General features: G+C 38.5%; 3 protein-coding genes across 5 annotated transcripts; 1 reads left to right on the forward strand and 2 right to left on the reverse strand.

Annotated features, from left to right (window-relative positions):
* Positions 1–4,035: 4,035 nt before the first annotated feature.
* On the reverse strand, positions 4,036–8,222 carry LOC136753959 (E3 ubiquitin-protein ligase RBBP6-like). The gene is made up of 10 exons (XM_066710337.1): positions 8,057–8,222; positions 7,380–7,479; positions 7,071–7,107; positions 6,676–6,720; positions 6,269–6,357; positions 6,060–6,156; positions 5,798–5,937; positions 5,316–5,488; positions 4,968–5,086; positions 4,036–4,560 (listed from the first exon to the last, which is right to left on the reverse strand). Exons 1-10 carry the CDS (start codon positions 8,220–8,222, stop codon positions 4,036–4,038), a joined length of 1,491 nt encoding a protein of 496 aa, XP_066566434.1.
* A 12,269-nt stretch (positions 8,223–20,491) lies between these two features.
* On the forward strand, positions 20,492–45,547 carry masp1 (MBL associated serine protease 1). 3 transcript variants are annotated; one of them, XM_066709712.1, is made up of 16 exons: positions 20,499–20,622; positions 21,580–21,802; positions 28,082–28,259; positions 28,747–28,878; positions 30,758–30,951; positions 32,380–32,527; positions 32,758–32,876; positions 33,071–33,149; positions 37,006–37,143; positions 37,861–37,935; positions 42,585–42,719; positions 43,284–43,397; positions 43,699–43,896; positions 44,296–44,363; positions 44,770–44,869; positions 45,308–45,547. In XM_066709712.1, the coding sequence occupies exons 1-16, from the start codon at positions 20,615–20,617 to the stop codon at positions 45,499–45,501; spliced, it is 2,103 nt and encodes a 700-aa protein (XP_066565809.1). In that variant the 5' UTR covers positions 20,499–20,614; the 3' UTR covers positions 45,502–45,547. The 3 variants fall into 3 exon arrangements, 2 of the variants coding, with proteins under 2 accessions (XP_066565808.1, XP_066565809.1); XM_066709711.1 differs by lacking the exons at positions 42,585–42,719; positions 43,284–43,397; positions 43,699–43,896; ... (1 more) ...; positions 44,770–44,869; positions 45,308–45,547 and adding an exon at positions 38,991–40,718 and having other exon boundaries at positions 20,492–20,622; XR_010817439.1 differs by lacking the exons at positions 37,861–37,935; positions 42,585–42,719; positions 43,284–43,397; ... (2 more) ...; positions 44,770–44,869; positions 45,308–45,547 and adding an exon at positions 35,766–36,630 and having other exon boundaries at positions 20,509–20,622; positions 37,006–37,092.
* Positions 45,548–49,063: 3,516 nt separating this feature from the next.
* On the reverse strand, positions 49,064–57,656 carry ostn (osteocrin). The gene is made up of 5 exons (XM_066709748.1): positions 57,377–57,656; positions 55,744–55,842; positions 53,810–54,027; positions 51,234–51,326; positions 49,064–50,526 (listed from the first exon to the last, which is right to left on the reverse strand). The coding sequence occupies exons 2-4, from the start codon at positions 55,840–55,842 to the stop codon at positions 51,242–51,244; spliced, it is 402 nt and encodes a 133-aa protein (XP_066565845.1). The 5' UTR covers positions 57,377–57,656; the 3' UTR covers positions 49,064–50,526; positions 51,234–51,241.
* Between the last annotated feature and the right edge of the window lie 14,433 nt (positions 57,657–72,089).

Here is a 72,089-nt window from a genome sequence, read left to right on the forward strand (position 1 = left end):
TGTGTGTGTGTGTCTATGTGTGTAATAGCACTGGTTTTAAAAAGCTAGTGATTGTGCATGTATTATAACATTGCCACTCATCTCCGGTGTATTGTAAAGTTGTGATAAAACAGAATAAGCTCTGAGTCTAGACTTTCTTTTTCTTAATGTGATATTAGTATTAGGATTTTGAAAACCAAACAACCTGTAAGTAGAAGTAGCAGGTAAGTAGTTTTGTGAAGTAGTATACAATTAGCCATAACCCTCTTTTGTTACAACCAACACCGATAATGGTTTCAGAGTGTAATGTTTAAATAGCACCATGGTGTAATGTAATATATACTGTAGCGTCTTGCAGATACTTCACTGCTATATAAATGTATGTGGGTTTGTAGAAAACTCACAGAGCCCAAGATGATAGTCAGGAACAATTTATGGATTTAATCATTTATTGTCGACATCTGACTGCTCTGTTTTCTTCATTGAACAACAAACAGCCATTTGATAGCTTTTAGAACTCTTTTTATTAGTAGTAGTAGCACAATAGGTTTGCTTTTGCCATCTGTGTCCCCTGCTCACATAACACATTCTCAGCTGGCAGATGCAAACAACAAATCTTATCACACATGTTCCAATTCTCAGTTACAAAAGCTATTGTATTGCATTCATTGCAGCTCACGTAAACCCACTCTATCTTTGTACTTATGCCAGATAAAAATTCTCTTATGTCAAGACTAAGATAACTCACAACCACCCTCATACATCTCATAGCAAGAGAAGTAGCTCAATTACCGTGAGGTTAACCCACCGAGATTGATAGTCTGCTGTATCTTCCTAAAACACGCTTATGTCAATGGATTTCATATCCTAGTCTCTCTTGCTTACTCCGAGTTATGTTGTGGCTACAGTTGTGATTTTAGTCGACCTCTTTCTAATACCTTTAACCTACTCGTGTTGTGGTTCCAGGGTCTATGAAATGGAAATGGAACCAAGCAAAGACAATTGAACAAAATAATACATTGCCCTTGACAGAATGGTTGATTTTATTTTATTTTATTCATAATCAGTCATTTCCATTCTTCAGCATATATTGCCTCAGTCTCTTAATGCAGAAGGACAACTGTAAAATCACCCTTTTAATAACCCTTGAAGTGGAAAGGAACGAGGGAGACTGAGGTGAACAGGCATGCAGGGCAGGTGTACAATCGGCCGCTCCAGTCTTACACTTACAATTAGAAAGGGAGAGATATTTGCACAGTTAAACACTCCTCACCTCAGACACCCAACATGTGAGTCCCTACAAGACCGGACAATAACATATTGATTTTGATAAAGTATTTTAATACAACCACATACATTTTCCTCCTAGTTGTTTCATTGTTATTCTACCTTTTTAGTTATGTACTTGTTCTGCTATTAAGATGAGATGTGTGCAGTTGGTAGAAATGCACAAGTGGGCAAAAAGCAATACATTTTCCTCATTGTAGGTAAAGCTAAATATGGCATATGAGCTACTTTTGTCATCCTCGAATACCTGTGATTGAATAAAGAAATGGATGTGATTCGCTAATTTAATTACGGCTTTAAAGGCACCCAGAGAATACAAAAATAAACATGGAAAGCTGGTTGCAAAGCAAAATACACGAATGATGTCATACATTTGGATAAGTGGAAAAATAATTGTTGATCGTGTACTTATTTTACACGTTCAGGGACAACTTTCCAGGTTTATTCCCGTACACCCCTGGGGCACAATCTATCTTTCAAAGTTGTATGCATAAACAATGCAAATAAAAAAATAATAATATGAATAAATAAAAAGTTTCAGAATTAATCCATTACAGCTCCCATGCTTTGCACATATTTATTTTTAGATTGATTTCATCTTAATGAATTCCTCCCCACCTGGCAGATTAGACCTTTAAACTGTAGACTGATTGTGTTCCTGGTAAGTAAAAAAAAATACTGTATGTATAACAATGTTGCAACACATATTTTTGCCCAGTATCACACTGTGGTCTTTGTGCATGTTTGTTTCATATTATGCAGGAATGCCCCCACACACACACACACACCCCTAATTCATTATCATTATATTATGTTGAAGAATGTGTTATAGTTTATAGCATTGCACATGTTTCATGTGGTTGTTAGCATGCTATTCAATTACATTTTTCAGTATCAGATTATAAAGAACTTTTACCATAATCAAACACAATGATATACACGTATAATTCACATCATATGGTTCCTTGTTTGAAGAGTTTAATCACACTTAGCCATGGCCCAGGGGCGATATGACACCTGACAAAGTGTACTGTATAAAATACAAGTCTATCTTATTAAACACTGAAGAGCAGGCCGGTGCAGATATCTTCGGAGAGCTGCGTTGAAAAGTGGACCAGACCGCTCCCTCAGCACTGCTCCTCGCTGGTTTCTCTGCATGCTTCTTCAATCTCAGTCCCAGATCGATCCACAGGCTGCCCTGGGCCACATAGCAGAGTTGGGCTCTTTCTGTGCAACTGGTGATCTCCAGTACTGTCCTACTAAACCTTTGCCCAGGTGTTGCTCTGTGCATTACAGGTAAGGTTGTCACGATATCAACATTTCTGTATTCGATTCTTTAATATTTTTTTCCCCACGATTACGATTCCTACGATATCTGAGATACGATATTTAAATTAGTTCACAATGGCACAAACATTTAATCCCATTGGGAAAGGAAGTATATTCTTTGTATACATGTACAGGTCTATAATAGGGCATAACGTGCAATAACTTACCATAAACTAATATTAAAATAACTTTAATAAACACTGTGATTATGTATTCAATTAGAAATGTCTTAGCTACTGTTTATCATTTTCATATTTCAATAACGGACACAAACTCAGTGCAGGTCTGTGTTAGTGGTGGGATTGTGCGATACTCCAAAACACTTTATAAATACATTCACCATATAATGCTATTTGTTAGTGTTTGATGCCACTGATGTAAAAATAAAATTGTTCAATGTATGAAAATGTAACTGCTGGATCTCATTAAACTGAAATGTTTAGTCCTGGGACTCCTGGCCCCCAGAAAAGTTAAAAGCGAAGGACTTTTCCAACAGTTTAGTTCATTTAAATATATAAAAAGCACATTTAAGTGCATGAACTTTATCATAACTAAAAATATATACAGCTTTACATTGACTTGTGGTCTTTTACTACAAACTGTATGAACTATATTTGAATCAGTGGGGGAAAGGACAGTCATAATTGTTTACATTGTACACCTTTTTAAATAAAAGACACAATGATCAGTTCCACTACTTCAGGTTTTCAATATTCTCATACTTTACCATTGTAAATCGGTTCGTCAGCAGGTTCTCTTTTCTGTTTTAAACCAAAATAATCCCAAACTTTTTCACCCTTTACACCCCATTATTGTTGGATAATTTGCGATCCGAGAAATGAATTGTATTTTTATCAAAACTACAAAACATACAGATGCTCACAGCTTCACAGCTTCACAGCTTTCAAACGTAGTCTCGCTCATGTATGTAGGGTCTTCCTAGCCTGAGCTACAGGCAATCGTCCATTTCTCCATTTCTGATTTGCATATGCGTGAGTTTGTGTTTTTTAACCCTTTAGAATACGAAAGGCCTGAATTTACGATATTGGTGGCGACTATGATTACGAGTCAAATGTATTGAACTTGGCAGTAAACCCTGAGGACTGTCACTGTATGCCTCGCTCATGTGACTGGCATTCTGGGAGACCAATCCAGTCACATCATTAAACTTCAAACACTGTCAGTTTGCAGGTATTTGATAGTCCTTGGAGAATGAACAGGATGAGCAAAACACGCTGATCTGGTGTGCGTCTGTGACTCATCACTAACTAGGCACACCGTCACACAGCTTTACCAGCTGTGCAATTTGCGTCTTGTTCGAATCCACAGCAATGCAGTAGATGTTTCCATCTCTGAAGGAATTGCACTCACATTTATTAAGTTAAAAGATTATTTTTAATTGGGGGGAATAAAAAAAGTCACACCGAATGCAGTGTCTTATTAAAATGGGCGGAACCCCTCTCTCCACCCACGGCTGTACGGTGTGTCGTCCCAGGGCTGGGCTGGGGCGAACCGTTTTGGGGCGACAGGCTCTCGGTTGCCTGGAGGGTTGTAGTGGCGATTAAAGACTCTCTCGCCCCACTCGCGGCTCTCCCTCTCCCTCTCCCTCTCCCACTGCCTGCGCTGCTCCCTCTCGAAAGGCTCTCTCTGCCCCACAGGACGGCCATTACGCGCCTGGGCATCCCAGGGGGCCTCTCTGTATCGACCCATGCATTTTCGGCCTCCTTCAGACTGTGGGGCTGGAGCTGTCTTTCTGCTGTTGGCGTGGCCCCTGCGAACCCCAGGGGACCTGGAGCGGGACCGGCGCTCGCCACGGGAGCGCGATCTGGAGCGGGCGCTGTGGCTGCGTCCTCGGGCGACATCGGCCACCTGGGGGTCCTGCTGCCTGGAGGCAGGCGGGCTGGCCGGGCGCTGCACCTCCGGCCCTGGCTGTGTCGGCATCACCGCAGGCCCGTTAGTGATGATCTGAAAGGACAGCAAGTGTTCCTAATTCCCAATTTCTAATTCAGTGATTAAAACATGGGTGAGAGGCACCCAGTAACCAAACCATGGTGATATTGCATTCCTAAACCTGAGCCTCACATGAGACTTTGATATACTTGATTGACATACACTTTTACAGAAAACAACAGTAACAATGACAATGGACAGTGTATACACCTGGAGTGTGCTAACTGTTTGAAAAGCTATAATTCTGCTGCTCTGTGGGAATGCTTGGCAATATTCAGCCCTGAAACGCGTTGCCTGTCCAGTGTTTCTCCAGTAGGGTGGAGGGGCTGGTTTTAAGGAGGGCTAACACACAGAGTCTTGTCTAAGACAGAGAAAGATGTGAATAACAACCCAACTATAACTGCCCACGCAGTACAGGAAACCAAGAAAAGTCCTACCTTACGAAGGACCTGGTTCGCTTCCAGGGAATCGGGTGAAACGCCGAGCTTGTGGCAGGTCGGACACTCATGCTCGTCCGAGTCTATTAAACATGTCCTGATACCTGTACAGGAGACAAGTTTCCAGTATTACAAACAGAAACGCTACACAGTACGATCACTGTCAATCAGCTAAAGCACTCCTGCTGCTGAGTATTATCAGCTTCAAATACATCTGCAAACATTTCGTTTTCTTTGGTTCTTGGAAATCACAGGAAACAGAAATCCTCAAAGACACCGAGCACTTTGTGGATGACTCTGCTGCCCTGGTGTTGCTCCTCCAGCTGCACTTACACTCGTCGCAGTAATTGGTCCCACAGCAGGGGATGACCACAGCGTCCACCAGCAGCTCTTCACAGAGCAGGCACAGCAGCTCTGCTGGCACCGGGTCCCCCTCCGTGGGCGGCGACGACTGCTCCTGCACAAGGAAGGGGTGCTTCTCCTTCTTCCCAGTGGCATACGCCTCCCTGAGAAGACCAGCAGACCAGGAAAACCAAGACGCATGAGAGTCTGATTGTGGATTCAATTAACACAGCTTGAACTGATTGCGTTTAACTAATTAATTAACAAATTATAATGCTGGAAATCCGTGAGAAGGGGAATCGTAACCGTTTCATCTTCCAGGACAAAAGACATGTTTGTGCATTGCATAACTCAGGAGTAAGCTCTTATAAAAGCTGGTTTCCTCCAGAACAACGCATCTCCTCAATATGTGACACTATGTGCTCCGGCGGCTGACAGAGACTCGGCTCAGGGGAGCTCTCACAGTGACTCACATGGCAATGGTGGGAATGGCATACGAGCCCGTGCTGGTAAGCATGGCTCCCTTCACGCTGGAGTCGGACACCTCCACCAGGAAGCTGCGGGGAATGCCAGCGCTCTTCCGTATCCTGGGAAGAGGCTTGAAGTCTGGGTCCTGCAGACACACCGACAGTAAACAGCCTTACACAGTGTCCATGGGAAAGCACCAGAGAGACACAGCAGTGTGTCTATTGAGAACAAGTTTTAGCAAATGCACAGTGAACAGTTTCCACCTACCCCAATGGTTGGGCAGTTCCTGATGTAGTGCCCCTTCACCCCGCAGCGGAAGCACGTGTAGTTGGGAGGGGGTGTTCCCTCGGGATCCTTCACGTAACTAGTCAAACACACAACGTTCACAATAAGTTGACCACTTCGGCACAATTCAAATGCTTTGATTATTGAAAAAACTAAAACAAAACAGCTTCAAGACACGTAGAAACACTTACTGGATAGGATGGTACTGGTGCGTAGACTGAAACATCATGGCACTGATCTTATCTTCCTCTGACGCGTTTGCTTCAGTCAGATCGGAGATCTGTAGAATAGGCAATATCCAGTTAACCACTTATTCATAAACCAGGCAGACTGTTCACTTTATCAGAAGGACCTACAGATCACCTTGCTTTGAGTAAGTCCCATTGTGATCCAATCTAGTTTTAAGTAAAACCAGCTCTTGAGAACCTCAGCTGGACAAGTCTGACACAATGAATGACTGACAAGTCAAATGACCAGGAACTCTTTCTGTGGATTGAAAATGGATCTATAGAAACTCCGCAATAATCATTCAAATACAACAGGTCTACATTAATCAAGATTAGCAAACAAAATAAAAACACACAAAAAGATCATATACCTTGCAAAGCTGCGCCAGTGCATTAGAGGCTGGAGAATCATCAGCCTGTTTGTGGAAAATTAAAAAGACATTCAGGTTTAATTCTTTGATAAGAAACATTTAAAATAATGTGTAGTAATAATCCTTACATAAAATGTTAGACAATTGACAATTAATTCAAATGTATTATTATGGTTGCATTTTCATATTAAAGGACAAAAATTGTCTGTAAAGTCAATTTCCAATATGCCTCCCTCCTCAGTAACAGATTGACCATATTTTCTGCACTTTCAGAGGGTAATCTATCTATCTGTCTCTAGACACACACACACACACACACTGTATAAAGTGTATTATAAGTGCACACTTAAGTTACTAAACTATAGTTCATTACAAGTTGTGAGTTTTTTACGTACTGCTTTTGACGGTCCACTTGAAGGTTTGGAGTGATCACTGGAAAGCAAATTAAAAAGAAAAAACATTAACTTCAGCTGCTTTCTACCAGAGCCAGCTCCAGCTACTACCTTACTACTACCAGAGTCTACACATGTACTACAGGTGCATTGTGAGGATCGTATGAATGCTGTTCTGCAGACTGGTTTCAATCCTGGGCCGAGAGCAGAGTTGCAACAGAGTTGCCCTGGGTAAAGATGTCTGCTAAGAAATCAATAATAATGAGGACATTTGGTACCATCATACAGCCTTGGAAAGAGAATCACACTTACAGGACACAGGTGTTTCTAGTGGCCTTGACTCCCCAAACGGGAACTCGTCTGATAATGACTGATGAATTTCTGGGAATAAGGGCCCCATCATCAGTGTACTCTGAGAACAGAAATGAAACGAGGTGCTTAGTATTCTTTAATGTGCAGATATTCCGTTCTACAGCATAGATTTACAAAGAAACATCACGTGTGATAATTACAATATCTTTGATTTGACAGTGGTTTATTGAATCACAGATACTTTAGTTGCAACTGTTCAATTTCACTCAAACACTAAGCGGTGTTTAAACCTAGAGTACGCAACGCAGAACAGTCTAATACACCTGATGTGCCAACACTGCGGACCATTTTGACACTGTTCTTACAGAGCTAATGTCCCATTTCAAATGTGAACAGGCAGGACATGAGACTTGAGATCAACACAATGTACCGCATGTTACATGACTGTCAAGTCCTGAGTGGCTCCTTTAGGAAACATTATGTATTGAGAAGAATTTAGCTTATTGGACGAGACTGGACAAACAATATGGCTGCCCAGGACAGACGAGGTGAAAAGGACCAGGGTGGTCAGTAACTGAAGCAAGTGTGAAATGATCGTCCGTAGACAAAACAAATATTCAAGTAGGAAGCCAGGAAACAGCAGAGAGACAATCCAGTACACGATGATAAAGCCTCACCTTCTTCAGTCTGAGCATTGCTGACCTGCAGGCCACAACGCTTTGCCTTGAGCTTTTCGCGAGCCATGATCTGGCGCTTTAAATCGCTCAGCGTGATGTACAGGCCTTCAAACCTGACCATGTCATAGGTCAGTCTGGAAGAGAATTTATAATGCACACAGTGCATCTTGAAATCAGGTTGCACTATGTGTGTCCAATAAAGAAACAGAACCAAGCAAATGTACAATCAAGCAGATGTATTTGCTACAGGCCGGTGTTCGGGCCTGGGCTCTGCTCGGCCTCCCCAGGCCAGTGAGGCCTAACGGCCTCCCTCCTCTCTGCCAAACACAGACGCCTTCAAGAGTACGGACTCTGTGTGGCAGTAAAACTCTCCTTCACCCTCCGAAAGTCAATAAAGACAAACGAACGCCTATATATATAGATCACTCGCAAAAGTAAATCTCTCTCTCTCCTAGATCACCAACCGTCTCCAAACTCTCAAACCCACAAAATGGCAGCGCGTCGCTGCATTGTATGCGCCGGTTCTAATATCTGACGTCAGAATAGAATAGAATTCTGGAACGTCAGTAACTATTGACCACCCACGTTGTCTGGGTCAGGCTTATAAACAAATAAATAAACACATTTCTATTAGAAATCCTTTTCAAATGAACATGGTTGTAATTCATTTTAGATACAAAAGCACTGTATTCTTCCCACCCAGCCGGCTGCTCCACAGTCCTTCACTGCAGCCGCACTTCTTTAAACCAGGGCTGTCAAACTCACTGAGGTCGCATTGGACCAAATAGCACAGGCGGCCAGATCAGTTTTAAGCCTAATAAAATTACAGCGCAGTGTCCACTTTGGTTTGCGTTTTCTCAGTTATTACCATTCCTATATACATATTCATATTAAGCACAACACAATTTAGTTATATAACCTAAACGTTTTCAAATGAAAAGAGAAACCCGTCCCTATAACTTACTTTATTAAATATTACGTGTCGGGTTGTTCCAGAAAATATATCCTGAGACAATAAGCTTTAATAGAGTAAGAAATCGGCATTTTCATTCTGGATTTTACTTCCAGTATTAAAAGTGCCCATTAAATGTACAGTCGCAGCCTATATGTAGCCCTGATTGAAATAACTGGCAGAACTTATTCTTAATAAAAACGAATACATTTATAAATAGACAACAACACTGTGGGATCCATAACTGACTACAAATCCAGTGTTTTTCCTGGATAACCTCCACATAAACTCAATCAATTACAAATAAGTGTCGCTAAATACACGAATAACATCTATAACGTCGTGCGACATCATCTTGTATCTGCAGTGTCTTGTGTGAGATGCTGTCAATGGACCAGGCGGGTCTAAACATGGGAAATCAAGACACAAGACACACAACGGGACAGCAGCACTTTCATTCAAATCCCTCAGCAATGTCTCATATGAGACTCACATCATTAGTCCATAGTAGCTGCTGTGGGAAACTCAGTGATTGTATTTTTACTCACAGTATTCACAGTAGAGTAGCCGGTGTGTAGTGCGCACTGTAGCCGATACAACAGCGCAGTACCTACCTCAACACCGGGACCAGGGTTTGAGTTGCGTGTCGATTTTGACGATGTGTTCAGATGTGTGCGAGTTTGCTCTGGTCGAGGCTCATCATGGACAATGCTGCTCACAGATGTGAAGGTCTTAGAGGACAACATCTGCATCTGGCTTTGGCGCGCAATGGTGGCGCAATCCTATACCAGCCTCCGTGCGCCTGGCGGACAACACAGGAACTACACGCGTGTGATTGACAGCTCTGCGTTAACCTAACGCAGCTCCAGCACACTGCCTAGTGATGAAGAGAACTGTAGTATAACTAAGCATAATTTAATTTGATCTAGTTGTTTTTACCTTTAACCGTTTTGCTCCATAGAGAAGCCGCCAGTTCAGTGAATATGCCTATTTTGTAACCAAAAAAATAAATAGATAATGAGGATTATCTCATATTTGGTACCTCACGACTAAATCAGATTAAATCCAAATTTGACCCACCCTAAATGTTCAGTAAAGCAATCAATATTCATTGCAACGGACCCAAAGTTATTTGTACTAATCCCAAAATACACAAACTGAATGTATCTCATGAAATATGAATCTGACAGTTTCATTGGTACTTTTTACTGTTTTTTATATGACTAATACATTCGTTATTTATTTTAAATGTGATTCTTGAATGAAGACTTCAAACAGATCAATCAATCAAGCATGATATATTATGTTTCTCCATTGTGTAAATGCACTCATATTCAAGACATATATTTTCTTGTGGTTTTAATCATTTTACTATAGCTAGTAATATTAAATAATTTAAGAAATGAACAAGCATCCTTATGAATTGTGTCAAATCAGGATTACATTTACCATACTGCTCAACACGCCTCTCACTGCCCTTAAGACACTTTGCTGCGCCCCCCACAGTTCTGTCCTTGTGCCAGCTTCATAAAACTATACTAGACTATTCTAAACCATCAGACGAGTCTTCATCTGACAGATAGACTAGTCTACTGCAAGTTAGTTGTATATATGAAAAAAACTTTGCCTGAAAAGTTAGCCTCCTCACTCCCAGGCTACATTAGAATTGATGTCTTTCCATGGAATCTGCTGGGCTGAGATTCTTCTGCTGTGGAAATCAGCCCAGGCTGGGTAAGACGGTCCCGTCTCTGTTGTAGGTGTAATAACTCCATTTTGGGGGGTTTATTGGCATCTTCTACCTGTATTTTTTCTTATTAGGCTATTATTTCTCTGTGCAGCTGTGAATTGTGTTGCGTATATTTGTAACAAAGGCATGTCATTAAACTATATTATAAGTATATTATACAGATGGAGTGTGGGTGTATTGGTTGGGAATTGGCAGCATCTTAATGGTATTCTATCGTACAATATGGTATGACAGTGCAATGTGGTTTGATACCATTTACAATGCTAATTTAAAAATCCAACCATCGTTTACCATGACTGGGATGAATTCAGTCATTCAAGGGACTAGTAGACTTGGGATTGAATGTATCTGAAATGCTGTTCAGGCACTTATAAAATGGCATTCACCCCTCGTTCATCAAGGTGAGATCTTCTAATCTTCTAATCACCTTCTGATCTGATTGTCATCTTCTCCACCTTTGAAGGGGACATTTTAGAAGCGGTGGATCATGAACTTCTGAGTCTGAATTGAGGGTAATTGGTAGACGTGATCAAGCTCTCACATGACCAACAGGGGTGAAAGCCATTTTTAAAGTACTATTTCAAATGCATTGCAATCTAAGTCTGTTTGGCCAGCCTAAACTGAAGTATTGAAAGGGCTACACTGGAGAATCCAGTGGGTATAATCTACACTCATCTGCAAACCAGTGTGGATCAAGTTATAAATATTGTACGCACAGCTAGAGGAACTGGGGCTCTGTTGGCCAAGTGACAGACATGTGGACTCATACTGCTTCACTGCTGGGGGCTTCACTATACATTTTATTTCCCATCACTCTTTTATTTCATTATTAAAGGCTGCCTTTGCTTCAGGCACAGGCTCTGTTTTTGTGTGCACTGAAAGGTGCAGGTCTGTGAACAAAGCTCCGATGCCACGATATCATAGTATCGGCTTCTCATTCTGAATAACCCCATTCATTTAAGTGAAATTAATAAATGAGCTGTAATCACGGCGGGATCAGAAACAGTTTCCTCTGCAGTGAAGGAAATGAAATTGGACTGCTCTGTGGATAGATGTGTTAGCCGGCTATACTAAATACATTTCATCTGCCCTTTGCTTTACTTTGCAAGTGTCATTTAAGTAATTTGTATTTATTAGATTTTTTTTGCATTGTTATGTTTAATAATGATAACTCATGCTACCATATAAGTACTAATTAATTTAACATAACGTCTAGTATATTGTGTTTAAATAAGCATTCTGTAAATAAGGGCAACTATCTGCGTCTTGTATTTTTGTTCTGCTGGGCTTGTTTTTGTGAAGATTTTTAGGACCAATGTCAATTGGATAAATACAATATACACCATTTTTTATTGTTATTGCTGGTGCTGTGTGACAGACAGTTTCTTCTAATTTTATACTTTACATTAAAGGAAGTTGCTCTGCCTTTTCTCAATTTTACAGAGGCATTATATTTCTCAACATCAATATTAAAAAATATCAGAGTGTAACACTCAAGCCAACTTTAACTAATGAAATTCAAAATGCTTTATCCGTCTAAAGAAATAGGATTAAAAAGGAACAGTACAAGAGTATGGCAATACAGTTTTTAAGACACTGACTTTAATTTATTTCATATGACAAGTTTCTTTGAAAAAGCTGAGAACAATGAAAGCTATTGAGAACTAAAAATCAATATAAATGCCTGCAGATGATTTACTACCTAAATTAATAAAAACAGGATCTGACTTGCATGGACATTGGTGGATAAGAGGCTCCCTTTTGCTTATTTGCTCAGCATTCCCGGGACTTTGACTTTGGGGGGCCAGGACAGGCTTGGCTTTTAGTTTAGTGTTAATGTTTATTTTATTTTTATTTTTTTCAGGAATAGTTTTTACTGCCTGTCTAATGTTTGTCTTGATTCCTAGCGCAATTGCCCTGTATTGAAGGTCGTTTTAGTTTAGGGTCTTATTGTTAGTTATTGGACTTCGTGCCCTGCCCGGTAGCCAGTGGTAATTAATACACTATTAATTTTTCCAACTTCTAGTATTGACTCTGTGGTGTCTTGGGATATTTCCAAGGCCTGCTGGGAGAGGGGGGAATAGTGAGATAGTTATCCTCGCTTGAATAAAATGGGGGTGGCGTGGTACATGACGGTGGCAGTTGTTCCCCTTTTTGCCTTCACCACACACGTGTTCTGACTCTAAAGAGCAGACAGACCAAGAAACATGAATCTCCTCTAAAAACCAAAACTGCTTTTCAAATGCAGGGAAAACGCAAGGACTTGTGAAAGTGCCTTCATGTGGGCATGGTTTACTGATGAATTAATTCAATTTGATGCTGTAGCTTTGAACATCTCCTCAATCTTTGATTCTAAGTGGTATTGTTTGATGTAAATAAATCCTGCCTTAAAAGGGTCATTTAGCACATGCTCCATTACTAAGCTTTTGTATTTTTGCTTTTGGCAAGTATATACTAAGGTGAGGTCTAGTCTGCCTGTAATTTCTGTTTCAAACTCGGCTCACTAAGCCTTTGTGTGCCCTTCACTGTCTATAATTCCTGTAATTTGTGGTCTACGTTCAGTTTTTACCTTATATTTTCAAAGCCTGGTGGAAAACTTAAATATTCTCTCATTCCACAGAGAATACATATCTAAGCGATTTCCTCCACCCAGGTGATGCTGTTTTTCTCAGTCACAGAATCGGCAACATACTCTTTTAGATACGTTTTCTCAGCAGTATTTAGACTTCTCTGGATTTGCTCCTCTTTGTTCTCTGTAAGGCTTCTGCAGGCTTTGTTGTGCATGTGTAGTTTGAAAGGAAAGAAGTACAAGGAACCACCAGGAATCTGACTGCTGAAGAAAAATGATTGCAAGTTAAGATTCTGCAGTCGCTCTGATTTTTCACGGCCTTGGTTTTCCTTTTGAACAAGGAAGAAAGTTGGTCTGGGCTTGATTCATCTTCCCCTCAGAGACCCACACTGAAAGTATATCCGGAGAGAGACAAGAAGGGATCGCTCTGAGCCAGCCTGCAAGGTGTAGACCTCAAAATGGGCAGCTGATAAAAATGGAGCGAGTGGAAAGAGTCTTTCTTCAGTCACCTGCAGTTCTCTGCGCTCACAGATAGAAGGACATTTGCAATTTGAAAAAGAAAAGCAACCAACTTGAAAGGAAACCAATTCCAAATTCGGGAGAAACCGATTCTAGCGTGTTAATGTTGGCCCACTCTTCTTTCCACAGTATATTCATCATCTGTTTTTTGTGATCTCTGTGTCATTAGAAAAATAAATATTATTGACTGCCAACGTCCCAGATGACCTTTCAGCTCTTTAATATCATTCTAGAAATTAAACTTATTCAATTCAGTGGCCTTTTTTTTCTCCTGTAAACATCCATCTATCATCATCAGAGGGTTGTCCCTAAAAGTACCACAGTTTGCTGCTTTGCAAAGAAATATAATTATATGTAAAGAAAGTAATAATGTGGGCTTTTGATTAGAATACAATTAGCCAGAGCTAGTAAATAAACGGGCGCGTATCTTTCATGTGAACGACACAGAACAGCTCCAGTTGTTTTATTACATGCGCCCCGCTCTGTAATGTCTTTACCCTCAAGCAAAACCTGTTGTGGTGAATCTGTTTTTGAGAATAATTGCAAAGTCATTTAAATGCAATTTAAACTTAAATGTGTGGTGTCTAATTTTGTTAAGGCATGAGAAGTCATCAGAAAGAAAGCTACTCTTTTTTTCCCCCCAACCAAAGCCCAAATTCAATCAAAACTTCCACCCACTCGTCAGTCAGATAGTGACTTTCTGTTTGTTGGAAGCTCCTTGACTCTACCTGCTGCTTGTGTTTGATATTTGTGATTGGCAGGTGTACTGAACATCCCGTTTAAACTGGACCAGAGTTTCTTGTAGCATTGTAAAGATGTGCCTTGTGAACTCAGCAGACTTTTCCATCACATGCAAGCTTAGATATAGGAGAATTGATGGCCTACGACAGGCATAATTGAAATAATTAATTGAATAATAAGCCAAATCAGCTGTCATTTGCAAGTGTTTTCATTTGCTTATGAAAGGTATGTTGAAAACAAGAAGGAATCCAAACCCAGAAGGAACTGTTACCATTCCCTGGCACCGGCGGCAAATTGCTGTCATGATTTGAACTGCAGTATAAGGACAAATGCAAATAATAAGGGTTGATACACAGACAGAGGAGAGACAAAACAATCGTAAATCTTATCATTTTTTCACAATGGCACCGAGTAAGAAACAAATGTTTGAAGTTGCTCGTGCCTGAGGAATCAGAGTAATCACAGGTAACCTTTACTTTACTATTCTTTTTTTAAATATACATATTTGTGTTTGTAATGTATTTCATCACTACAGTCTACCTTATGTCTTGACAGTGGTAACCCTTGGAGATTTGAGGAATGATTACTGATACAAAAGCTTATTTATTTCATATCAGCATCAAAAGTCCCCAAATAAATCTTAAATTAAACTTAGAAGGAAATCAGTACAAACAAAGTCATAATTCAGTTCAACATTAGGTTCTTATTACTTGGAATGGGGCCCCTATTTAGACATGTTTGAAATACATTAACCTTTCAGAAATATGGCATATGCTAAAATGATCTTCTCTGGATTTCCCAATCCATTAGAAGAGGTTTAACAATTATAATATGTGTGTTTTATTATGAAAAAGAGAACATTCAACATTTATCCAGATCCCGAGTTTGGTTGCTCCTTTTGAAGCACAACCATTCCCCACCAGCCCCACATTACATTCTCGCAGTTTCAAACATAGGATTGGATAATTTCCTTCGCAAATACGGTCCCTATTGTGCTTATTGTGATTAGTGTGTCAGCAGTGCGTTCCCACTTCCATTTCAGCCAAAGCTGGTAATTAAATTACACATTTGCACTACACTGAAGCCTTTTAAGGTCAACACAGCTTTTGTCTTTGGCCTCCTGTCAATCGAACCTGGCCTTTGGGGAAGCTGAAAGTACATTAATAACGTGTAGTTCTGTTTGTGTAGTCGGGACTGTCATATCTAATTTCTGCAGTAAAAGAGACATAATAATAATAATTATTATTATAGTGCTGTGAATTCCTGATGCTGTATGCAAGTGCACTCTGTCTGATACCAGATTCAACATGCACAGCTAAAAACTGTAATTCATGTGTAAGTTACTTCAAGAAAACACTCTGTACTGGACAGAAAAGTTTTGAAAGAAAGATTTCATTCACTTGAACAGTTATCAAGGTGTGAGTGTGTCATTTCAGTGTAGTATAGTGCATAATGCAGGTAGCGCCTCCTACTGGTGATACCATGAAAACATACTCTCAGAGCAAGTAACCAATTTCCATTACACATTCTGTAGACTTCAGAGATAAATCAACTTACTTAACACCTTTAAAGCTTAAGTTTTGTGATGTGTCTCACACAGGCATAAGGTGTCACAATGTTTTGTTCTCTGAAGCACAACGCAGGAAGAAAACTGGGGCCTGGCCCGCCTATCAGGATAATCATGAGGATCAGCATCCATCAGTCCAGTCAATATTGTTCTGTAATGTGACCTTTAGCCTGGCTCCAAAATCCTGGATTTATAATGATTCACAGACAAGAGAGGCTTTTTTGGACATTACAATATTGTATAGAGACTAATTTATAGACTCATTTAAAAATAAAATACATTGATTTTATTGTAGTCTCAAGAACACAGGGATTAAAATAATACTTTAGGTTTCAGCTGTAGTGCCTCAATCTTGAAACTACTACTACTAATAATAATAATAATCATTTATACAGGGGTCTAACCACATAGACAATAACTCTTCTGTCCTCAGTACTATATTTCTCCTCTGCTTTTAAGTTAAGTTAATTGCTCTGAACCAGTGAGGCTAGTTAACAGTACATGTATAGAGATGTTGTTTCTCAGAACAGTCCTTATGGTACTGTCACTCTTTCAACTTTCCCCTTGTTGTTTTCTTGGTTTTCTTCTGTCTTTCTTTCTTGAAATTTGCATATACTTAATTGATAAAAGCTTTGTGACTCTCAAAGAGGCAAGGCCAAAGATAAACATCATAATGTAGCAATAAAATCAAGGCTTTTTAAGCCTTCCAGTGTATAATGTGAAGCAGGAAAGACGTGAAGCAGTCTGACCTGAAGGAAGGAAATGGTTTCATAATTGTTAGAATTGACACGCCGACTCTGACTGTAAATGTCAAAGCATGCAAACTGAACGTTATGGAAACAAATATAGTCTAGGCACAGGGCGTACCGTACCTTTCTTTGGAAAGCGAGAGGTTATTTTTAATAGATTCCTGAGTGAAGAAAATGCTGAAGCAATGAAAGAGAAAGTCAGTTGCATGTTTGATGCTAGAACAGTGCCAAGGAAATTAAACAGCTTGGCTCTCTTTTGGCACCTTGGTCAAATGAAGCACTCAATATTAATTCAGACTGTTTCTAGAAAATTGTAGAAATTTTTGCAATACACATATGGATTGATTGATTTATTAAAATGTTCCTGGGCCAATCATCTATGAGGTTGTTTGAAGGTCTATATTACTTGTCCTATAGTTATCTGTTAGTTTAAACGGCTCTATATTATAAATCTAACACTTGTGTGTGCTTGTGAATGAATGGAAAAAAATCGCTTTAAAACATGTTCACCCTATTATATGGCTCCCTCTAGAGGACAACGATGGTAGTTTGTAAAGATCCTGTATCTTCACACTCAGTCTAATATAATTGTACTTTACTCAACTTTACACTTTCTAAATACAGTGCAAGATCCTGAGGAAAGTACTCTAGGTGTGCTAGATTCAATCTGGGTGAGGAATTGAATCCCCTTAGTGTAGTGAGTGTAGTGGTAAAAGAGAAAGAAAAAAAAATCTTAGGATCTTTTTTCTTTTTTGGCATGCTATTTGGTGTCATTTAGTGACATCTAGTGATCAGATAGCAGAGAAGTATTTCATACTATTTTGAAAAGCCTATATTTAGGTGCATTTAGGCATTACTTGAGAGTAAATAAGTGTAACAAACACAATTACTTACCCTCTCTATTTATACTACTACTAATACTACTAATTATGATAATAATAATGAAACACATTTAACACCTGTACAAACCAAATATACAGTATATCTTCAGTACATTTGCATCTTTAAGTAAAGGTTTTGACCCTCAAATATATATATATATATATATATATATATATATATATATATATATATATATATATATGTATATATATATATATATATATATATATATATATATATATATATTTGCTATTTATCCATCTAAGAGGGAAAGTCATCACCACTGTGCTATCCAAGCCATTTCTCATGTTTATTAAACACATCAAATGCATTAGACAAAAAGCTTATAAATATATGTTCTGACTCAAAGAAACTTAATCTGTGTTTTAAGGGAAACATAACAACCATATCCATAATAATGATCAATTACTTATTATTAAGATGAGACATGTCTCTGTAAAGAAATAAAATAGACATACTTCAGTTCTTTTATTTGTCTCACAATAATGGACTTGCCTTTTCAGAATTTCAGAAATGATTGAAAATGTATTGCAAATGCATGACACATCCAAATTACTAGATCAATAAATCTAAACAAACAAACCAGCAAACAAAAAACACCCCCATACACACATACATACACACGGCAAACCTTCCCTGAGTGGCAGCTAACCAGTTACCAAGGATATAAACAGATCGACTTGTTTCCACAAACCTAAACTGATCGAGGTCATATGCAGAGGTCTGTAATGGAGCAGCATACTTTCCATTGGAGCTCATTTGCTTTGGTAAATTAATTTTGGAAAGCCCCTCTATCCTGTTTAAATGTCAGGATGAATTCCGTCTTCTGCACCCCGTGTCATTGTGCGCAGACAACAGGAATATCACTTGAGTAATGATAATGAAAGTCCACACTTTGACATTGTCTGGGTTCATTTACATGTCTAACTAAGGCAGAAAGTTGTCTTGCAATTTCAAGTAGTATAATTGGAAAATAATTCACAGGGCTGGCACTTTGTATTATTCACATTATTGCAGCACAGCATGCAACAGTTAAACCCTATGGAACTAGGGCAGAATTTACACACAATACACAGAATTGACAGCATTGAAAAACTCCTTTTCCCAACAGACAATATTACAGTGTCTGTATTCCTGCTAGTAAGCATTTATTGTGGTACTGATTTGTGAAAAATATCTCCTGTACCTGTTAGACCAGCAATTACAGGCAAGTTTAATAGAAAAATGCATTCTTATAATGTGGTATATAATTACACCTGGATAGTTAATTTGTATAATAATAATAATAATAATAATAATAATAATAATAATAATAATAATAATAATAATAATAATAAACAAAGAAACCTAGTTGTGTCTGTGGAATCAAATTATCTGATGATTTGGGTCTCTGTATCCTTTGAGTAAACAACTAATTTAAAGTAAAAATTAAAAAATATATAGCTGATGGTCTCTTTGATACCTCTGTGATTGGGGCAAATGTTTGGCCTCACAAATCTATGGTATGATGCCATTTTGAAGCGGAAGACTTCGAATCGCACCTATTGCCTTCCACTCACAAGATGGCAGTGGTTTACTGCCGTGTTGGCCCTACACCTTGTCACAAGAGGGCATAACTGTTTATGTTTATGTCATTTACAAACTGTCCCTTTGGGTTTGTACATGGTTCTCTTTCTTTGTGGTCATTTGCCCAGTCTTGGTTGTGACCTTTTGATGTGTAAATGTGCTAAATGTTGTGGGAAATTAATCAATAGGAACTTCATCAGGACTCTTCTCATATATTCTTTTTTTGTGTTTTCCAAATGCTATGCATGGTTCCAACATAAATAGATGCTCTCTCTCTAAACTCATGAAATCATCTGAAGAACTAAAAGTATAATATATAGAGTCCAGTTATTATTCTTGTGTATAGACTGTTAACAACACACAATGTTGTTTTATTGCTTGATTTGAACACAACCCCCTTTACACATTTCTTCCTATACATAATTGATTGTGATTGTAAATAAACAACAAAAACATATTTAGTTTAATTGCAGGAGAAGGAGGAGAAGAAGAAAGAAAGAAAGAAAGAAAGAAAGAAAGAAAGAAAGGTATCTGGACTTTCTTTAACAGACCTTGCACTTGGGCTCCTCTCTTGAGCTCCAGTGAGGCAGCACTATCTCAACGATGCCACTAAGTGACCGCATGAACTACCGTGCTTTTTCCTTGGTTATAATAGTTATGATTATAATTATTTATAAGCTCAATATTTTGTGACTTGCACTGGTAGGTGAAATACCATATATTGCATGTCGTTATTTTACATGAAATTAAAAACTGCAATTTTCTATACAACTTTCTATACAAAATGTTCTATACAAAAACCAAAACTACAAATAATAATAATACATGTATTATTATTTATAATAATAATAATTATTATTATTATTATTATTATTACAAATATTCTTCTTATGATTATTATTATTGGACATGCATTGCACATGCACATTTAAAATACATGCTATACAGTGGAAACCGAACATGTGCTTATTTCATTTATTTCATGTGAAATGTGAAAGTAATAACAGCACGATGGCAATGGCGATTATGCATAACATGCTGCAGATTTTCTTGTTATTTCCTTTCATTTAAACCCCAAAATGTGCTGTTCTTTGTGGTTGCACTTTTCCTGCACAAGCGGCCCGTGGGTGCACAGTGAGCAGTGACGTGCGTCAGGAATGCGGGTCCACGCAGGGATCCTGGAGGAGAAGCAGCCAAGCTGGATCACACTTGGAGACAAGACTCGCTGGTGCAACAACTGCAGCAATGATGGGGTTTGTATCTTTCTTGCTGTCACAAAGTAATAAAGCCAGTGCTGTATCTACACAAGGAGAGACAGAGAGAAAAGTTTGCTGCGTCTTAGATCTTTAAATCCAAAAACGCGTGTCGTGCGTGCGGTTTTCATTAGGGGCAGAAAAACAGTTGAAATAGCTGATGAAGATGCTAATACGGATGTTGATCACACGCAGGGTAATGATGATGATGGCGATTATTATTAGTACTAGCAGTAATTGTGGTAGGAGAAGTAGTAGCGGCAGTGTTATGGTTGTGGATGATTAAGTGCTTATTCTTCATCAGTGAGTCAGTGGAGAACCTTAATTCCACGTGTTAATGAAGATGCAATGATCACAGTGGTATGGAAATCGAAATAAAGTGACACACACACGGCAAATACATTCTTATTTTGTGATTCTGCACAATAAAATGTTGAGCTTTTTCTTCTGCTCTGTGTCACAGGTGAATGTGCCCTTGTTCAAACAGCATATTCGTGTAAAAAGGGTTCTTTTTCATTATTTTTCAGGGTGGTCAGATATCTCTTACAAACTCTAGAATGGGGTGTAGTTTTAAGTTCATATTCCAACTTTATGTCCCACTGATTACATTTGTTCTAAGAGTGACTGAAGTACTAAAATGATTTGTGGCAATAAATCCTGCAATGAGAGTGGATAAGACTAGCTCCTGTTGGGCTTTTCTTGCTCTGAAATCTCCACAAATAACGCATTTCAAATGCTGACAGGTTTCTGGAATTAGGATTTTGGGAATTGGAATTGGAGTTTACTGTAACTTCTTGAAGGGTTTGCTGAACTTCATTGGTTTGTTTTTGGATGATTACATCTTTGGCGCTGCAGTGTTATTCTATGAGGTATCTTGAATAACTTTTAAGAAGGTGCAATTGTGTGCCATGGTCTGTTGTATTCACTGAGACATTGTCTTTTTGCTCATTTCTGCAGAATGCTGGTGTTTTTTGTGCTCTGTATTTTGATACCTGGATCTAAAGGTATTGAATTAACTGAAATGTATGGTGCCATCCAGTCTCCAAACTTCCCTGAATCCTATCCCAAAGACTCAGAGGTTACGTGGAATATATCTGTCCCAGATGGATTTAAAATCAAACTTTACTTTATGCACTTTGACCTGGAGCCATCGTACCTCTGTGAATATGACTATGTGAAGGTAAGAACAAACAAAATCTTCACCTCAGATGTATTAATGTCAAACTATACTGTGAATTTTAATACACACACACACACACACACACACACATCTGTACCATTACTTATGCCTCAATATCCCTGTTTGTATACCAATCCTGCTTGATTTTGTTTTGAAATTTCAAAGTGCGATTCTGAGCAATACACAACTTTACAAACAAGTCTGTAGAAATCAGGCACAGGGTATAAATTACTTCTCATTAATACAATCTTACTGACAATCTCCAGAATAGGAAATGAATGATTTAATTTGACAAAAATGGGTCAATAAATTAAGGATAATTGCAAGAACAAATGTTCCAAAACTCAAAACATAATCTTGAGGATCTTGGATGTAGGAGAATGGATGATATTTATCCATTGATGTGTAGTTACAGAGTATAGAGGTGAATGATTACAATGCAGTTACTATGTAGAGTACTACAATTAATCAAAATGTGCTTATGATCTGATCTTCCTTAGCAGAGATCTTGCAAGTGCAGTTTAGCTATAAACTGGAGTAAAACTGAATTTAACAGATCATAATTGGCGCATGCAATCCCTTTTGTATTAAATTATTATCATTATTAGTAGTAGATTGGATTATGAATTGAGGTTTGGATTTTAAATAGGTATTTCTTATAAACAGCTTTTACAAATACATTTGCAAAAATGCTTGCCAGCTTTCAAAAGAACAGGAAAGGTGTCACTAATAATGACATTTTATGATGCATCGAGGTTGTTTGACTGCAGCTAAGTGGTACACACACCACTGTTATGATTTCAGGAGACACCAGTTTGGCCTCATCTGTAACTTGTCACTGCCGACTTCCACTGGTAGCTGGAGTAACACATTCCTCCCGTTTCCAGATACATAAACAGTGAGGTCAGAAACACCAAATGAGGTTAACTGGGGGCCTGTGTCTGTGGATCATTTACTTTGGGAAGAGCTGGACTGTAAACAGATAATGGAATCAGTTGTAATGTATTCACCCCCTCCCCTTACCTTCCTCCCCTCTCCCCCCATCCCCCGAGGTCAGTGCGGTCGTCATTTTCACAAGCAAAGTGAAGCAGGGGGTGCAAACTGAGCTCATTAGTTTCAAGAAAGAAGACAAAAGAAAAAGAAAAACAATGGTCTTCAGCAGTGGCACAGAGACGCTGCCGAGCAGGGAAGGCCTTTCAGAGGTTTTAAATGTCTGTTGTTGTTTTTTGTTTTCTTTTCTTTTCTGGCTGGCAGTGTTGTACCAGAAATGCCCCACATGTATCACTGCAGCGTTTTGTGTTTATACTTTCACAGCCCTGGCTGCTCTTTCTATGAAAAGCCATTTATCTATCGGACAAAAACTGGCATCGCCCCAAACTTCCAGTTCACCATCTTCGAGAAATTGCGTTCAGGTCAAAGTAGGACTTGGGTCTTATAGTAACATTGTAAACCTTGGCTATAGCATCTGATCAAAGGTTAGTGGTATAGTCTAAGTTAGTTTAGTCTACTGGTTAAAACGGTATCCTCTTGGGTAAACTCCCATCCTTCACTCAAAGTACAAGGGTCTACAAAAAGTCATTTGTGATCCTGTATGCTTTTAAATGTATTCCTGCAAAGAGTGGAAGCCTGTTGCTATAACACATCAGTTGGCATCAGAACAGCTTCATATTAGCTTATTACACCCCCTGGCATTTTCAATGGCAAATACTTGAAAATGTCCTTGAAATCTCTGGCCTAATTCATTGCACATAAATCCGGGCAAACCTTGATTTACTATTTGCAGACAAGGAGCTCAGAGTGTGGACTGCTGAACGTTGAAAATGCAAGTGGGTTCATGGTTTGTAGAACTGAGTTAATCTAACTTCCAAGAGGCAATCTGTGCCAAGGTAGTGATGCAAGTTTCCCAGGGTTTTATTTCGGGCTGTAGGGATGAGGGATTTGTGTCTTGGCAGGAACTGGTGACACCCATACTATGCACCATATTACCAAAAGTGTTGGGACAACAGACACAATTCAAAAGTCTGTGTAGATATCCTTTGGGTTTGGGGTACTGTATCTATTTATTTAACCCAGACAGGTGCACATTTTGATTTCACATTTTGGTATTGGCTGGTATTGGGGTGGTAAGTATTTTTGGGCAGGGAACTGCTTGGTTTAATAAAGGGATGCACAACAGTATGCAGTGACTACAATGTGATATTATTATGGATGCTTTGGATAAATATATCAATACATCAGTACATTAATGGAAATAAATGAATATAAAGGATATTCTTATAAAAGGTCAATTGGTCAGTGTATTGTTTTTTACATACATTGTATAACGTATAGTTCACTTTTCACTAAATTGATAAATAGTACCGCTTGGAAAACGATGTAAATATATTTTTAATTTCTATGTTATATATGGATTCACAACAAATTGCACCATTTATTGACCATCGGGAATTAAGGGACACTCTGTGCATGGACTTTTTATCTGGGACTTTTCATTTAAAAACCAACACAACACTTACAGGAAAGGACTCTCGAACCTAGAATAGATGAGTCACTAGTCGATTCTGCACAATACAGGACTATTTTCCTGTAGGTTGTGCAATAAAGTTCCTTTTCAGAAGGACTGCATATTAAACAAATCACTTTCTGCACTACTGAAAAAATAACCTAACGGAAAACCAAAGCTGCTTCCTTAGAAGGACCAGAGTTATTGAAATGTATTTCCAAAAACAAAACCTCATTGCTGAGTGGTTACAGATATGCATTCAAACCCACACAATTGTTGCTTGCATGTAAGAAAAGGAAGGGGAATGAAAAAGTAAGATTTGCAGAAAGAGTCTCTACAAAACTGTAGTTATTAATTTAGCTATTGATGTTTTTCCTGAGATGTTCCCAGTTTCTATCAATTAGTTTTAGTTTTAGTTTCCTGTATCTTGTATCTTCTCACAGAAGTAGGGCAAACTTTCCCCATTCATCAGCTAACTAACGTCTTATCCCCGCGGGAGGTAGGGGGTCTATACAAGTGCTCCTACGGTAAAGTTAATAGCATTCATTCCACATGACAAACTGGAGCAGGGGCATATTAATACAAAGCATTCCATCTTCCTCGGAGCATATTCTTATTCAAATACACGCACAGAGGAGCGGCACAGCCTAATCTGCAACTGCAGCTGTGCAACACAAAGAGCGCAGACTTGGGCGGGCAGCCAATGTAAAGCTGTTTCAGGGGAGCAATGGAAGTGCTGATACCGGAGGCAGGCGAAATGAGCTTACTGGCTTCAAAAAATGTGCCTGTGTGGTGTCTCCACCTGCTGCAAATATGTGCAGTAACACTTTCAGCCCCCGGTCTTCTGTGGTGTCGTGGGAGTTATCATCGCCTGCAGCATGCAAATCAAAGTTGGATATTGCTGAGTCATCGCCACAGGCCGAGGAACCCCCACACACGGGCTGAGGTGGCTTGAACAGGCATGGCAGAGGGTGGCTAATGTTTAAAGCTGGATGTTTCCAATACGGGCTGGTGTTGGATCGCCTTTCTTTATGTAATCACCGTTTCTTTTGCTGTCGATTAAAGATTTGTCCCCGTTTTGTTTTAGAACAGTCTCGTATGCTCTTTGGATATCTGTTCTATTTTACAGTTTTATATTTAGATGTCCCTTTCATGGTACAAAATCACAAATAATCCCCTCAGATAGCTGGAACATAACATGATTGATGCCCCGATGTTCTCCTCTTTTGTCTTTTTAAATAATGTGTTTGGTTATTTAGACTGAGGTGTAAGAAAATGGTATGCACAATGAGTATGTAATCAACAAAGCCTATTCAGTCTCTTAGACACTCTGTCTGCTGTGAATCTCAGCCATCTGACATGGGCACCAAATGGCAGGGCGATTATTCAGATGCACTACACAATAGTCTGCTCTTTGCATAATAGACACCACTATGTCAGACGGATAACCATTCTTCTTAAAAGTACTCCCCAGCAACTTCATTTATCCAAGACATCTTGTCTCGAATCAAACTGCCATCTAAGCAAATGACCGTGCACTGCATTTCACATTGTGGTCAAAAATCATCACTTTCAAATGTGTTGAAATCTCACTCATTCTCTTTTTATAGCAGCATTTGTGATGTGTATTTGTTAATACCACACATCTGAAAGGAATTTCATGTTTCTCCATTTTTTTAACCCACCATATTTTTTTTAATTCACCATTCAATGAACCAATTCATATTCTCAGACTGGCAGAGACCATTGGAGGCTCAAAGCTCACTTATAAATCTTTTGGGGGCATCCTCAACTGACCCATGTATTGACCAGGCTTGGGACAAGTAGTAGGTGGGTTCAGATATCTCTGGGTCACAGCCTCTGTTGGGCAGTGTCAGTGGGTCACAGAGGACTCCAAAGTTTTTAGTTAATAGGCTTGGCGGGGTCAGAATTCTTGAATGCAGTGATCTTCTAATCCTGTCCTCGAGGGTCAGGACATTTCTGCTGTTAATTCCACCTGCACTTAACTGAACTCTTTATTCCTTCAACTGAACTAATTAATTGCACTGAACTAAATCAGTTTCTAAGGTTAATGCAGGTGATGGTTTAAATCTACCTGGTGGCATTTGTGCAGAGACATTGACCCATGTTTTGGGGGATGTAACACCAACTATAAACACTTCAGTTCCCATTTCATAGATGTTTCTCTCGTGGCTGTGACAGAAATCAGACCGGCCATGGCCACAAGGATGCTTCCCCCGACACTAATGCAAGCTGACATCTTAGAAAGTGATCGCATTTGACGTATGACTTTAAAACTAGAGAGGAGGTGAAGGAAAATGAAACCACTTACAAAGCCAAAGTGAGACGTGGGGATTTGTAATGCTATATTCTTTCATAACCACACTCTGTACTGCTTTAGTGTCAAAACTCAGTCTTGTTTACTGTGGTCGGGTTCAGGGGAGCCTTCAGCTTTTCAGTGAGTCCAACATACACAAAATGCTGGCCGGACCTGTTTCGTATTAGTGATATTTTAATCACAGGCTTTCCATTCTGTGACTTCCTCGGCTGTGGAAAATGGGTTTGGAATGGCCGCTCATATCCCGACTGGGCTGTGCGGATAATGAAAACGATTAAAGCAATTAAAAGCATATGCTGCTCTTCACTGGGAACAGGCTTGACTTAATTCCGTCTTTCATTTTGTTTTTGCACGGGAGAAGTAGTGTCTACCAAAGTCCCCCTTAAAAAAGAAAAGGAAAAAGAAAAAGGCTTTCGTATAATCCATTGCAACAGGCATCCCCAGCAGTTGCACATTGACATCAAACTGTGCTAAACTTACCCAGGAGGTCAGTGACATTTACTGTGTAAACACGCAGCTTGGGAACAAGATAAAACAGTCATGTGCAAAGCATGTGTGAAATCAAGCAGCATTTCAAGCGAGTTGTTTAGAGATCAGCTGCATTAGAAGGAAATTAAGCCACTTTGCTGGGAGAAAACACACATATTGCCACGCAGATCACAGGCAAAATGGCCATAACTGCAGGTCTTAAGTGGTTTGTGAATAACCAATGAAATAGAGGTTCCTCTGTAATTTTCTGCAGTTGTTAGTGACAGAGTAGATTTGTTTTGTTTTAAAAGGCCACCCAGACACATACATCACAAAATATGAATTATAGAGCTCGTTTAATGTCACCAGCCTGCTAACAGTACAGTTCATTTTCTTTTGTGTGTTCCCAGACCCTAATTTGAACCTGTTGAAACCACAGGAAAGCTTATTTTCTCCCTAATTACATGGAAATGTGCAGTTTATGGAAAAGGGCTGAGGGATGTTTGTGCTGCTCATTGCAGATTGCTTGAAGGACTTCCAACATACCCTTAAAAAACAGACAAACAAAATGCCTACATACATAGAAATTAAATTACTCTCATTACTTAAACGTATTACTTGTTTTTAGATCTTGTTGTTATGTTATTGTCTTAATGAAATTGTATGCAAAGCCTACATCCATAAGCAATATTTGTACACATTATAGTTTATTATCAAAGCAAAACTAGAAGCAAGTGGACCTCAGGGCTTCCTTCCCATTTCCCTTTTTTGTTATGTTATTTTTTATGATGTGTGCAGTTTTCACAGTAGACACAATCCTGTGCCTGATATCTTAAGACTCGTTAGTAAAAGTTGTGAATTGCTCAGAATCACACTTTGGAAGCACAAACAGGGTAATTGAGGCGTAAGTAATGGTATATATTTGTGTGTGTGCGTCTGTTTGACCTCTAAAGTAGCCTCTCCATTTCAGCTCGAGGCAGAGCAGGAGTCGTTGGCCACGTTCTGTGGCCGAGAAGACACCGATACAGAACAGACTCCAAGAGAGCGGATAATCATGTCTCCCAAAAACAGACTGAGCATCACCTTCAGGTCTGACTTCTCCAACGAAGAGCGGTTTACTGGGTTTGAGGCCCATTACACTGCAGTGGGTAAGGACTGTATTGTTCTGTGCGGTTCCCGTATGAAACAGTACACTGTAAGTATACGGTGGCGTCCACAGATTATAGTTATTGTATGCGGAAGTCAAGTGAACTTAACCACACTAGTTTACTCCCAGAAGGGTTAATTTTCCCTATGAAACCAATATTTAGGCTGCATGTGTGAGCATACTCATTCATTTCACCATCCTCTAAGAAACAGAACCACTTGCATACTTTTTAACATCTGCAGATAATGGAAGTTTTCAAGAGTTTGACTTGAGTCCCGTAAAGATGGTTTGTTAGTGTGAATTAAAATAAATAAAACCATAAATCTTCAAAATTGTTCTGCTTTTAATGTGTGTCCCCGGTGCTGCACCAGTGACCAATCGATGGGTTGATGTAGTGTGTTGTATCCTCACTGAAAACCCAATTACAGTAGCCGAGCCAGATGTGGTAAACTATCAAACATGCTGATGTTGTTTTTTCCTTCCTGCAGATGTAGATGAATGTAAGGACAGAAATGATGAAGAACTGGCCTGTGACCATTATTGCCACAACTACATCGGCGGATACTATTGCTCCTGTAGGTTCGGATACCTCCTGCACTCAGACAACAGAACCTGCAGAGGTAATGCTCTCAAAATACTTCCACATTTCCGGTTAGATAATATCCTTTCACCACTCTGATACACAACTTCACATATAGGCATATAGTTCATCATGGAGATCAACTTGTTTGTGTAAGCAGAGCTGGAATGCGTAAGAGTAAGAGTTCTGAGTTGAGAGGTCAGACCCAAATCCTCATGTTAAAAGTGACAAATTGCCTCATCGTCCAACGAAGGACTTTGTTTCCAGTACGTGTAATTGTCAGCAATCTCTCTTAATCCGCATTTAAATGACTATTCAGTCTAGCACAAAAATCTGTTAAGTGGGGGTAGTTAATCCTTGAAAACATGTTGATTATGTAGCTTCTCGCTGCAGATTAGGTAACTTCACATTCTGCTCAGGTTTAGAGTTGCGTTCTGTTTTCTAGTTGCGGTTCAGTTTCTAAAGGATCCAAATGCATTTCAAAACTATATAATTCCACAAGCAATCTAGGTATTTTTTCTGACGTTCTCTTTGTATTAGGTATAGTTGCTGTAGTGCCAGATTAGAGTAAACAGAAGAAAAGAAAAAATGCTTTTGCTTACAACACCCACAGAGAAGTCGAATAATTCCCTCAACAGGAAGCCTGGGAATCTTGGATTTCAGCAGCTTGCAGGAAGCTACCAACCTCACTGAATGTGTTTCTAGAATTGATTTAGAAACTGCAATATAAAGTGTTACACAGTAGATATTGGGTCTGGGTGTGCGGGCCCTATCGGTACTTCGTTCCCCCCTTTCTTCTTCTTTCGACTATAAGGTGACTCGTGGCTAGCTTGCTTATCTGTCCGCTGCCTGCCTCCCTCGTGACAGCTTGGGTTTAATGTACCCCACCCCCTTTGGGTAGTATCCTTGACTTAAAATATAACAATTGGTTGCGAATCCAAAGAGAATACTTTCCACAGGCAGAGAGGTCGCGTGTGAGAGAGAATTTTACTCCAGCTAAAGGCGACTGAGCATCCACATATATATGTGTGGCACTCTGTACTTGACAATGACAAGAACAATGGAAAATAACATATATATAAATATATATACACACACACACACACTCACTTCACATGTTTCCGATTCATTCTATGTATTCAGCTTGTCCTGTTTTATGTATTTTAATGACTTGCTTTTGTGCTGTAGGATAATAATTTCCTCTGAAATACTCTTATAATGTAAGTCTGGTTTTCATTACACAATACAGGATTGGGCTCATAACTGCCCTAAACAACAACAACAACAACAACAACAAAAAAACATAAATATTGTTGACCATGCTATCAATGTGAAAATGTGTGATAATATGTTGGGGGGGGAAATCGAGAGCAGATCGTGTCATGTGTAGTGATTTATTTTTCCAGAAGAAGCAAACTGAGTGGAGCTCAGTCTTACTCATTTTGTGCCCTTTTAAGTTCTCAAGTATTTTTGTCTCATTTATAAATGACTCTCCAAATGTCACATTTCAAGTCAGAGATGTTTAAGTTCAAATATGTGACAAATACGTGTTAAGACCAATGAGTCTTGCATCAGTATTCACCAGAACAATTTTCTATTTCTATAAAAAACTAAAATGCCTGTTGCTAAGAACATTAAATTATGGACAGTATTTAAGGTGCAGACTATACTTGGTAATACTTAGCTTTGTGCTAGAACATGAACAACAAAATTGTGAACAAATCATATACCGATAATTTGCTATCGTGAGGGCAGTTCACCCACAGGGGTAGTGCTGTAAAGTACAGTATGGAAAGTACTGACATGATGTCAATATTCATATTTAAAGGTCTTGCAGTGCACGTTAAGGTCATGACCTCAGCTATCCATGCCAGAGAAGTCCCTTTCCATGGCCTTACCGAACGGTTTTCTTTCTCCAGTGGAGTGCAGTGACGTGTTCACCGAGAGATCGGGAGTCATCACCAGCTCGGACTTTCCAAACCCCTACGCAAAAAGCTCCGACTGCCTGTACCGGATTGAGCTGGAGGAGGGCTTTGTAATAAACCTGGAGTTTGATGACACCTTTGATATTGAAGACCACCCAGAAGTCACTTGCCCATATGACTACTTAAAGGTATGTAGGCCTTTAGAAGTAGAAACCTCTATAGTCTTACCACGTGTGTTTGAATCTCAACTGACATCGAATTTAAAACTCTCCATGTGTTGTGCCAGGTATCTACTGAAGCTTGTTCCTCTAGAATACCTAAAAATCATAATCTAAAACAGAAGGACATATAAAACTGAAGGACAAATTCACCAAGCATCACTAAAGCAGGATCTCGGTTGTTTTGTTTTCTGTGTGTGTGTGTGATTTGTAGAGGCCAGTGAAACATTCAGTGGTCTGGCAGATATGTTACCTCAATTCAACTAACCGGAAACTTCACAGTTGTCTCAGAGTTTAACAAACCCTTAACATATGTCATTAATAAATAGTATGATCATTAAATGTACAATATTTATAAAACTGAATGAATCACCGAGCAACATTGTTTCTAATGAAGGGTGTGAATAATTTTGACTGCAGCTGTAAACTACTTAAATTAAAAAGCTGTTTTGGCTGGAATTAGTTGTGAAAATCTCAAGCATTTTTTACTATGGGTATTGGATTTCAACCACTAGATGTACTCTGCTACTCATTTAAATTCTTTTAAATATGCGTTTTGTTGTCGTTATTTTGTATGTGTATGTGCATGTGCTGACGTACCACATCAGGTTTGCCAAGATCATATGTGTGTCCAGATATATAAATTACCACAACAAATACAAATAACCTTAATGAGGGAAAAGGAGGAAACACTCTGAGCAGGGAGGCTTTCTTCTTATAAATAATTGATAATTACGTTTTTTTGTCTCCAATTCTTCAGCACTTGCGTGTTTCATCTTTTCAAATAATTTACAATCATCTGTTTATGTTTTGTTTTTGACTCTTTGTTTTCAATGCATTTACGTAGATAGCTGACTGAGGAGGATTTGGTTTAAGACTGAGATATGCAAGAAGCGGCGTTTGGAAAGAAATAATACTTTGTTGGTCGTGCATAAATAGAGTTACATAAGGGTTTTATTCTGGAAACCTCGGTGTGAGCTAAAAACAGTAGAATTTAAATAAGCTGAAAGGAAGGCTAGACAAAGCCACTCGTGTGTTGTATCAACTGAAACAGCAGATTACTGTCCTTATTTTTCACTTCCAGATAAGAACTAATAATAAACTGGCTCTGTTTTTTCATTCTCCTTCAGACCTGGGCACACAAAAGTTTATTTTGTAATTTGAGAAACAAACCTAAGTTACTATTGTGCCCACTGTAAAAAAAAATGCTGTACAGATCACCAAAACAGGGAATACAAACTGTGACAGGAAAAGTATATCCCACATTTTATACTGGTCAACCTTTTAATCAACATTTGTAACATTTTAATATGCTTACATTTGGGGCAAGGAGATACAAGGTATAGCCTACTGAGTAAAACTGTATGTTTAACTAAACTGAAATTGTCATTCTCGCAGATCAAGGCTGGAGAGAGAGAGTTTGGGCCTCTGTGTGGTGATCGCTCTCCTGCTAAGATTGAGACAGGAAACAACAGCGTCCAGATAATCTTCCACAGCGACAACTCAGGGGAGAATATTGGATGGAGGATGTCTTATACCGCAGTTGGTAAGGGCAGCGTGCTTATGAAGCAAACGAGAATCAAAACAAAGAGGGATACCTCAAATAATTCAATCAATCCAACAATATTTGATGCTTATTTTGAATGGGGTTGGGTGGGGTGGGGTGGGGTGGGGGAATTAAAATAGCAGATGTGTAGCACAGGGGAGGAGTAAAATCTGCCATGTGTTGCAAAATGTTGTTTGATTCAATACATTTCCCACTTGTTTTTGGAATAGGTACCCCTTGCCCAAACCCAGTGCCGCCTGTTAATGGGAAGATCGAACCAGTTGTGGCTCACTACTCTTTTAAAGATCAGGTGCTGATAACTTGTGATCCTGGATATAATGTGCTAAAGGTAAGAAGCTGGCTTTCTGGGGGTTACAAATACTACAGCACAATATTTATAGCCTTCATTCTGCTGGACGTTTTGTAAGACACACAGATAGAACACTTTCCTCTTTCCTTCTCTGGTGCACAGATTATGAGAAGGCTGAAGTAGTCATATATTTACATATATATTGTTTTATATATGAGTTTCGTTTTTTACAGGATGATATAGAAACCGAACACCATCAGATTCAATGTCAAAGAGATGGTTCCTGGAGCAGCTTTATCCCAATTTGTAAAAGTAAGGACTTAAATGATTTGTCTTATTAGGAATGGCCTGGAATTGTTAAGGCTTACCGTTAGAACATGCAATAAGTATGAAAGGTCAACAGAAAGCATTATTGTCTTTGAAAAACATTGGTTATCTTTCAAGTCGGAAGCACTGCCCAAGGTGGAGGGGTTTCTGCGCACTTCCGTAGGAACCCGATCGCAAAAACATCACTCTGTCAAAGCTGCCATTGGCCCCTGCGGGCGTCACTCAGAACAGGTCCCTTCCACTTCCTGTTCTGTAAAATGTGACGTCAGCGCAGGTTCATCCTCTTTTGCCATTTTGCAGGACCCGAAAACGTGAGCTCTCTGTGTCGTGTCTGTGCACTAGACCTTATTATATTATTATTATTATTATTATTACCACTGTTTCGGTTGGTAAGCTTCACGGCTGTGTTTTTCGCCACCGTTATTAGTATGTGTGTGTGTGTGTGTCTCTATTTATCGTATTAGTTATGATTGATAGCTAATCCAATTCTGTTCTGTTCGTGCACCTGGGCGCAACTTTCGGTTTCAGATTTGTTTAAATGTTTATACAGTGCCATATATATTCCGACTGCTTGCTCTGTTGGTTTTTTGTCCACAGGACCTTTTCCTCTACAGAAGGGGCACTAGCAGTGGCAGTAAAATCCGAGGCCCAGCTGCCCGGCCTGAGCCTCGGTGTGTCGTAAGACATCTCACCTGCGTGAGGTGCTCCTCCGGTGGCTTGTGTTCTCTCAGTTCGCTGAGAAAGAGCTCTGCTACGCCTCCTTGTCTGTGCATATAGGCCTCGGTTTTAGATCCCACTACGGTTGGTGGTCTACTACCCTCGGCCCCCTCGGACGCTGGACTCCGCATCACCCACTGTCCCTGGAAACCCTGGCACACGTGGTGTGGTTAAGGCTACGGACCTACGCGGCAGTTGTATCCTGCACCCAGTGCCTGGAATATACAGTGTTCTGTCCGGCAGCAACAACAAAGTTGCGTGTGGTTGGTGTTGCACTGCCCCCATGTCCATAAACGTTGCCGGGTGGAGACACACTTACAGCGGCGAGCCCGCTAGGCACTCCACCTGTTGCGGTGGCGTTTCAGTTGTTGTGTGCCCCTTGTGCAAACACTGACCGGTGCTCCCGCTGCATGTTTCCCTGTTCACGCGCGTGTGCGCTCGGCGATGGGCTCCTCTCGCCCCCGCCATTGCGCCGCTTGAGGCCGAAGCACCTTGCCTGCCTGGAGTGGGGAGGTCCTAGCTCCGCTCTAGCCTGTGCAGAATGGAGCTCACTGCCGCTGTTCCCAGCTGATGGCGCTTGAGTTGTTTGCTGCCTTGCTGTGTATATAGTTCCTTGGTCAGCAGGTCTGTGGTCGCTCTGGCTGTGTGCCGTAGAGCAAGCGACCGCTGCTGCTGTCCTTAGCGGTAAGCACGTGAGCAGGCTCTTGTGTTCCGCTGTGTATATAGTTCATGTGTCAGCACAGTAGAGCTAATGTTGCCCTGTGTTATCCGGTCTAACCAGCAGGCATCCTGTGGTGTATATAGTTTGTTTATGTGACATTTTAAGTTGTCAGCACAGCGGAGCTCTCCACTCTGTACTGTTCAGTAGGATGTTCCTACGCGGACCGCGATATATACACGCGATATATATTGTTTTCAGCTCGGCTACTCTGTGACTAGTCGGCTGTGTATTGTGTTGTGTTTCAGTGGGTCTGTGGCTCCGCTCCTATTGGATCAGGGGTCCACTACCATGATAATGTGCAGAGGCCGCACAAGTTGTTTGATTGCCAGCGCCAGATATTGTGCAAGTAGATTCGGCCTCGCTCCAAGCTGCACTAGTAGAGCAGCCGGCCTTGCTATTGTGAGCAGAGACCGTAAGAGTTGACCTCTGTAGCCCCGCCTTGTATATGCTGATTCTAGATTCCCGGTAAGAGCGTGACTGCGGTCCTCGCTCCTGGGCGGCTCAGGTGCGCCCCTACGGGGCCCCTGAGGCTACTGTCTGGAGTTGTGTTACCGAGGCCCCCTAGCAGTACACCTCAGGGCAGGCTCCCTTATCAGCTCGCTGCCTCCTCCCTTGCGACAGTTTTGTTATACAGTAACCCCTCCCCCTTGGGCAGTGCCCAAGGGTTGCAAGGTTGCGCGGAAGTCCTAGCTCCTGGCAAAGTTGGACAAACCTGCGCAGACATCACATTTTACAGAACAGAAAGTGGGAAGGGACCTGTTCTGAGTGACGTGTCGATCAGGTTCCTACATTGTGTCACGTTCTGTATTAATTTTATTGATAATAAGTGAAAAAAACAGAGCATCTCCACTCAACTAAAACCAGCCTAGAAGACTTGTTTCTTTCTGTCCTTCATGTCCCAGACAGAGACCTGGAAAAAGACCTGGACCCCTCAAAGTCCTGACAAAAACAAAGGTCACGCAGTAAATCGCTCACTATCTAACTTATTAATCAATTCATAAAACAGACCTAACTTCCAGAATGAATAAAATGTTTTGTATTTATGTGTTTAACACAGATTAAGCTCTTTGGACTTACCATTTCCTTCTGCTTGCGTCGTGAGTTTCCTTGTATTTCAGTTTGCTTTGTCTTTTCTCCCTCTCTCTCTCTGTGCTGCTTTCCAGAAAAGGAATTGAAGAGGAGTCGGAGTTCACAGACCAGCTTCCTTACGAGTCACTAACTACTTTAGAAAAGGGCCAAGAGACTGGAAGGGAATGATAGAAGTTATTTGTTTGCATTGAATCTTAAAAAGCTATCCAATATGGGAGATATTGGAGGGAAAAAAGGAATTCTGATTAAGTCTGCCTACCGGATATTTATAACTTGTTGAGCCCTCTAAAGCACTGGTTAAAGATTTTAGTCTGTAGAACTAAAATACATAGTTGAATGAATGTTCAAAGACCAGCTGTCATGGATTTAGTTTAGTTCTTTATAGAAATTATAGAAGGACTATGAAAGATCTGCATTTGAGTCACTGGCTCGTAGAGTTTCCTATAGTTAATGACAAGGGATATCTGTAGTTGTAAAGTCAGCTCTGAATATGAATATGAATATGAATAAAGAGGCTGCTTTATCTCTTTTGAGTTTTTTTGATGCTGTTCTCCAGTTATTTATACACAGATCGTGTGTGTAACACTGCAGAAACAGTCCTGTCCTTGCAGGATGTTATCTTGCATTGTTTTCTGTTTCTTCTGCTTCCATTTTCTCCCTAAATTGTAACATAGCATTTTTTTGTGCACAATCATATGGAGCTCAGCTGATAATAAAGGGGATGTGTCAAAACTGATTGGCTGTTAAAAATGTTTTCAGGGAAGAGCATTTTGTCTTTAATCTCATGTGTGAGGGATAGATGGATCGTTTGGATATTGCTTAATGGAGTCATTCTAAGTTTTCAGTAATTTGACTGTAGCGCAGTTGGTTGAGCTGAAAAAAACAAAAGTTTAAATCCTGGGTCTAACTCCAGCGCTTTGTGTACATTGGGAGTGACAGGTAGGGATAATACTATTCTGATTAATTCAGTTACTGTCACTTCACCACATAGATGTCTCTTCACCATTCCTGTACACACTCTGATCTCACAACATTAGTCAATCGCTGGTCTTGAACAGTATGTGATTTATAGTTTTTTGTGTATTTATATCATCAGGAGAATGTTTATTTTGTCCATGTCGAATGTGTGTTCAGCAACATTTTTCTGCATTTTGAGTTTCGTTTACATTCTTGAGTCGTCTTTTCATTCTGTAGCACCATCTCTGTCATATCTGATGTATCTGTTCTATGTGACAAGCTTCCTCCCTCAAGGTACTTGCAACTGAGCACTCAGTTTTTTAAATACTAATATGACTTCCTCTGATATTATTCCAGTTGTGGATTGCCAGACTCCAGCAGATTTGGAAAAGGGCTTTGTGACCTATGGCAGCAGCAACAACCTCACAGTTTATGGCTCGAGCATTCAGTATTCCTGCAAAGAGCCCATTTATCAGATGTATCCTAAGATCAACAGTAAGTCCCTTTCTGTCCAATTCCAATGGCTGATTTACTACTGACTTATTGATTTAAGCTGGCGTATAGCATTTCAAGTCAAGTCCTATGTTTTTTCAGCTTCAAGAGAGATTTCTTTCTTAATTACTTTTCTGTGCCAGGTCAGGAATAAATATATTTGCAACATGTATCTCTTCCCTTCGCCATTGAGATTCCTGCTGTTTATATTCATTGTCCTCTATATTTCTGGCCTCCAATTTTTCTTCCAGCAGATAACATTCTTCTGAATTCCCCATATGAACTATAATGAGAGTGCAAGTTCTTTTTTTAGCTTGAAAACAATACCAATCTCAGTTAGCCACCAACCGGCTGCTGATGAGTTTCTCCATTCGGACACAGTTTCTTTACTGTCTGACCAAAGGAGCTTCGCCACCCCCAAAAAATATATATTCTACCACTGTTGGCACTTAATTAAATAGCTGCACCTCCATTCTTTGGACCGAATGAGGTCTCTGCATGTACAATCCACCTGACTTCTTTGACCTACCCGAGATTTGCAATTGACATTTTTATTTATAAGTAAGTTCTGACAGTAAATTATACTGTAATTGGGTACAATTTCGTAATTTACAATTTGTGGGTAGGGCAGGGTTTTGATTTGGTTTAAGCCTCTGTGTGCTTAAGTGTTAAGTGCAAGATTATATAATTTGCTTGTCTAAATATCACCCATTCTTCTAGGTTCATATGTGTGTGGGGAAAAAGGAGCGTGGACCAATGAGGAGTTCGGCACAGAATTACCTTCTTGCATGGCAGGTGAGATCTTCACATAAAAATGCATTTATACTCTGAGAAGACAAAACGCTTCTGTTGCCCGTATGAGTATATGTTGTGTAAGTTTTTATCTGTACTCATTTAAAGTGTGTCACCTCAACTGAACATCAGTTAAATAAATAAAGCCTCCAGTCCAATAGACAAAGAGGACCATTCTCTCCAAAGCAAGCTCCCGATTTTGGGACAGGTAAGCATTGCTGAGATTTTCCTTTTACCCAGCAGTAGAGTGGTTGTGTACCAGGTTGTTTAATCAGAGCACCACACCTATTCCCCTGACACTGTTATATGCTTTGACGTGTTAAAACTGTTGCACCTGAAAAAGTGGCACTGCACTACTGTTTAACTATGTTTATTCTCAGCAGCGTTAGGCTATAAATCAATGCAGTGCCTCGTAAAGCATTGAGAAATCATACAAAGGTTCAGTTTGAGGTAAAATGGTGTTCATTTACTTTATTATTCCTTTGCAACCCCCTGTGTTTAACAAGCTCTTAAGTTCATTTCAGCAGCTCTTGGAAGACACTGAAGACATCCCACCCAAAGGCTAAGTTACCTACCAAGCATGCACAAAAATGGTAGTAGATTAAATGTTTAAGAAGAGAAGGAGGAACTGTTTTGAACATCTGGAAGGTATTGCTCTTTTCTCTAGCAATGATGAAATGAGGGACATTGCTATGCACTCATCACATCATTGCTGGTAGATTAAGCCAGAGATTGAATTTACATCTTTTGAAATTCCCTGACATATGCTGGATATGTTCCACATAAGCATTCAGAACTTTAAATCAGTTCATGATTTATTGATGTTTGATTCCCTACTTTTGTGTCACCTGTCAAGGCCATATTTGAACATGTCCAGTTCCTAAAAAAATCCTCCTTGTAGGAGTAAAACAAACAATGAAAGACATTTTAAAACCCATTGGATGCATAAAGACAAAAGCTCAATCCTGAAATGGCATAATCTACCAATCTCATACTGGAAAACAAAAATCTTTTCCTCCCACCTTTTCGATCTGACCTTCTTCCCAATATTCTTTCAGCCTGCGGAGAACCGTTGCTACCACTGCCTGGCCTGCTGAAGAGGATTGTGGGAGGCCGAAGTGCGGAGCCCGGCTACTTCCCTTGGCAGGTCCTCATCATGGTGCAAGACATGTCCAGAGTCCCCGAGGACAAGTGGTTCGGCAGCGGCGCCCTCCTTTCTGAGTCCTGGGTGTTGACGGCAGCCCACGTCCTGCGCTCGCAGCGGCGAGATAGCACGGTCATCCCCGTGGCGGAGGACCACGTCGTTGTTTACCTCGGGCTGCACAATGTTCACAACAAAGCGAATGCCGTGAACCGTAGTGTGGAGAAGATCATCCTGCATGAAGACTTTGACCCCAGGATCTACAACAACGACATCGCCCTGGTCAAACTCAAGAAGAAGGTGTCCATGAACCCCTTTATTATGCCCATTTGCCTTCCACCCACAAACCAGGAGTCATCCAGCCCTCAGCCCAACACCTTAGGCCTAGTCGCCGGCTGGGGCATCTCAAATCCAAACATCTCCATGGACAACACTGTGAGCTCCGATCTGGGGACGGTGTCCGATGTCCTGCAATACGTCAAACTCCCTGTGGTCTTGCAGACGGAATGCCAATCGAGCTACGCCTCCAGGTCTGGGAGCTACAATATCACCGACAACATGTTTTGTGCGGGCTTTTATGAAGGGGGAAAGGATACCTGCCTGGGGGACAGTGGAGGGGCCTTTACGATGGAGGATCCCAAGACCAAGAGATGGGTTGTCCAAGGCTTGGTCTCATGGGGAGGGCCTGAAGAATGTGGCAGCCAGCGTGTCTATGGTGTCTACACCAAAGTGGCCAATTACGGAGATTGGCTAGGAAATAAGCTTGATATGAAAGGCCTGTGGTAAGAAGACAGAGAGAATAGAAGATTTCCAGATTTCTTCACTTTTTCGTCTTGAGACAATTCGTCCCCTGCAATGATAGTTTCTGACACTTCTGACAGGATGATCTTGGGAAAAGGCTACATTCCTCTACAGATAAAGAGAAATTGCAACAAAAGCCATCTTCAGAGTAGTTTTTGTTTTCTTTATTTGTTCATATCAAAGCAGGTTGCTTTTCGAAAGAGAAATGGCAGACTATGGGCCGGATTAAATCAAAACTTTGACCCACCCGCTAATAGCAAACTACAAACCTGTTCATCATAGCGGTTACATTTCTGATTAGGAGAAAGTGTCATCTTACTGAAAATGAAGCTGCAACTGAGTACAGTTCTGTAGTTTTCTATTAGCGGGTGGGTCAAAGTTTTGATTTAATCCCAGCCTATGTTGGTATAGATGTTGTAGTTGTTGGAAGTAATGTAGTGGCAAGTTTGTATTACTATAACTGGGTTGATGCTTAGCACTTTTTATGTCCATACTTTAGATTTATTTTTACTGTATTTGCCTACTGTCAGGTATTCCATTTATAATGCACTTAACAGTGATATAAGCACAAATCTATGCAATACTCATATCAGCAGATTGCACTTCAGATCAAGCTTTTCATTCAGAACCTCAGAAGGTCATTATTATTATTATTATTATTATTATTATTATTATTATTGTTTTGCAATTTTTGATAAGCTAAGAGTACCCTTTTTTTCATTGACGGAAAGGCTTATCTTCAGATTAAATATATGATATCCAGGCCAGTATTATTTTTTAGACGTGTGTGCATGTTTGACATCGTTTTATATTTTTTGCACTGATCAATAAATGTATTAAAATGTGCTAAAAAGTTTTCAGCTTCAATTTTTTCATTTTTATGAATGAAAACTAAGGTTAACATGAATACTGAATGTATCACTTTTTTTGCATTTGGTATTGCTTATGTAGACAGAAGTAGATTCTTGGGTTAGTTTCCCTATGTTCAGTTAAAGGGATACTTTGGTATTTTGGCATTTTAGCCTGATTGCTTACTCACCCAGAGTCATACAAATCCATTAAAACCTTTTTTAATTCTGGGCATCGTTTGAAGAATTTGAATGTATTGTTTTATTAGCTTAGCACAATTGATGGAAGCAAATGGTCTCAAAACACTGACTTTCAAAAGCTGGCTAATAGATCTTTTAAATACTCAAAAGCTTAGCTGTTTGTAATGTGTAGTCTTACAATACTATAAATAGCAAATAAATAGTTCAATAAATGTGTTAATTTACTGGTTATCATAAGAAATGAGTTTCCACATACTTCCTGATTTACGGACTACTTTCGGTTCTGCCTGCGCTGTTTTCATTCGTGCACAGAGAGCGTATCCTTGCCCCGACTTCCTCACAGCTGGTGAAATGCGTAGTTCAGCAAAATAGATCCAAAATAAAAATATGTTTAAACAAATTCATCAAAATAGTTTAGATTTTCTATAGACTTGTAGAGAATACTTAAAGTACAAATGTCACTAAAAAGTTTTTGAGTATTTAAAAGATCTATTAGCCGGCTTTTGAGAGTCAGCATTTTGCGAACGTTTGCTTCCACCAATCGTAATAAGCGATAACGATAAATTAAAATTTCTTCAAACTGGACGCACAAAAAAGGTTTCGATGGATTCGTGTGACTCTGGGCGAGTAAGCAAATAGGCTAGAATGGCAAAATACAAAAGTACAATGTCACATAATGTTTTGATTGCATAAAAGCCTTGTCTGCCTTTCATACTGTGCTGATTGGTTCCTATCCCAACGCTTGATTCTCTATAGAAAGAACAAACTACGCTCCTAACTGCAATACATATCAAATCGAAAGCCATGAAATGACATCTTCTTGTGCCTTTTGCATTGTAGAATTAGTGTAAACCCCAAATGCTTAATTTTGTGTTCTGGGACAAAAAGTGCATTGAAGACATTGAAATATCTTAATTGAGTCTGAAGGCTTTGTTGTGCTGCAGTGCGCGTATGGCTTCACCATACAAGATATATTGAATAATCACATGTTTTAATTTAAAAAAAAAAATGCATTAGTCAATGCACAATGTTGACATTTCTCTTCAAAACATGTCTGCCTCTTTTCAGGCCAAAATTATATTTATAAACTAATTTTTTTATTTTATTTTAATCTCGTCTCCAGACTGAGATTTTCAGAATTTCAGTTTCTCTGAGCAGGCATTTTTCTTTGTCATTTAAATGTTTTTTTCTCTCATGGCTCCCTAGTAGGAATACAATTGCCATCAGACCTTTGCCTTAACCATGTCAACAGCTCACAAACAACATAAAGCACTGGCTGTTGTCAGAAAGCTGATTTAAAATGTCAGTTATCCCGAATGTGCTTCATAGATGCAAGAACACAGATAAAATACATTAATGTCGGCTCCTCCTTTTATTCATGCTGTCTTTTAAAAAGGCCTAAAACTCTTTATTACCCAATGCAGGCAAATTAAACAAGGGCTTTTAAAGAGTCTGTTGTGTTTGGCTTGGGAACAGTGCACACAGAAATGTGCAGTAATGTATCCCACCCACATCACAGCGCCATGTGTGATATATTTTGATGGGTGCAATAAGTCTCTGAAAGCCTACTGAACACTGATAAGCAACAGACAGGATTATTGTTTAGTTTTTTTATGTCCACGGGGCATCTGATGTACAGCTGTTGATTCCTCCAATTGCAGTGTGTGGGACGCCTCAGTTCAGCAGAACCAGACTGCAGAGGATCGCCAACGGAAACTTCGCGACCAGGGGGGTTTCTCCGTGGATCGCTATGTTGTCGAGAAATGGACTGCCCTTCTGTGGGGGATCACTGATTGGTAAAACCATTGCGCTGGAAACTCTGTATGAGCAGACATATACTCTCTCAGGACTGCAGGCCAAATTGAATAGACAGATGGTCACAGTGTATTCAATAAGGTGTAGGCTTACCTTCAGCTTTCACGGCTGCCATATCTCCCTGATGTGCTGTGTGACATTCCTGGCATTGTTGCGTGATACATTATTACCTGAAAATGTCACTACTGCTGGCTATACACCGTCATGCAAAATATGACAAAATGTACTGGCTGGCGATGTATTACAAAACCAAAAATACATCCTCAGAACATTATTATTGATGAAAATACACAACATATGCAAATGTTTCGTTGAGGGTGTTACCATGTAAATTGTGTAACAGATTAGAAAAGGATACAAAATCTTTGTGAATTAAAAAAAAAGCTTCAGCAGTTCTGTGATAAACTATTATTTATTTATTTATTTATTTATTAGCAGACACCCTTATCCAGGGGGCGACTTACAAAATATAAGAGCAATACAAAGGGCAATGAACGTCCATGAAGCAAAGAGTATGTTGTTAATCTCCCATTTTCTCTCTGGAGGTGACAGATGGATAGTGACAGCAGCTCATTGCCTTCACCAGCCGCTGGGCGAGGAGAACCCGGTCTTGCGCAGTTCGCACATTGTTGCTGCCAGTTCTTTTCAGATAATTCTGGGTTAGTTAAGATCAAAAACCACTACTGGACAGATGTCTCAGAGGTCTTGTTGGTTCCCACTACTCTTTTCCAAACATATTAATATCATTAACAATATGCATATTGTTTACGTATCTTATTTTGGCCACACCCTTTTTGTAGAAAGGGCAAACTTGTCAGGGGGGGGAAAATAAGCATTTTGTTTTTTATCTTATTGTTAATCGCATTTAGCTGTAGAATTTCAGAAAACTGTATTGCAATCACTTTTTTGAAAGACAATGATATGTGAATGTTTTTGTTTGTTTCATCATTCCTTTCTTAGGAAAGTACAGAACAAAACGAAAAGATGACACTGAGCAGACCTTCGAGGCCAAGAATATTATTCTTCATCCGGCATATCAGTCAACAACATTTGAGTTCGATATCGCACTTCTGGAACTAACCAAACCTGCCAATTTGAACAACTATATCATCCCAGTCTGTCTGCCCGATAACAGTGAAGCCTCTTCTTTGAGAGAAGGTAAAACAAAAAGAAATTCTTCCCTTTGTATGAATATAATGAGTTTAATGTTTCCAAATAATTGCAATTTGTCTCACAGGCAGAAGAATTTAAATTCACATTAAAGGTGCTTGATGCAATTAAAGGCAGTACAGAATGCCCACAGCCTTTCTTCCATCATGTTGTACAGGCAATAATCAGATCTGTATTCAGTTAAATCTGCAAACATTTCATTGTAATTATCACAGAGCTGCCAGCCAGACCTTAGAAACTAAGCATAGTTGGGCCTTATTGGAACTTGGAAAGGAGATATGAGATTGTCCAATTTGCTGTGTAGATACAGCAAGAAACCAGAACCAATTATAATTGTGCCAGTTGGGTGAACTGCACTGGTCTGAGACACTCTTTTGTTTCTCTCAGGCGACATGGTGGTCGTGAGTGGCTGGGGGAAGCAATTCTTACGCAGATTACCTGATTCACTTATGGAGGTCAGTGAGTTAGGTATGCAAGGGAATAATTTCACACAAGAGTGCATTACATCACACAGTGTATAAGTACATACAAGAATGTCTGGTTAACGTTTGCCATTCCTTAAGTCAGGCTGCCCCCTGCTGGGCTGCAATGGAAAGACATTGAAGTGGATAAATACATGAACACTGTGTGACAATAGCTGGGTATTGAAAATGTTTTGAAAACCAAAGAAAACAGGTTTTGCAGTTTTTAATTTGTGTTGTTTTGACTCTCACATTTTTTATCATTAGTATTATTTTGGAATAGAACCTATCCCTGCAGTATATTTTTAATGATTTCTTGCAAGAAGCACAATATTGCTATAATATGATCTAAAACTAACTTCAAAAACTGAGTGTCATGTTCTTTAATCATTGTTTCTAGATTGAGATCCCTATCGTTGACCATAAAACTTGTGAAAGTGGTTACGATCGCCTAAATCAGAAAGTCACGGAAGACATGCTCTGTGCAGGAGAGAAAGAAGGTAGAGGGGGGTCTTTAAATTGTCTCAAAGACACGCATGTGCAGGGCTATGCATCAGTGAATGCAGAATGAAGATGTCTGTACTTCACATTTAATTAACACAGAATAATACTTCTTTAAGATTTTGAAATTATACGTAAACCAAAAAAATGTATCCTACCAACACTGGGCAGTGTGTATTTATAATCTTCATTTAAATGTGGGTGCTATCCAACAACATTTTTCTAAAAGTGTACATGCAAAATGAAAAATACTTTGTTAATTTGGGGAATTTAATTGGCAGTTTCTGGGTGCTGCTCTCATGTACTCATTCTGAAACATTTTGCTGCAAGAAACATGGTTACATTACTATTGCTATCAGAATAAATCTCATTAATTTCATTGGAAAGCTCTGGACAGACTCATGCTCATGTAAATGCTCGTCCTTGTCCTCGTGCAGGTGGGAAGGATGCCTGCCAGGGAGACTCGGGCGGCCCCATGGTGACCCTGAATCGGCAGACCTCCCGCTGGTTCCTAGCTGGCATCGTTTCTTGGGGCGATGGATGTGGGGCGAACGACCGTTATGGCGTGTACTCGGACGTTACGAGGAGTATGGCTTGGATTAGAAATATAACTGGAGTGGAGAACATTTAACATCTCTCAGTACCTCAAAAAACAATAAATACATTTACAAACCACACATCTTTGTAAATATTGTCTTAATTTAAATGATTGACACTTGGGGCCATATTCCTTAAACTTGTTAGGTTTACCATCTTGGTTTTAATACATAGAAAACAAACACCCAGTGGCTCAACGTGGAAAAATAAAATGGAGCATTTGCACAATTTATCACAATGGTAACAGTTTATTTGTAATATCAACCTATTAATTTCTCTTTATAAAGGTCAGGAATTTAGGTTTACAGAAGTATGTATGAATTATAGGAAATCTTAGTCACTCTGGCAAATGGTCTTACACAGAGAGCAATTAAAGGACAGTAAGTCCAAATTAAAGTCAGTGTACATGAGTCACTAAGAACACAGAAATGCTATGTATATCTCTCTGACACATATATGTATTTCAGCTGGGTATTCCTGAATTAATTTGATAGCTGAGACATTGCCTGTCCATGCAATTGTAGTATTCAGTTATTGTCTTTATATGACAATAATGTAAACAAATGAAAAAAAGATGAAAGCGAACTGCGTTTGTTGTTTGTGTGTGTATACTTGTTTTCGTGTGTTACTTGTGTTACATGTTTATTACTTGCATTCCTCACCAAGAGAGACATGGTTCAAGACAATCAAAATATAAAATGAGCCAAGGGTGATTTCTACAGTGAGAAAACCCTCAAGATCTGTATCCACTCTTTCAGGGCAGCAGTGTCCTTTCAGTAATATAATAACCAGAACTCAGCACAGTATTGTATATCACACTTTTTCCAAAGCATTCCTGTAGTTTTCAATAGGGTCGTATTATTCATTCTACTCTAATAACAGATCTGTAGCATTAGGAGCAAACCAAACAAAAAACAAATCACATTGATTATAAAAAAAACAAAAAACTAAACAAAAAAAACATTGCAAAACCCAACTTACTTGTGTGTGTGTGTGCGTGTGTGTGTTTATGAATGTGTGTTAGCGTGTTTTGTTTTTATATATTGTTTTTATGACGTTTTTTTTATGAATTTGTTGACTTATTAAATGTATTACGTCTCTATTGCATGCTTTTGTTTCAGTGCTTTGAAATAATAGTCTCTGAAGGCAGAACATACAAATTTGAATTATAAAAAGCTAGCGGTGTATTTGCATACCTGTGGCACACTTTTGGCTCGGCCACGTTAATTGCCCACTGACACGCAAATACAGCCTTCTGTTGCAATGTCATATACATTACAACACAGTCTATATGGCACACACTGAGAATTAGTAATAAAACTCACTTCAGAGATGAACCATGAAGGTATAGGAACACTCTCGAGCCTAGGATAAAGTGTTTGGGTGTGTGTGAAGTCTTGCCTTTCTCGCATACTTCGCTTCACAAGGCCCACAATTAGAAATTAATTACTTCCATCTGCAGGGAGCTGTCTGCCTTTAATTAGATCTCCGCACGTAAAATGGTAACTTATGTATAACATAGGCCAGACTTTTTAAAGGTCAAATGGCTAGGTTTTGCAGAACACACAGAAAATAATGATTCACATCGTGTTCCAGTTTGTTTATGCAAACCATTACGCTCCGGTACTGATCAGTTGAGTGAGACCATGTATATAGCTTTATTATGTATGTAGTATAGCTTTATTATGGCTTCACAGCTATACAAATAGGACTGGTTGAAGAAGAGAGAAGGCAATGGCAGGATGGCATTATTCCTGCAATGCTCTACTGAAAACATAACACCTGACGCTAATGACTTAATGCAGCAGTTTTTATGACGTATTCTACAGAGTGCCCCTTTCTTTATTTTTATGTGTTTCTAGTGAAAACACACACGAGGATGTACACTGAATACTGAATGCCAACGGCTGATGAAAAATCCACCAAAGCTGGAGTTGCAGTTGAATAAAAGTGCAACTGTGGCCTTTGGTAGCCAATTTCACCTATTTCTAGGACAAATCCCACAATGCATCTGGCACGCATCTCATCATCGCAGCTGTAGGACTATATGAGGGTGAAAAGTGTCCCGTATTGGACTATTTAAACTAGGAAGTGAATTATGATTGTGAATTACATTTGTGAGCTTAGCCAGTTGACCTTTTGGGAGATTTGTCCCTTCATCTCCAGTTTTTGTTTTTTGCTCAGGTCTTCCTTTCACCGACCAGAATGCAGTTCTTAGTGCAGGTCGGGGAGAGTGATTAGCTCAGGCTGGGTACTGCCTTAATGAGGCAGAAGTTGCATTCGGGGAATCCTAGAGACGCAGTCAGGGTTTGTTTTGTTTATTTCAGTCGGCAACAAACAAATCAGGTCAAACAGAACTCAGCAAGAACGGGTACCCTAATGAGAAATAAACACCTCTGGGCCGAGAGGCTGCGGTGATAAATCACGTAGGTGCGTTCGTGTAAACTGGTCAAAGTAGGATATTTCTTGTTTGTTCGAAGTTGTGTTTAATAGAACCTTAAGGACATTAAAAACAAACTGAATTGTTGGCATTAGCTTTTATTTACCAGGGCTTGTGCAATTACCTCAGTGATCTTTGTATTTCCTTGGCATTACAAGGACTGTTTTAACAACATGAGGCACGGGATATCTAAAAACCACACCCAGTTTCCAATGTGAAGGAAGAGGTAACCAAGGAAATAATGTGTTTGTGATATCGAATGAGCCAGGAAAATACCCTTTAATTTAGGTTATATTATAAGAGGTAATAATGTGTATTGGGTTTAATTTTTGAGACTCACATTAACACGCCTGCATCTGATTTCTCTGTATGCAAAAGGCTATAAATGGAGCCCCTCTGACAGGAACTTGTGTATCTTTGTCCTATTCTTTCTTTTATGTCTAATTATGTTCATATTATTTTGAGTTGAAGTTTAAATGCAAGAAAGACCCTTATATTTTCAGTACAATCTTTGTTTCTCGCTCTTCTTATTATTCTGCTGTTGTCTGCAGCTCTGTAATTCACTCCTGGGTGACTGTGCACTCTCAATATCACTGCGGATCATGAACTCGGCTGCTCAAATGCAAACATACAGTAAATTAAATGAGCTGTTACCACTGTTCTGGCATCATCACCTTTCATATAGAATAGACTTTTAAATATTATTGGCCTAGCTTATTGGCTTATCTTAACTCACAAAGTACTGCACTGCTTGTCTCCTGAATTGCATTTCTAATTCAGTTACAGACTGCGTGACACACTTTTCTGTCTGTTGAACCTGTGAGTTTTGTTTTTAATTCCCTATTGGATGCCTTGAGGTAGTTTAGTGATTGAAAATGCCCTAAACATCTGCACAATCAAGTCGTGGCATCAAATGTCCACCTTGATTACTATTAGTTGATTGTTTTTGGTAATGGGTTTAGACAAGAGGTATACAACACCAATATTTTAAGAAGGGAAGAGTTGATCTTGTATCATGACAAGCTAAGATTCAGTGGATTAGTGTTTGGGAGGCCGTATGCTGTGTCTTGTTTCCCACTAGAATAAAGTCAGGTGACTGATATTCAGCACGTGAAACATTGCTTTGCGGGTCAAAGGAATGAAAAGAAAACAAAAAAACTTGCCAACAGTTACACACTTTATTTATATTAATGGAAACTCCTGCCTTTCATTGTTCATCCTGTCCCCCAAATTAAATTACCCTCTGTACATTTAATACAGTTAATAAAGAAAACATATGCCTTCATTGGTAGAGAAGCCATCGTCAATATGGCGCTTTTTAAGACCTAGTTTTACAAAGGCAATGGGTTTAGCATCTGAAGGAATATACTAGAAACATTTAGCAGTTGCAGATGGATCACCTGAAACCTGTGTCTTTTTTTATTAAAGGGAGTGAGCTCTGAATCATTGTATGTGGCATGGAAAGGGAAACAAATGCATTAAAATCATACTGAACTGGGATAATCCAATACTGGAGTATAGTCTTTACTTGCTTACTAAATTAAGGTTCCCAGTAAAAGCATGGTTGCCAGCAACCTAAATGTAATATACTGTAGAGAGCCAAAGAAATGTTCGACAGATTAATAAAGTCACTTCCAGTTTCCAGAGGGTTCAGTGATGTACAAGCACTGTTGTTCTTAGTGGAAGTACGACCGTCTGGTGTTTTTGTTTTGTTTTTGGAGGTGGGGGGTCTTTTGGAATGATAAGACACATCAGAAAAGCATCAGAAACATTTTTGTGCCATTTTAAGGCGAGCTTGATCTGATATACATCTAGATTTCACCAGCTAAGCTGTCAATATTTTAATTGACATCCTTATTCAGCCAGACAGACATTTAAGATCCAAAAATAGTGTAGAAATTTAAAATCCAAATCCCACTATCTTTGATTAATTTAAAGGGACGTTTCAAATATGAATAATGGAATTCCAATATATGTAATGTGAAGCCATGATTATATACATAACACTATTTTCAACTCCATTGTATTTACATTTTGTATCAAGATCATTTTAAAATGTTACCACAATATAAACTGGAGATAGTAACTGAAGGTACCAAAGGGAATTTTGTTTGGGAAGGGAAGTAGATGCATTGTTTGCATTGTCTTTCACTTTCCAAGTCACATACATTGAACTGGCTTGTTCTCTTGTGCTTCCATACAGTACACTGAATGCAGAATAAATAGTTCAGTGGCCTTATCAGTTAACTGGGTGAAAAAAGAAAAGAAAACATATGTTTTGTTTGGTGCATATGCATTTAATGCATTTAATCTAGAGTTTGCTTTGTGTATGTGTGTGTGGCGGGGGGGATTTCATACATGCTCATGCAGATGGTGTTAGCTTAAATGAGTAATAGAATGATAATGATATGTACATACTGTATGTGCAGATTTAGCTCAATGGTTTGACCTGCTCTAGTTCAATTCTTTGATTTCTATACACCGGATAAGCCCAGACCCCTGATACAATACAAATGGTATAAGACAGTCCAAAATGCTATATCACATTGCAAATTACAGTGAATTCGGGGTGAAAAATGTTTTCCATGCATCTTCAAACCATGTTTGGGGATATTCCACCTGAAAATAAATCAATATATATATATATATATATATATATTAACAATCGTACCCTAGGATCTGCCTTGCTATTCTACATTAATACATCATGCAGTGTCATTGCATCCCTGTGTGAAACTTCAACCTTTTCCTGACTGTCAGTACTGAGACATGTTAAGTTAGGTAGAATTAACTATAATTTAATCTAATAAAAATCCACTATTGCAACATAATTAAAAGTAAATGTAAACTTGAATGTAAAGCTGAAATTGCATACATTACTGTAATCATTTTGTAATGTAATTTAACATTAGCAACCGCTATTCATATAATTTGGTTACAATATATTTTTTATGAACAAAGTATATAAATGCAGGTATCTGTTACCACATTATTTAATGTAAATTCAACCTTTCATCACATTAGTGGTTTTTTCCAATAGTAGCTGGAAAATATTATGATAGCGTATTTATCTGCCACCAGTAATAACCTTTTTCAAAACTAGATTGTTGCCTACAAAAATGATATATCAACTGAAAAGTACAAGTGTCCAATCAGCATTTTAAGTTATGTAAAATATTTTTGCCAATAGTGGTGTAATGGTGGGTGCAAACTTGGCAAAACATGTATCCTCATGGAAATATGAAATAATTGTTATTGCATCTCAACAAATTATTACAGTTAAACCTTAAAGCATGGCGCCACAAGACATTTTTCAAGAGTCATACCTTCCAAGTTACCCCCTGTTGTTGGAGATGCGATTCATTCCAATCCGGTCTATCGGTGAGTGAACTCTTCTCTTCGGTGTGTCTACTACTTTCCTGTGATACAAATATTTAATCTGAATCTTTACTGATTAATAAAATCATCAAAAACACACACAGATTTCAAAATGCCCTAGATATATTCTGGTACTTAATAATTCTTAGGAAGCTGAGTGACATAAAAGCCCCACATGTTGTGAGTTTAGTTCATTATTTTTCTAAAGTATCATTTATCTGTACTTGTCATTTGTTGTAGCTTCTATAAAATGTCCCTCTTGGTTAAAATAACAGAGGTAAAATTTCAGCTGAATCTGGGGAGCCCAAATGAAACTGTCCTAAAATTAAGCACAGGGTCAGACACAGTGTTGTATTTTTAAGCTAAAAGAAAATATTGTATTACTCCTAAAGAGTTACATCACATAAAAAAATTACTGCATTTGCTTCTTTTGGCCCTAGATGAGGGGTAATTATTGATCAAAAGCCAAATATATTACCAGAATGACTATTCAAATTTTTTGAAATAATAATATGTCTATTTATATAGTTTAGTAATGATTTTGGCTATCACTGACAATGCACTTCCAGTGATTTTATCGAATTAACTATTTTCATTTATATATGGCTGCAATGCTTTACTGTGCCAGTTTAATACAAATATAACATTGAAACAGGGTCCTCTTACAGCACACATACATGTAACTATAAATTTAAGTCCCCAGAAATGATTTAATTCATTCCTAGGACAGAAGGAAAGTTTCTATTTAATTATAATGTATTTAAAGTACTAAAAGTTCTGGACATTGTAGCCCCAGTATGTTTATGTTGAGATCTAGACATTTTAACATCAAAGTTGTCGGTACTGTGATGTGAGTTGAGATGAAATTTTATTTCCTGGAAGAAAAGCTCCCATGTGACAAATACAAAATTGAAATATGGACCATGCAATTGGATGTTAAGCCATGGTTTTGGTGAGATGGTTTTGATGCGTCTCAATGTAATTTTAAAACCATTAGATGACTTACAGTAAAATCACTGAAACCAGAGGAGATACAAATATGACTCTTAACTCAGTTCAGCCAACTGGAATCCTTACATTTTTTTATGCTTTACAAACTCAACAAAAAATATGTTTAATTGGTTTAATGTAATGGACGATATTCATTAAACTAAGTGAATCACTGACTAACAAGTGAAGTGTATAAATACTTTATATTGCAGTTGCTTACCTAACAGCACACCCCGACCCTTGGATTTTATTTTGACAGTTTGTATATTATTTGCATATATTCTTTTCCCTCACTTAAATGCCCAGGTATTTTTAATTTAATGTTGGGAGCAGTATACATGCATTCAAATCTAATCTTGACATCTAAAATTTGAATTGGTTTGAATGCAAAAAGCACTCTTAGTCATGGTTGTATTAGAGATACTACTATTTTATAGCATTTCAACAGAACTCTTGAGTTACACATTATATTACGATTACATTTATACATTTTTAAGATTATTATACATGTTGTAACTTAGTTACAACATATCAATACAGCACTATGTATCAAATAATAAAACAGGTAGAACCAACAAATTGATGTTGATAGATTAATCATCCAATAAAGGTTTTTAAGCATTAATAAATTATATATAAATAAAATGTTACCAACTGAACTGAATCCAGACTAGTACCAACTGCCAGCCTCAGACTCCAAACCTTATACCCAGTGACACCTTTTCACAGGATAGAAGAACGTCTTGGACTTCCTTTTGAATCTGGATTTGGCCTGTTTGCCGTATTTGTCTTGTGGTGTCTTTATGGTAGTTCTGTGATAGGGATCTGTTTTATGTGTTTAGTTAGGCAAAGAGAAGAGCTAGATATTTATTTGGTTTTAGGTCTATCTATCATGCCTGCCTCCTCACTGTATAAATAAACGCACCCTTCCTTCTCCTTGTTCCCAGACTTAGCCTGCCTCTCTGTACCTAGTCTGCCTACAGAGCCCATGTCACAGAATGCAGCTGTAGCTGAACATTTTCACACCCCTTGTTTGAAATAATGTTATTCGGTGATTCATTTAGTTTAATAAATATTGTTCTCTGACTCAGATTGATTTATATGAAGTGGCATTCCAAAGTTTACACACCACTTGTCTAAATATTAGTTCATGTCTTCCCTCAGATGAAGAGGAAAAGAAGTAAATGTATAAATAGTGTGAAATGAGTGTGTGTGTGTGTATGGGGGTGGGATACATTATAACACATTTTGTGACCATGGCTCATTCACTTAGGATAAACACTTTTGAAATTTAGCTACCATGCAAATAGCTGCTCCTTTTCCTTTGTCTTTTGGTTGAATATCGGTATTTAGGTGCTTTTCATAGCATAATGCTATTGCAACATTTGGTATGGGCCTGAGGCAGTGGCTTTGACCTTAAATCAGCCCAAAGGACAGCAGGAAGCTGGCATGCTTATTACAGTGAGATAACACGGTTATACACGATGAGCTGCGATGCTTATTGCAACGTTATAAACGATGCCCAGTTCTTTACCTCTGCTTGCCTTTCAAATCCATGTTGTTCACGGACAGCCTGTCCAGGGGAGAGCCGAAGCCAGGGAAGCTCCTCTTCCTCTTGGTCTCAATCACGTCGTTCTCCAGGCTGACCAGATCATTCAGCAGCATGAGTTTGGCGTTCAGATCGGTAGCCGACTTCTCCTCACTGGAGTGAGACCTGGAGTCCATCTCCTCAAGCAGGGACGAATCCAAAAACTGGAAGGCATGAGCAAGTGATGGAGATGATCGAAGGTGGTCCGATTGCCCGACAGATGCGTTTACATATCAAGCCCGAATGAGAGCGAACGGAACAGACAAGTTTTAAAAATACAACTTTATTGATAAATCGCATTTAAAGGGTAGGATATGGTAGCTGTGTGCTGGTACATTTTGTGTGGGTAGGTAGATATAAAAAATGACAAAGGATGAATTATTAAACTAGATTTTAAGTAATTGCAGAAATATGGATACAGATACTGAATATTTGTGACCCTGTCCTATCCGATCCACAGTGAGCCAAACAGACCTATTGTTAATATTGAGAATCTCAGAAATGTAATTTATTCTTTAATTGTTATCTTTATTTAGTCCATTACCTAATGTCCATTGCTTTAGTCTCTAGCTAAGCTGGGGGCATTTCTTGGTTTTCTAGCCTCCCACAAGGAGAATTACTGTGTTTATTTTTTAGCTTCTTTGCATAAGCTGATGTGAGCATGTAATTGCACGCTTGTACCATGTAATGGTATTACGGAAGTGACATATTCCTACCAGTTACTATGTATGAAGAAAGAGCCAAAATGAACAGAGAACATTTTGGAAATCTGAATTCTTTCTCTTGGGCTTGGTAAATCTCATGAACTACTGCACATTTGCTAGACATTGTCTTCATATGGAAGCAAACACACAATATTCCGTTCTTGTCAGAATGAGTTCCAATTTACTAAACTGACCCTTTCCAAAATACACACAAGCAAGCTATAGGTTTCTTTTCAGACAGTTTCACCAGCAATACAAATGATAGGGCTTTGCTGTCAGGAAGAGGACAGATAACTCCTTATCATGATGAGATTTTCAAATGTGTCTAACCAGCTGCACGCTCCTGAACTCCAGTGATGCTTGTGGCATGTCTCAATACCTGTTCTAGCTTTGACAGGTCACATCCTGCACTGTTAGTAGACATTTAAAGCCTATGATCCAATCAGGAATTTATGTTTGTATTCCTAAAATGTTAATACAATCCCAGACTGACACAGTAAAATACGGAAATTTGACCCACGCTTTGCTTCTGTATTCTGCAACAAACAGCGCATGTTATAACATAACTGTGGTTGCCTCTGTAACTATTGTTCTAGTTCCAGTAACGTGTTTTACTGTGTCTTTAATACTTCAATACTAAAGACTGCAGGAAATGTGCCAGCACTAAAATAGATTTCTTGCATAATGAAAGTATATTTAGAATATCTGTTGTTAACTCCATTTTATTAGTCATGCTGGACCTAAATATAACTCTCTATAATAAACTCATTGAGAGGTGTTCTGTTTGATTATAGCAGCTCCCCAGCATCCCCACCCTGTCACTTCAAGGCCAGACTTGTATGTAGCAAGTGTAGGACTTTTATTATTTTTAATATTGCTGATTTATATTAATTATGCATTGACTTCCATTGGTGAACACACAGACTGTCATATGCAACATACTACACTCAGCCGGCAAAACAGTATAGGCGAACCACAGGAACATTAAATCAAACCCTTTATCATTGTAATAATGTTTTAAAAGCAGCTCTAATTTCAATCATTAAATGTTGTGCAATAAATGTATGCACAGAATAAGCTATTCAGTTAAATGTAGCAGCTCAATGCACTACAGAAGGAGTTGCACATCGATGTTGAGTCAAGACTTAACATGCACTGTAAAATTTGAGCGCTCACCTCTGGCGCCCCCTCTGGCATCTGCAGTGTTGCTTTGCTCCAGTGCAGAAGAGTCACTGCGAAGAGGCAGGGGACTAAAATGCACCTGCAGCCCAGCATCTGGAAAACAGCACATGAGACTTTCATTCATTTGAACAGGAGAGGATACAATTTGCTCATTAAGTAGGCGGTGCTGGCAAAGACAGAGACAGACAAAGAGCAAGTAATAACAAAATCCAAAACCGAGCGTGAAAGAGTTTAATCACTTTGGAAACAAATATCCGAAACAGCTCAGGTCAGAAATGCACATACATTAATTATTTGTTTATTATTATTATTAACCAATTTGGTCGTAACCAAATCTACGACAACCTCGAATGGGTAGGACACATATTCCGCTGCGTTTCCAACAAAGCTCCTTCTGAGAAACCAAGAAAGACGGCACGGGCCCTGTCCAATATAAACTCCCCTTTTTATAAAGTGCAAATTGATATACTGCTCCTGACCCATGAATCTCCTGGTGTGCTTTGCACTTTAATGTCAGAACATGCACATCAGCATTTTCTGTTTGCCCTATTCCTCCCACTTAAAAAAACAAACAAACTACTTTTATGACGCATATTATTATAATTTATTTTATTATTTATTTCTTGGCAGGTGCTCTTATCCATTTACACCTTGTCAATCTTCTAGAAGTTAAACTTTGGTATTGATAGCATGTGCTAAATATATTTGAACACATTTTCCAGAGAACAAAACCAAAGAAAACATTTTAAACATTCTCATCTCATGTAAGCTGCATTAAATAGAGTTAGTTTAAATCTCATTTAATCATGTTTAAAAAGCCAGGGTATTTTTCAGCTTTGACACTGATACATTGGTTAATTGCAGAAAACAATATAAAATATTGCTCAATAGCTCTTTTCTCTTTACTCAGATGTACTTTTCCTTTGAATTTTTGATTAATATTTTTATGACAGTCTAACATTATTTCATTCAAGAAGAATCAATTCCATGTTAATTAGAAAACAATTAACTTATAATGAGTCTACTATACAATATATCATTATGAGGTAGCATTTTCAGAGTAAATTTGGACGTGCAATTCATTTACACATAACTAACATTTGTAAATGGTCTATATTTGCATCTCTTTTTTAATTTTACTAATGACCTAATAATGTATATCTATATATATATATATATATATATATATATATATATATATTTTTTTTTTTCTGCTTGAATTCTAGACAACTTTTAATTCAGCACAGCTCAAAACTCATTGTCTAGCAACATGCACTCATTTTAGCATGTGCAGTTCCTAAAAATAACCCCCCTCACAGTTACACTTTTAAAACTAGCAGTATATATAGGCTGGAAAGAAGGGCACTTGATCACAAATACATTTTACATTGCAACAGAAATAAAAATACCACGGTTGTGGGCATACATTGCATTCACATCATTCAAGATAATGTCACTTAAGATTCTTTCTCTTCTTGGCATTGCTTTGAAAACACTTTGTTTACCATTGCTCTCTCCAAATTCATGTCTACTGGGTCTGTAAAGCAAACCTTGCCTTTGTGTTACAGAGCATAAGAACAAACCATATGAACAGCATTAGCCACCATGCAATTGTCTTTCTTCTTACCTTTCTTCAGAAACCTGAAACAAACAAACAACAGAGAGTTCCTGGAATTTCTCAAGTTCAAGTTTTCCCTCTCTTTGCTTGTTCCTGGTGTTGACTTTGAGGTTTTATAGTCTCTGCTCGGGTATCTCCACTCCAATCCGTGGTCCCGATTGCTCTGACATCATTTCTCAACATTTTCCATTGCTCCTTGCCCTAAACCTCTCTCCTTCAGACATTTTAATATTTATTACACTGATCAGGGTTATTAGCTGCTAATTAAGTGTCTGGATTTTAAGGAGACCAGCTGAGCTGGGAAGAAAGGGGAAATGTTTTTCACCTTTTGCTTTGGATTCCTTTCAGCTTTGATTGTTGCTACCAACAACAGAGCAAAAATTAATGTCCTAGAAAATGCACTAAAGGTCACATCACAGAGATGATGAAGCCCGGTACAGAGTGACAGTCTTAAAGGTATACAGACCTGGTATTTGCTCATGAAGGACACACCTCTGCTGCATTATATTCTATAGTAATATCACAAGTTATTATGTTAAATATTTTAATGTATCTGTGCTGTTTGTTAACATGAAATGTCTTCACTAAGAGTAATTATATTTCTTAGTTATAAGCAGATAAAGTATACTACAAAAATACACATCCCCTGTTATTATTATTATTATTATTATTATTATTATTATTAGTACTAGTAGTAGTAGTAGTAGTAGTAGTAGTAGTAGTAGTAGTATTCATGCTCAGAAGATATATACTACTTTAGCTGTGTACAGTAGATTGGATTTATAGACATCCAATGCAATTAAAATACTGTACAATTTGACATACAGTTTTGGAAATCAAAATGATCATTCATTTAGTTTAAAGCAATCAGCATTCTCCAAGGTTTCAAACTGTACTGTAGATACAGTTTTTATATTTACATGCAAACAGCCACCATTTACAGTTTTATTGCTGCGGAGTTATATTAAGATCAACCCAGCAACTCCTGGGAAAAAATAGCACTCTGCGGCTATATATAGTAACCCCATATCAAAACAGATACTAACAAATATAACTGCTTGGAAAATATACTATCATTGTGTATCTTTGTATTTTAACTTACAGGAGGTTACCTTAAGCTTACAATCTTGCTATAGGATGCAAATATTAATGAATGTACATCAACATAAAAAAAGTTCCATGCCTTTACTGTACTAATGTACTACAATATACAGTATGTAAGCTATACATGTAATTTTATAGCAGTTATCCTTAATTCTAAATATGTAAATTTGATCATAGAATATTATAATTGAACTGTTCTGTGAGTGTGTTCTTTTTAAATGAAACATTTGTTCTTTAAATGATATTAATATTGAGATTATGTCCACTCGGTTATCTGTTAATTCTGCATCTCTTACTGTTGTTTTTCTTTTCTTATATATAGGAGTTTGAATATGGTATCACAAAAAGCATGATCTGATCTGACTGTCTGATAGCACTCCAAATAAATACATTTACCACACACAGTTACACAGCACCATTTTCTGGATGGGACTTACTGAGTGCATGATATCTGAATACGAATGACATCATCAAACCAAGGGAAATAGAGTGTCATTCCATGAGCTAAAAAGACAGATGACAGGATTTGGAACAGAACAGCTGAAACCAAACTCTGCGCTAAATCTAATAGGTTTTCATTAATCCCAAATCAGTGGTTTTGGAACCTCCGGAATCGTTTTCCTTTGACGATTGTCTCTTGACTCTATTTTGACTTTATTTTTAATTTATTGAACCAAAAACTCTCACCGCACTATGATTTTATGCCAATTTGCATTCCGTTCCATTTTATGTGTTTTGCAGTGATCTCTACTGCGTCATAGCCATATCGTTGTGTCACTCACTGGGGCCATCTTTGACAGAGATGTATGGACATATTGGGAGCAGTTCATTCTCATTCCTCTGCCTTCTTCTTTTTCTTTTTGGAATGAATTACAGGATATTTTGACCTGTTCACAGAAAATATCCAATAAAGCCAGATTTATGCAGTTTAGTTTCTCTGCAATAAAAAATCTCTTCTTTCCTCATCTGACAATTGGTCTCCATTTTCTTTTTAATATTCTCGTGACATTCTATTCTAAATTAGTCCAAATAATTTCATTCAGATAATTTGTTTACTTGATTCTACACTATAGGTAATTTCTGAATGGTTCTGAATTAAATGAAAGATGATATACTGTATAGAAAGACAGTTGAAGCCATGCAAGAATAGATTCACTACTACCATGTATGCTTTTGTTATTCTGTCATTTGTCTTACAATTTGTAAGTGGGATAACTAATTACAATGGTAGTACTTCAGCTTTATCTCAATAGATAAGAAAAAGAAGAAGAGGAAGAATCTTCCTCAGCTGTGATTCCTTCAAAGAAAAGACAAAATGCTGGATACAGCATACAACACAAACCAAAAATCAATGTGCAAGAACCAAACCAAAAGGCTTTAAAGACAGGGCCCCACATCTGCTTACTTTTTACAGAACCTCAGATTTTTTTAATAGATTCGATAATGAGATACAGTTGCTCCAAAAAAATGCTGAGTGAATTGCCCCTGACCTTTCAGCACTTCTAGAATGCTAATTAAATAATGTAAGCAGACCATTTCCTGATCCACTACACTTATTAGTTTAATATAAAAATAAAGCAAACAGAGGGTAGAAAAGAAGTAAGGTGGGTGTCCGGCGCTCAACAAATAGTTGTGACAGGGGCCATTAAGAAAGAAAATAATTTGGTCATTGGAAAAACACACCTGCATTAATAATGACACATCTAATTCTTTAATAATATCGGAAAAGAATTCCTAGCACCGGAATTTAGACTAATTTCTTTCATTAATGAAGACATGTTGTGTTGATGATGTCATTTGTCACGCTTGTTGTTGCTAAGAAGGCCGGGTAAAGAGCAATAAACGACCGCTTCAGAATCAGGAACTGTCCGCACACGACGCCAGACGGGGAGACCCTACACACGAAATACGCCCGATTTTGCTCCCTCGGGTAAATTTCGGCGGCAGCGGAATCGAAAACGTATGTCGGGGTCAGTGCTGGAAAATGTGCGTTTCCCCCTTCGAGTCGTTAATAATGGACTTTTAAACACATCTTAGGATCTGGAAAATACGATTACGTCTTCTAACCTTTTAGAGTTCCAGTTCACAATTAACCCGTGATTAAATTTACCGCTACTTTTTATTTCCGGGAAGGGATACAAAAAAAAAGCATGAAGGTTTAATGAATGACTTGGGGAAATGTGAAAGAGAACTCAAGCTGACTAAGATTCACCCACCAGCATTTCTGGCAAGCTTGCTACAAATAGATTATACTTTTTTTTCCTCCTGTGGATTTAATCAATGTGTTGTAACAATGATACTTGATGAAAATCGAAAGCAGGGAAAGATTCCAAGTGAATTGTAAAGTTTATATTCAATTTTATATAGTACACAAGTTATCATTAATGTTGATAAATACATTTCTCCCATATACAACAAAATGTGTAATTTCACAATAACACTTTAAAATATGGGTTTAAAGAACTGAAATTAACTGCAAACTTTTTAAACTGCAAAGCTTTTTAATGGAAGTTTTAATATGCAAGTGTTTTTGATTAAATGTTGTCTTGTTTCAAATTGAGTAGATTTAAAACATTTCACTTATACTCTCTTATGACAATTGATGTGGTCAAATATACAGGTAATGTTTGTAAAATCACTAATGGCTTGGCTGAATTGTCTCTTGTGAAACATTCAATAAAGAAATATCTAAAAATGTGCAAGTTCCTATTCATAATGCAAATTAAATGTGTGACTTCAGTGTAATATGCCATTAGTTTTATTTTTTTGGTACAAAGAGCACATATTCTGAGCAGTCTATAAAAATGTTATGTGCCCAGGCTGATAAACGCCTTGAACAATCATGTAAAGCTTTTTGTCTCAAGGAAAGGAACATGAAAGGAAACTGACACATTTGGAGTGTGATTTCCTTCTTTCATTTACTCATTTTAATTTCTGTTAGTGTTAGTGATTTTACAGACCTATGAAATGTCAATTTTCACACATTCAAAACACCGTGCGGTGGATTTTGTTTCCTGGTATCAGGCAATTATATTTTTATTGGTTCTGCTCATTATCACAGCCACACATACGCTTTTTAATAAAAAACCTGCACGCAACAAGGTTTTTAATAGCTCGAAAACAATCCTAGCAAAAGCTTCACTGGTACATTTTTATTATGTTTTTTTTTTTCTTTCTTCTGTTTTAAATAATTTCACCTCATGTGTAACTGCATACATTATTGATTTGAATTGTCTGAGCTCTAATTGGTTGTCAGGGGCTTCTACAAAATCATGACTTGATTATCCCCGTGTAAAAGCACAATTCAATGTTTAATAACATTTTTAGATCAGTAAAATGTTATGTTGCTATCTGTATTGACTCTTATTGACTCTTGATGGGAGCTCTCGGGGGTTAATCACTACTGCTGAGCACCATTGTGGTTTGATATGATGGGTGGCCTTGGCCCCTTGACACACCTAGAAAACTGATGGAGCTGCTAGTGAAGTGTAGTCATTTTCTGTTCGGTCTGTCCTCTTGGAAATTATTGTTGATTCTCAACTTGTAGGAACAAATCATTTAAAAACCACACTTTCATGTAATCTCTCAGAAGTGCTATGATAAAACTGATCTGCTGACGAAGGGCAGAGCGTCTGAGGTGATCCTCTGAGAAATGCATTACAAATATATGTTGGTTATGTGACAGGAAATCTGACTACAAACAGATGTAAGAGCACTTTTTTTTACACTGTCATTTACAACACTTTAATTACAATAAACAGATGCTTTGAAAATCTGTTTCATAGGGATATGACTGTAGTGTGAGGTCATTTCCAGCTGCAGTAAAGACAAAAACACTGTTATTGGGAAAAAAAAATATTTGTAGCACATGGGAATTTCAATGTAGAGCTATTTGCCATTCATTTTTTGAACCCTATTATAGTATAGCCTAAGCTTTGATATAGTGCATGGGATGGAGTCTGTTAGTGGTGTTGTTGTTACCCCTGTAGAGGAATATGCTACCAACATGAAACAAGAATAGAGGTGTTTCTGTCTTTAAATGTGACATTTCAATTGTCCTCTATTATTGCAGCTTGCTCTCCTCGTGCTTTGTATATGTTATATTTGTGAACTGTCTAAAGCAGAGGTTTATCAGTTTGTAGCCTGTACAGATATTATGCTGAATATGGAGGATGGTTTTCTGGACAAGACTAAAATTGATCAAATGCTTCATTGCAGTATGGACCTCTTTTTGTGAGACACAGAGTGAGGTCCAATAACTGCCATCTTGCTGAGGTCACATTTACATAATTTATTGACAGATCCTATGCTTTTTGGGTTCTAATCAACCAGTCAGCTTGTGCATGACTTAATTAGAGAGCTGCAGAAGGTTTATAAAATGCAATGTCTGGATGGAGTGCAGTGTCTGGAAAGAAAGAGGGAAAGAATATTTGAAATGTCAAAGCAAATACCTTGTTGATCAAAGGGTAAAAGGAAATAGCATTCCCTTTTAGCAAATATTTAGACAGCAATGAATTCTGCTGCTCCAAGCTACAAACTAGAACCATTTATTGTATGTTTGGATTCCTTTTAGAAATCCTTTTAGAATAATTTGCTCAAATTAGTGAAATGGCCTGGGAAGGGGTCAGGGTTTGACCATTTGAACTGGTCGCAAACTCCTTCTACCCCAACAAATGGGGTACACCATTACAATTAAGAATTCCTCAATGCTGAAACACACTACGGAGGGCACACGTGATGTCGACTGTGATTTATAGCAGTGGTTGTAACTATACATCAAATGGGACATTTATGTTTCTTAAAAATGTGTGAAAGTCATGTTCAGACTGAGAAAAATCTATTACATCTAGTTTTATTCAATTTATGAGAGATCTAACCAAGCTGGAAATAGTGCATAACCGTAGTTCATAAGGAAGTGTGGTTATCATATGTCCACCCCACAGGGTACCCCAAAATGTCCTCTTTGTATTGCATTTCAATACAAAAGTGGTAAGGAATAGAGGGAATATGGGAAGTCTCAAAAAGAGCATCTGAAGTTGTATAAAACATGAAATGTAGGAAATGAAGCAATCACATTGATCCAGTTGCTAGCAGTACATCTCCTAACTGGTTCCTGAAGAATCAGAGATCAACATCCTGAAAGGAGCAGTTTGTTTCTATATACATTTCTATATCATCTGTATGAAATTGTGGCTATAAACCAGTTTCATTCAAGGATCAGTCCTATCATATTCTCGGTCAAATAATCTTAAAATAGAGCTCTCCAGTGTCCTTGCTTTTTTGTTTATTTCTTTCACTCTTAAACTCTATAATGACCCTTTTAAACTGTTTTCTCACAATCCAACCAGGCACATTTCGCCTTCCCCTTTGCTGTGCTTGCTGATGACAGTTGGTAATTCTGTGCTATATTGGGATTGGTTGACTTTGGCCTGATGTGAAATGGCTCTGAGCGACAGTGGAGATATTTTTAAAGAGTTTTAAGCGACACCTGCTCGTGGTTAAAACATGCATCACTTTCTCCACTGTGGGTGTAAGATGAACAATTATCTACATTTTCCACTTTTTAGTTGTAATTGTTTGCTTTTGGCACTCTTCGAAAGGAGACTGTTTTCTTTACTAGCCACTAGAAATGAAGAATACAAAAATCTTTACTACATCAAAATCATGTCGGCAGTTGCCAGAAAAATAGCTTCTGTGCTCCCTTTGGCTGTAGCACTTGTAAGAAATATGTAATCACATAGAGATGGTTATTTTTCCTTCAAGTTTTATTGAGGAAACAGGGTTCCATACTAATAACTAACTAAAATAAATGTCCTCACAATCCTTTGTAATAGCTGCCCAAAAGGTGTTTTCTGGTATACAAAAAAACAACCATTAAATCCCAATAATGCATTTTATGGCCTGAGGAAATTTGGAAAGCAGTTTGAGGAGGGGCAGGGCACTAAGCCACTCACACTTTATGGTTTTATCTATTGGACACATAATTTTTCCTCATAAAAGAAACAACTGAAAAGGCATACTTTACATTGGTTTGACTCTTGCACAATCCTGTCACATGTGAGCTGTGGAATTTTTTATGCAGGCTAATTATACACCTTTCAGCTAATGTTTTGGCTTCACTAATTCCTCCACACCTCCTTAACACACAGCTGTTTACATTTACACCTGCAAAGGTGATTTATTTAATAGTGATTATGTTAACCATTTAATATTGTGTATATGCACACCATTGAATGTGAAATTAACTGTTAAACATGTAAGTCATCTCGGATAAAGGCATCTGATTAATAATAATAATAATAATAATAATAATAATAATAATAATAATTACCATCAACATATAAATCCTTGGAGGTCCTCAGAGTTTGTAAGGTGCAGATCACTTTAAATTAAAGACAAAGCACTGGAATCCTGAGAATGAACCTCTGGTGTTTCTGACTTATGAGCAAGAATCATTTCTCTTTTAATAACTTTTTGTGAAGCCTTTCCATGTGCTATTCTTGCTGTGATTGAGGGCACCCACACAGAGCATAGAGAACCAGCAAGCAAAAAAAGAATAACGTACACAAATAAGACATATTTCAGATCATGGTTATTCTAAGGTAATTTGACCAAGAAAACTCAAAGTAAACACCATGCTGAACAACTGTATTTTCTAATTCATATTGCAGAGAGCAATGGAAAAAAAACAACAACAACCGTACGCCGAATTTCCAGGTCAGTTTTGTATTTTGGCTCCATAACCGGAAATATTCTATGCAATTCAACAGCCTGTCTTTGTCAGGGGCTTAATAACACACACAGAACACATGGCTTTCATACATTTCACAACAAACGGTCTGTAAATTGCATTTGATAGACAATTTGTTCCAGGGCAACTGCCAGAGAGGGATGACAACCTGGGAATAGTTTCATGATGGTAGAAAAGCAGTCCAACACCAATTGAAACATCAGAATGTTCATGTCTGAAGGAATTACACATAATGGGATTCAGAATCATTTATGAAATAAACTGGTGCTCAAAACTATGGGGCCACCTGGAAAATGCACTGAACTCCTATTCGGAAGGAAGACTATTTTTTCAATCTTTGAACAATTGTTTTCTTGAACATAAAATCTGATTGCAAATTATTACAGTGGAAATACTTTACTAGCATCTTGTTAATTTCCATGAACATGATTATACATTTTAGTGGTCTTTAATATGTACTTTATATACAGAGAACACAAATCACCTCATTACTGAAATCATTATCATTTTTGTTTTATACTTGTAACAGGGTTCATTGTTTACACAAGCCTGTAATGGTGTCATCAGTCCCCTAGACTTCAAAGAGCAAACACACCCCCAGTGTCATTGTAGCACGTCTACCGGTGTGATGGATTTGTCACTAGTTTTGGACTGGGTCTGGGACGTGCAAGTGTGCCTGAGACAGTTTCTCAGATCCGAATGAGGTCTGACCCACTGAGACACCCCCGTATTTGGAATCACTGCTCAGCGATCTGGCACGTCAGAGATTATACCAACAGTCACTTGCTAGGTCACACAATTTATTCCCATTTGTACTTCAAGGCAAAGCAGAGTTATGACTAATGTTGCTCTACATGACAATAATACAGGCTTGCAGGCTTCTGACTGTTGCTTGGTAAACTAAACTTTGGGCTCAACAAACCTCAATCAAACACTTGTTTCCCATGCTTTTGGGAATCCCAGTCAGTGAGCTTAAAAGAGTTCTCCAAAACTTAAAACGAATCTACGCCATTAAAAATGGAGTCTCACGCTCATTGCAAGTACATTCAAATATTGTCTGACAATTCGTTTAGTGGGATTGTTTCTTTTCAGCACATGGAGTTTTCTTCCTTGGTTACCAAATGAAGCATGTAATTGCACAAGGCACTACGTACTTGCTTCCTTAGTAAGTAAATATTAATGTGACAGTGCTCAACAAAGAAAACACTTTTTCCCCCCAGTTTTTGGCAGGTGGTGGAGCTTTCTAAGAAGAAACATTACATTTCCAGATGTCGGTTTAAAAAACAAATTATAAATAGTTCCCAATTAGGAAATGAAGACCAGGGCCGAGAGTAGTAGTGGCGACAGGAGGAAGACCAGAGATTCGAGAAGTTATTGGATTTCATGCGCTTTCCTTATGTTTCTAAATACAGCCACATATTGCTTCCAATAGGAAAGAATGTGTTCAAGCTCAGTATTACAAAGGCCTACAGCAAAGCAAGGAAAATGAGCGATATTGTGGGATCCGTGCAATATAAACAAGAGGGTGCTTAGCGAGCAGTTACATTTGTAATGGAAACACAACTTTAGATCATGTCTGCATCAGTGGTCTTATTTTATATATTTTTCACAACTTATACTACAGAGTGTTAAGAATATCTGACAGCGACACACCTGTATTCGTCTTTGGTGGCCTCACTGATACATTCATAAACGACCAGAGGAACGGATGGATTCATGAATGAATGAATGAATGAACGAACAGATTGTCATCTCCCTAATTTATGGGGCATTTGGGAAAAGGGCAGCGGGGTATGAATCACCGCGGTGTGCAATTAAGTGGTTGCCGCTCATTTTCTGGATGAATTCGTGATATTTAAGCAGCAGCGGAGTGGGGAGACCTTGGTGGGATGCCACAGTTTCTTGGCCCAGTGATGCGTGCCTAACAGCAATCAGTACCTGCGTCATCGCAAATGGCACAGGCTTGTATTTCCCCTTTTAATTTTTATGGTGCTGAGCAATTAGTATTGCAAATGATCGGCGCTGTGTATGAAGCATGCCTGTTAATGGCTGAAATGAAAAAAAAATGGACATGCTGCAAGTGTAATATCGATATATTCATTTTGGGAGGTGGAGAAATGATAATGGGAGGGTGCAGTAATTTGACATTAAGGCCTCTGGTATTTAAATGGTTTTATTTGCCTGTGTGACCCTGTACACACCTGCTGAGCAGCACGTGTTTCGATCTGATCATTGTCAATCACCCAGAAAGAGGTAATGAGACAAATGAAGAGGTAATAGAAGGAATGTGCGCAACTTTAGTTTGAAGGGGAAACAAGTTGATCCAGCATTGTAATGGAGCTATGTCATGAATAAAGGTCAGCCGTAGCCTGAAAGTAGAAACAAAAATGCCAGGGGAAAAAAGCTGACTTCTCCTTTGAGATTTTTGTTTTGTTGGTCCGAATTATGCCAACTGCCTGGTGGGCATTTCATGGACTACTGCAAATCTTATTTTGGTTTGTTTGTTTTATTTCTAAATGCATTCCAAGCCCCCAAACTCTTAATTGGTGAATGTTGCAATGCATTGTGGTCTTGACAGAACTGTATTTTACATCCAATTAAAGACACTTAGACTAAGTTTCCTGTTTGGTTGTTTTTTGTTCAAGGAAACACTGTGCAGTTTCATTCTGACAAGCTCTTAAGGAGAATTGCTCAACTGAAATATAAATGCATTCAAGTTGAAGAGATACAATCGGAGTGAGTGGGGACAGCTGCAGGCAAGCTGAGTCTCCGCGCACAGCAGAGGTGTTTGGACACATGCCTACCCTCAAGTGTGACAAAGACATTCTACTAACTGACTAAAAATAACACAGCTGTCTTTTTTTTTCACTGCAAATCAGCATAACCAACTTGCATAATCTGCTAATCAGTAAGATCTAGTGTTAGCTACACTAGCATTGTCTTTGACCACGCCCCTCCCCAAAGCTGTATCATTTACTTTGATTTTTAGTCACTAATCTTGTGGAGGCAGTCACTAAAGCTTGCTTAGTCAAACTCTTTCATCAAGATTTAGCATAGATGACTGGAAGGCACAGTTCAACTCAACTTGCAACCTTTTAAATAACTTATACTTCATTATTATACTTATAGTTTAGTAACACCATGAATGGCCTTTATATGTAGTACTTATTAGTAGATATATACTTTCTATAGTTCTATTATATTACAGAGTTAATCTGCATGGTACCTAAAATGTAAAAAGACATTGGAAATCTTAAAAAAAAGAAAGAGGTTTTTACAAAACATTTCTTCAAGGGTTTTGAGTTTTCCATTTCCAATCTCACTAATCTTCGTAATGGGAAGGGGAATTCCCTGGCAGCATTTAAAAAAAAAATACCATTACATGTATTTCCAAGTGTTACAGAATATCACATAACGACCGAAATGTTATCCTTCTGTTGTCCGCGCTTCAGTGGTTGCTGGGAGATTGTGAACAAGTATGGGAGCGATCTTTGGAGGGCATTAACAACCTGCAATTTAATACAGGGATGCTGTAGATCTGCGTAAACAATGGGAAATTTAGTCAGTTAAAACCATGTTCCCTCACTTGGAAAATGGTTACATAATCAACTATTACTCATTTATATTACCCAGATTCTGTGTAAAAAGTTAAATGAGCCTGCCTAGAAGGATTCATTAGAATGAAAAACTGAGAACAGATATATGGAGATAAGCAGACCCAGTTTCGGATCAGTATTAATCTGATTGGCACCCCTTATTTTATTTGTTCATTAATACAGAAAGGCACAAACACGATCTCAGAGACCAAGCAAGACTGGGTCTGATTAATATAGGGATTTTTAATTGGTGTTAGTGGACCACTTATTATTACTCTGTATTTTGAACCAGGAATTCCAACAAATTGCTGTCCCAGTTTGGTGAAAGGATTGTTGTAGAAATATAAAATATAAGTCAAACTGGCATTCGGTTTACTCATAGTATAATCAACACATCAGCTTTAGCTAAATCAAAAAAAGCATATTACATTTGGCCTGCCATTTTAATATTCACGATACAAATAGATTTCCTGCCACCCACGGTACTGTTCATCCCGAGACCAACCAAAGTGTCGCCCAGAATGCTTTGAGCTATGGTAGGAGAACAGCTTTAGACCGCTTTATTCGGGAGCTGGAATGGAACTCGGCATTAAGAAACATTGTTGGAGTAATTTAGTCTTTCAATCTACATTATAGCTCAGAGCCACTGCCAACACCAACACAGAAGACACAGGCAGCTTAGTAATATTAAATGTTATGGTTTGGCCCAATATTAGTCATGGTAAAGACGCACACAGGCCAGACGGCATTGCTATGGAAAAAAAACAAGGATGGTGTCCCATTGAGCTCCAGCAGTCTCCCCTGCCGTTGGATTTTGAAGACGATCTTCTTACCACTGTTCGGGAGGCGAGCGGAGTCCTGTCGCAATGGCAGACAGTGTAAAAATGACACCAGCGATCAAACGCACGCAAGCGACTCGAGAATGCTGACAGCCAATCACGATGGCATCGGTTTCCTTTTACAGAAACCGGTCCAGAACTCGCAGTTCACTTTTTCCCCCGGCTTCAGAGCTGCTTCCCACGGCCAAGAACCGGAGTGCTGTAATTGCAAAACCAGGGCTTGATGTCTACATTTAATTTCCTGATATGACTGTAGGTGTCAGTGTCAAGCTCTGCTTTAGGAGAGTAAATCAATGTGAAAACCATCACCATGCTAGCCAGGATTATTATTAGTAATAGTACTAGTAGTAGTAGTAGTAGTTATTTTTTAGCAGACACTTTTACCCAGGGCTACTTAGTTTTCACAAGAAAGGAAAGTGCATTAAATAAAATAAGTGTAAAGTACAAGCCTACATCTTAATACAAATGAGCTGAAACAAGTGTACATCAAAATAGAGTTCCATCCCTGGTGTGTGCTGAGTGGTAGGGTGCATGGCATGAAGGGAGCATGTTGGTTTAATAAGAAGGACAATATTGGCAGTTTTACTGGTACAGTCTGAACAGGGGTATCTTGAGCCGACACCAGAAGGTGGTCAGGGACTGTGCCGTCCTGTCCTCAGCGGAAGGTCATTCCACCCCTTAGAGGTGGTTCAAAAGCAGTGGGCTGTGGAGAAAGGGGAGCTGAGAGGACCTACAGCTAATCTTCTGGTGCAGGAAGACCAGAATGCTCTGAAGGGACAGTGGGAAGAGATGTGAGATGAGATAAAAGGATTCTACTTTACACTTTACTTTACACTTTACTTTACACTTGCGTTTTTACTTTACACTTTCATTTGACTGTTTTCTGGTTTATTAATATTATTATTGTTGTTGACAGGTGAATGAAGACAACAAAACTGTTTTGTAAGCAGATGTCTTTGAATTAGATTTTGAAGGGGATATTCAATTCACTGTGTACTTTGTTTTTGGAGTAGTTTCCTTGCATAGATGTGATCTATAATGGGTTTGTTTCTGCTGTCTTCACAGGATAACTCCTTGTTAAAATCCACAAGAGGGTGCTATTGAACTTGGGCCCCATTAAATAAAAAAAATGTGTGAGCTGTCAATCACTCATAGAAGCATAAGTGGCACTACTGCAAATGGATCTGGCGTAGTAAACCTTTTTATATATATATATACATGTAGTGTATATACCAATAAATAAGGTCTGTTCTGTTACATGGGTGTTTCAGGGCTCAAAAAGATTGGATGTGATCTCAAGCGAAAGAAGTACAAGTCCATTGCTTCATTAAAATAAATGACTTGAAAGCTATTACAATCAAAACGGTGGACTAGATTCCTGTAAAGCATCAAGCTTTTTCAGTTCCTTTACTGTAAAGATTTGTTACAATCTGTAACCATCTGTGTCCATTATGTACTTTGCCATCTGTTTCTTCATCGAACTGTTCCTTAGGATAGCCTGCTAAATCACAGCTTAGCTACTGATCTTAGATAAATTAATTTAAAAACGTATCACATATCACATAATGACTTTAGCAAATAAGGTGGGAATTAGATACATTTTAGGCATATTCAGTTTTTATTTTAAATAGAAAAATCTAAAAAGTTTTACTACAAAACGGTCACATAGTTTAGCAGCCTTTTTTAATTTTATCGGTAACATTTTTTAATAAGGTACTGTGATTCCTCATGAATTGATATATGAATACCACAAGATTAAAACATCAATACCTCATGAACATCATCTGAGTTCTGATGTTGAGCACATGAACCCTAACCCTAAACCCTACCGTAACCCTAAAACCTGACCCATCCCCTGTTATACATGTGATTAACACCAGAACTCAAATGAAGTGCATGACATATTGATGTGTTTATCCTGTGGTATTCATATACAGTGAGGAAAAAAAGTATTTGATCCCCTGCTGATTTTGTACATTTACCCACTGACAAAGAAATGATCAGTCTATAATTTTAATGGTAGGTGTATTTTAACAGTGAGAGACAGAATAACAACAAAAAAATCCAGAAAGACGCATTTCAAAAAAGTTATAACTTGATTTGCATGTTAATGAGTAAAATAAGTATTTGATCTCCTATCAATCAGCAAGATTTCTGGCTCCCAGGTGTCTTTTATACAGGTAACGAGCTGAGATTAGGAGCACTCTCTTAAAGGGAGTGCTCCTAATCTCAGCTCGTTACCTGTATAAAAGACACCCGTCCACAGACACAATCAATCAATCAGATTCCAAACTCTCCACCATGGCCAAGACCAAAGAGCTGTCCAAGGATGTCAGGGACAAGATTGTAGACCTACACAAGGCTGGAATGGGCTACAAGACCATCGCCAAGCAGCTTGGTGAGAAGGTGACAACAGTTGGTGCGATTATTCG

The sequence above is a fragment of the Amia ocellicauda genome, chromosome 7 (assembly GCF_036373705.1).
Source record: "Amia ocellicauda isolate fAmiCal2 chromosome 7, fAmiCal2.hap1, whole genome shotgun sequence".
NCBI classification, from domain to species: domain Eukaryota; kingdom Metazoa; phylum Chordata; class Actinopteri; order Amiiformes; family Amiidae; genus Amia; species Amia ocellicauda.

What these genes read in the sequence shown, in the direction of transcription:
- LOC136753959 (XM_066710337.1), bottom strand. Translation starts at nt 8,222, where the DNA reads ATGCACTGTGTGCATTATAAATTCTCTTCCAGACTGACCTATGACATG. An exon ending in CACTGGCGCAGCTTTGCAAG is followed by an intron (nt 6,358 to 6,675) that starts GTATATGATCTT and finishes CCTATTCTACAG; the next exon opens with ATCTCCGATCTGACTGAAGC. An exon ending in CACCAGTACCATCCTATCCA is followed by an intron (nt 6,157 to 6,268) that starts GTAAGTGTTTCT and finishes GTGTTTGACTAG; the next exon opens with TTACGTGAAGGATCCCGAGG.
- masp1 (XM_066709711.1), top strand. An exon ending in GATGTCTTATACCGCAGTTG is followed by an intron (nt 32,528 to 32,757) that starts GTAAGGGCAGCG and finishes TTTTTGGAATAG; the next exon opens with GTACCCCTTGCCCAAACCCA. An exon ending in CTTTATCCCAATTTGTAAAA is followed by an intron (nt 33,150 to 37,005) that starts GTAAGGACTTAA and finishes ATATTATTCCAG; the next exon opens with TTGTGGATTGCCAGACTCCA.
- ostn (XM_066709748.1), bottom strand. Translation starts at nt 55,842, where the DNA reads ATGCTGGGCTGCAGGTGCATTTTAGTCCCCTGCCTCTTCGCAGTGACT. An exon ending in TGCCAGAGGGGGCGCCAGAG is followed by an intron (nt 54,028 to 55,743) that starts GTGAGCGCTCAA and finishes CATGCCTTCCAG; the next exon opens with TTTTTGGATTCGTCCCTGCT. An exon ending in GATTTGAAAGGCAAGCAGAG is followed by an intron (nt 51,327 to 53,809) that starts GTAAAGAACTGG and finishes TTTGTATCACAG; the next exon opens with GAAAGTAGTAGACACACCGA.